The 72,089-nt window shown below is 35.1% G+C and overlaps 5 protein-coding genes across 10 annotated transcripts in view; 3 read left to right on the forward strand and 2 right to left on the reverse strand.

Annotated features, from left to right (window-relative positions):
* Positions 1–30,918: 30,918 nt before the first annotated feature.
* Positions 30,919–32,943, forward strand: LOC128193904 (protein MAIN-LIKE 1-like). The gene is made up of 5 exons (XM_052868096.1): positions 30,919–31,278; positions 31,347–32,009; positions 32,097–32,477; positions 32,535–32,678; positions 32,758–32,943. Exons 1-5 carry the CDS (start codon positions 30,919–30,921, stop codon positions 32,941–32,943), a joined length of 1,734 nt encoding a protein of 577 aa, XP_052724056.1.
* A 290-nt stretch (positions 32,944–33,233) lies between these two features.
* On the reverse strand, positions 33,234–40,708 carry LOC128194131 (protein FAR1-RELATED SEQUENCE 5-like). 2 transcript variants are annotated; one of them, XM_052868949.1, is made up of 5 exons: positions 36,027–40,708; positions 34,159–35,471; positions 33,786–33,951; positions 33,525–33,716; positions 33,235–33,449 (listed from the first exon to the last, which is right to left on the reverse strand). In XM_052868949.1, exons 2-5 carry the CDS (start codon positions 35,070–35,072, stop codon positions 33,285–33,287), a joined length of 1,437 nt encoding a protein of 478 aa, XP_052724909.1. In that variant the 5' UTR covers positions 35,073–35,471; positions 36,027–40,708; the 3' UTR covers positions 33,235–33,284. The 2 variants fall into 2 exon arrangements, with proteins under 2 accessions (XP_052724908.1, XP_052724909.1); XM_052868948.1 differs by having other exon boundaries at positions 33,234–33,449; positions 33,786–35,471.
* A 1,203-nt stretch (positions 40,709–41,911) lies between these two features.
* On the forward strand, positions 41,912–45,133 carry LOC108347033 (probable WRKY transcription factor 33). Its single transcript, XM_017586135.2, has 5 exons — positions 41,912–42,183; positions 42,580–42,756; positions 43,359–43,924; positions 44,041–44,208; positions 44,479–45,133. The coding sequence occupies exons 1-5, from the start codon at positions 41,995–41,997 to the stop codon at positions 44,855–44,857; spliced, it is 1,479 nt and encodes a 492-aa protein (XP_017441624.2). The 5' UTR covers positions 41,912–41,994; the 3' UTR covers positions 44,858–45,133.
* Positions 45,134–63,723: 18,590 nt separating this feature from the next.
* Positions 63,724–64,124, reverse strand: LOC128193905 (uncharacterized). The gene is made up of 2 exons (XM_052868097.1): positions 63,936–64,124; positions 63,724–63,849 (listed from the first exon to the last, which is right to left on the reverse strand). The coding sequence occupies exons 1-2, from the start codon at positions 64,122–64,124 to the stop codon at positions 63,724–63,726; spliced, it is 315 nt and encodes a 104-aa protein (XP_052724057.1).
* A 961-nt stretch (positions 64,125–65,085) lies between these two features.
* The window catches only part of LOC128193985 (putative disease resistance protein At3g14460), a 7,794-nt gene continuing 790 nt past the window's right edge, over positions 65,086–72,089 (forward strand). Inside the window, exons 1-2 of one of the 5 annotated variants that reach the window (XR_008245192.1) lie at positions 65,086–68,999; positions 69,413–69,544. Coding sequence is in view for 4 of the 5 variants with exons in the window: in XM_052868249.1 (XP_052724209.1) it covers positions 65,236–68,979 (3,744 nt within the window). In the remaining variant the exon portion in view is untranslated. Of the gene's footprint in view, positions 69,000–69,412; positions 69,650–72,089 lie in introns of those variants that run through there. The other 4 variants (XM_052868250.1, XM_052868249.1, XM_052868251.1 and 1 more) reach the window with 4 other exon arrangements.

Below are 72,089 nucleotides of genomic sequence, written 5' to 3' on the forward strand. Positions count from 1 at the left end.
TTCACCTATCATTAATACTGAATTATTGGAAAAAATATATATATTAATACTAAATTGATAAAATTAAAAAGAATATAAATTAAATTAATATTTTAACCTATATATAAAATAAAAAATACATTTTCAATCTCATACAAGGAAAATGAAAGCACTCAGAACGCAAATACATTTTTTTATTTCATGTAAAATTTAAGGTGTGTTTATTGGATTTCATAATTTAATTAATAAAATATTTATTTTTAATGTTTTCTTCTATTTTCTAATTATGGAAAGGTGAACCGTTCAGGTTTTAGTATACAAAATTAATCACTTCTTTAACTCTGAAAACAAATTATAAGTCAATTGATATTTTAAATATTTTTGTATATTTTATAGGTTAGCAGTAATATGAGAAATAGGAATATTATCATGAGTCAAGAGTTAGTATTTACAAATATGTCAGGTTAATTTGGTTATTTTTTTTGAAGAGAAAAAGAATCTATAGTGCGATTCGATTTATTATGGATTAATGAACAGATTTATTTAATGATATTTAGTTTTTTTTTTTAATTTATTATATATATTTTTATTGTATATAAAATAGGTTGTTTCAATCTTTTAGATGAGTAAAAGATTAATCAATTTTGATTCAACTAACGAACTAACTTAGTTATATTTTATAAATATATATTTAATCTCTAAATTTGTTATTTGATAGATATGTGATGTGAGGACCTGAAAATAGAGTTAAGGGGTGTCTTAAGTTAATAGGACCAAACTTTAAACAAAAAGGCTTTCGAAACCTCCTGGTCCATTAACTCCAGCACACCACTCTCTCTCTAAGAACTCAGTTCCTCTTTTCTGTGCCTTCTTTCTACAATCTCACCTTCTTCTCTCTTCAATCTCTTTACATTGAACCAATAGATTTCTGTTTAGGTGGTGCTCAAACGTTCGCGACGTAGAGGGATTCAAAACCATCCTTGGGTTCCGAGCTGGTAAGTCCCTCCATGCAAGTTCATCTTTGTTCTTGAACTTATCACATGCAATCTGTTATTTGTATGTGTCTTGTGCCTTCATTTTCTTCAATTTTTCACTCCATTTTAGCTCTAAGAGCTGCTTTCTGTCACCAAAGTGGTGTCCTGTAGGGTTTGTTGAGTTCTCACAACTCAAGGTATGGTGGAAGAGTTCTAGTGAGCTTTACTGTTCAACTCCAAGATAAGGGGAGCTATAATACTCTTTAAATTTGTGGTATGATATATATATATATATATATATATATATATATATATATATATATATATATATATATATATATATATATATATATATATATATATATATATATATATATATATATGTATGTATGTATGTATATATATGTATGTATGTATGTATGCTGAAATTTGACTTGGTGTGCTATTTTAGAGTGATATTTTGGGTCTTAAGTATATGGTGTGGTTTATGCTGAAAATGAAATCCATGAATCTGTGTTGTGATGTTTGAATTGTTTTGGATGAGTTGAACCGCTATAATTGATTAATTGAAGGTGATTGAAGTATGGAATCTGTTATAACTTTGGTTGGATAAAAATCTTGGAGTTTTAGTAGTTTTTAGGTCATTTTGAGAGGAAGTGAGGTAGTGAATTTGAGAATTAGGGGTTCTGGGTATAATTGGGCTGTTGGGACAGTCTTAGCAAGTGGATTGTAACTTGTTTGAGTCACTAAATTGATCAAAATAGGTGCAAAGCAGTGGGATTGGATTCTAGGTCCCTAAATTGGGAAAAAATGGTGTTTCAGAGTTGAAATTGGCTTTTAATCACGTTAGAATAGTAGTTGGAATGTTTAGAATCATTTAGATAAGTTTAATCAAGTATAAAACAAGAATTAAGGCTGTTAGAAGTTAGTAAAAATGGTTAGAAATGGTTATGTTAGGTGTTGTTCATAATTCTGCAGAAATTCTACACAGTTATGCAGTTTCGTCGAACGTGAACTGATAAGCGTTCGATCTTAGTGGGTGGTCTTAAGTAGCATTCGGTCTTAGTGGGTGGTTTTAAGTAGCGTTCGGTCTTAGTGGGTGGTCTTAAGTAGCATTCGATCTTAGTGGGTGGTCTTAAGTAGCATTCGATCTTAGTGGGTGGTCTTAAGTAGCGTTCGGTCTTAGTGGGTTGTCTTAGTAGCATTCGGTCTCTTAGGTAGCGTTCGGTCTCTTAGGTAGCGTTCGGTCTCTTAAGTAGCGTTCGGTCTCTTAAGTACCGTTCGGTCTTAGTGAGTGGTCTTAAGTAGTGTTCGGTCGTAGTAGCATTTGGTCTCTCTTAGCGGTCGGTCCTAAATATTGTTCGGCCACTTCTTCAGTCTTACCTTTTATGGACCTTCAGTCTTGTCTTTGGGAAGAGAGATACCATTTAGTCTCCACCATTCACATGGTGTCCGGTCTTGCTCATTATGTGTTGATATTTTCCATTCGGCCTATATTCCTATTTATTCCAGTATGTTATTTTACTTAATTGTTCCAGTTTCTTTAAGGGCTTATGTGTGCATTATCATGTTGGTGTTAAAGTGAAAAGTATCAGTATTGGACGTAATTCCATGATCCTCAAGGGGGATACATGGTGGTGCCCTCAGTGTTTAGAATGATTTGCATGGTAGCTCAGTCTTGGGGGTTATCCTAGAACTACAATGGTCGATCATTCTCAAGTAGAGACGATTGAATCATGTCGTGAGTAGTAGCAGGAGGTCCTAGTCTTGGGTGCTTCTAGTATGGCTCAAGGTGAGTGATAACAGACTAACCTCGTGAGTGTGGTAGGGTGAAACCCATCGGCAATGGCTTTGCAAAGCAGTAGAGGCCACCACGAGTGCATGACCCGTCATAGCTCGACAATCATTCTAAGTCCGAACGAGTCAAGTTTAAGTGCAACAAGTCATGTGTGTATAGTGTAATGTATCTGTCTTTACTTGCATGTTGCATGTGACTACTATAACATGATTTTTATATCTAGCTCACCCTTGTTTGTGTGTTTGTGTTTGCTTGGGTATGCTTTTCTTTTGTAATGATCATCCACTTGGATGTGAGCAGAGGCGGATGAGGTGCCTCTAGAGCAGGCTTTGGAGGAAGACGATGCTACTGCTTAGTCTCCTTAGGATTCTCTTAGTATTTCTTGTATTTTGAATTACTATTTAGTACTTAAAGTTTTAAATTATGACTGGTTTCGGGATGACTGTAAGCTTAACAACTTTATTTACAGTCTACTCTCACTGTTTTCCTTTATTATAATGTGGACTTACTATATTATATGCTACTATATAATTTGGGATGTTACATGTGTTATTATATTTTTGAAGTGAAATATTATAAATATAATACAAAAAAATAATGAATAAATATTAAAATTAGTTCCTACCTTTCATAGATAAGAATTTTTTATCTTATTTTTGTTTGGAATTATTAAAATAAAATTATTTAAATAAATATTGTTTTGAAGTTTAACCTAACGTTTAAAATGAACAGTGTGCTTAATGGTCTAAGCCAAATAATTAGAAGTGTTAAACGCTATTCTTTAAGTGTCTAAATGACACAAGAATTTCTAATGATATAAAAGTATCTAGCATACTTGATAAGTGATAAACACTATAAGGTTGATATTACTTTTTGTGTCTAATGATATTACTTTTTGTGTTTGTTTCTGACACTTGAGTGTCTAGAGTTATCACAATCATAACAAACAACTTTAACATAAATACGTGTGTTTACCTTTTTAGTCATAGCCAAAACCAAACCTATATGATTTTTGTCTATCATTTAAAAAGATGAGGTTTAAAGCTTTCAAGCTCTCGTCAAATTTTCAAAGTCATGCTTACAACATTTGATTTTTTCCTCCATATTTTTAATTTTTAAAACATCAAATGTATGAGTCTGTTCAAAATACGACATCTTCTCATTAGATTCAACTTTACTTAGCTTGAACTTCTCATTTTTTGAAAACAAAAATTTTGTTTTAATTTCAATTACTGCTAAGAGATCTTATTGTAGTCAATGGGAAAATCTTCATAATGTAGATTATCTTCATCAGTCGATGAATATAATGCGCCTAAGGTTTCAATTGAAGAAGTATTATTGTTAGATTGTACCTGATTTTCTACACCTGCTACAAGACACAAATTGACCTACTCTACATATAATATAAAGTTAGAGCTAGAGTATGAATTTTTCTAAGTATACTATTCTTTTTGGGACATGACTTTCTCTTTAGCTTAGGGCACTTTTCCATTATGTCTAGTCATTTACACTTATCAGTTATAACATTTGACCTTTTAATGATCTTCCATTGTATTGATCGTATTGTTAAGTATCCACTTAAACTTCCTTGATAGCTTGGATATTTCCTAATCAGTTGAACTTTTAGACCTAACTATGAAAGTAAATTGTCTTCTTTCTCTAGAGTTTTTTACGTTCTAGTTCCTTTTCGTTTGAGTTAGGTATACTTTGAAGTATATTTTGAATGAAGACTTTGGTGCGATGATGTTGAGGTCGTTTTTGTTGGGAAATAATGATACTTGCTCCCCTGTTAACCCAAAACAAACACTATGGAGAAGCATATAAATTGAAAGGGTACACTACAAAAAAGTAGGGTATTATCGAAGGCCAGAAGCCCTCGGAAAATGCCAAAGGCCGTCGATAATGGGTGTTTACCGAAGGCTTATCGACGGCCAAAAATCCTTCGGTAAATCTGTTGTCGCTAACAATTACCGAGGGCTTCTGCCCTTCGGTAATTACTGAGGGCCAAAAGCCTTCGGTACTTACCGAAGGGTAAAAGCCCTCGGTACTTACCGAAGGGTAAAAGTCCTCGGTAATTACCGAAGGGCAGAAGCCCTCGGTAATTACCGAAGGGCAGAAGCCCTCGGTAACGGCCATTCGAGGGTATTTACCGAAGGGTAGAAGCCTTCGGTAATGCACATCAAAAGCCTTCGGTAAAATGCGGAGCAGGTTTCAGAGAAATGGTTTTTCTTTGCAACCCACACCTGTATATCAAATTTCAATTACAAACAGACCTGCATATCAGTTTTCAAGCACATACAAACATGCATAATGTGCATCTCAAAGATGCAGATGCAATCAATTATCAATATCCATTGAACATCAATTAATCCATAGAACATCCATTAATGTATAGATTATGTAATTATAGTTCAAATATAAAACAATGTAACAAAAGGATGTTCTAACATCCAAAGTCTGGAAGTAGATCTAACTAACACTGAAATGATATCAAGTCTAAAATGTTCTAATATCTAAATGTTTGTCTAACAAAGTAAGAAGAAAATGAAACTAATAATGTACATAATTATCATCAGAATGATCTTCATCATCCTGCTCCTCTACTGATGGCTGGACTGGTGTGGGTTGGACTGATGAGGGTTGGACTGATGTGGGCTGCTGAGTGGCAGCAGGTGATGAGGAGGGTCGTGACTGGGTGGGAGGGATATTTTGTTCGTCCTGTGAGGTTTGAGGCAAGACTCTCATGACCATGGCCTTAAAATTTGTAAACTCTGCTCTGAGATCAGTGATCTCCTGGTCACGTTGATGGAGTTCCTGCCTGAGTTGAAGAACCTCGTCAGGAGTACTGGTGGAAGAAGGCTGGTGCTTCAGAGTACCTCCTCTGGATGCTGTATAGTTTACAGCAAGCTGTCCCGCACCATACACTCGTCCCTTTTTCTTCCCACCAACGATGTCGATCCAGCACTGTGTCCTACGGATGTCATCATCTGCATTACTGGCATCATCCGGTGTAGGAGCTGACTCATGTTCAGATCTAACCTGTGAAAGTCTCGTAGAAAAGTCTTCCTGTTGAAACATTAAAAGCAATGTCAGGGAACGATAGTATAACATAAATGAACAATTAGTAATAGTAATAGTGTTATTTGCTTACATGAGTCTTTCGAGATCTTTCATCAACAAATTGATTAGTTCCCTTCCGATTTGCATAGAATAATCGGGATATTTTCATCCATCTTTTTAAGGGAATCTTCCTTTAGTGTCGTGCAGCACAAATCTTTAAAGAAGTTACTGATTTCTATCAGTGGATTTAACACGTGCATTGGCAAACAACTGAACGCAAGAGGGATGAAAGTCTCCATGAATACATGACAATCATGACTCTTCAACCCTTGAATAGTACCGTTCTGAACATTGGCACATCTGGACAAGTTAGAAGCATATCCATCTGGCATTCTAAGCTCCTTCATCCATCCACACACTATTCTTGTCTCGTCTTTTGACATGGTGTAATTTGCTTTTGGTTTAAATAATCGGCCGTTACCTTGTGCCTTCAACTCTAAGTCTTTTCGTCCACAATACAAAGGTAAATCTTTTCTTGCTTTCTCATTATCTTTTGTCTTACCTTTAACATTCATAACTGTGTTGAAGACATTGTCAAAGAAATTTTTTTCTGTGTGCATGACATCGATGTTGTGTCTTAGCAAGTTGTCCTTCCAATAGGGAAGTTCCCATAATATGCTTCTTTTAGTCCAATTATGCCATTCCCCAAACCCTTCTAGCCTATTCGAACCAGATTCAGTCACTTTTGGATAGTCTTTCACTCTTCTCCACACGTGTGATCCAGTCAACTTTGGCGGGGGCATATCCGTTTCAACTTGTCCTTTGCGAAATGCCTTTTTGTTTCTTCTAAAGGGGTGATCAATGGGCAAGAACCGTCGATGGCAGTCAAACCAACTACTTTTCCGTGGTAGGGAAAAAATAACACCAAATATTTTTACGTGGAAAACCCTCTCAAGAAAAACTACGGGACCTTGTCCAAAAAATTATCTCCACTATAAAAGTGGGATTATAGTGTTTCTCTCACCCTCTGAGGATCTCTCAATAAATCTCACCCTCCCGGATGGTATACAAAAAACTCTCTTTGTATTACACACTCACAAAAGAGACTCTCTCTGTTTTTGTCTCTCAATTTCTCTATCTTTCTTTCCTCATCCTTGTAACACCCAAATATTTTAAAGGGTATTACTGATAGTAGAGACTAAATTAATTTGATATCTCATATAAACAATCAAACTTTATTTCAATTACTCCAAAGTACAATACCAAACTTACAAACTTTAAACAATATAGTCTTCACCATTGAAATTTCAACTTATAAGTTTTACACAACATAATCTTCCCAATACAAATTTATTCTTTTTACAAAAATCCCTGAAAGTTTTTCCTCGCATCTCTCTTATCTCTAAGCTTTTTCAACCGCATCTGCAACATTATCTAATCACATATAACATGAGTCATATGATCATAGTACAAACAAATAAGGGTAAGCCAACCATATCATAAAATCATTAAACTTGTAATAAAAATATTATAATCATGTATTTCTGCAATTGATAAAATATTATTATTCCGAGGTCATTAATTCATCATTATCAAAATCATCTTTCTCATTTCCATAAATCTTACAAGTGTACCATGCTTACTCATGAAGCCTTATGGTCAGACCGCTCTCTGCCTGCTTCCTTAAACCTCACTTATATACTATGTCTTACTTTCTGAAGCCTTATGGTCAAACCCCTCTCTGCCTGCTTCTATAAAACTTATGAATCATATGTTTATGTCAAAGCCTTATGGTCAGACCACTTTCTGCCTGCTTTCATAAACCTCAGGTGTTACTTTGCTCATACCAAACTCTCATGGTATAACTCGAACATACTACTCCCGGTAGTAAACATCATTTCATAAGTAATGATTTCTCATATTCACTCCAACATTTCATAAAACCAACAATTCATACCCTCTTATCCACCTAACTCAATCATGTTCATTCTTTAATCATTAATTCATAATAACCCGTTTTGGAATCAATAAATTAAACATATTGCCAGATATCATGCTTCATATTATAAACTCATTTTGCCCATAACGAGTATAACTCAACATATTTTCACCAAACAAAGATCATGGATCAACCAAAATATATCAACATATCTTAGGAACTACATATTAAAGTCTGGGCTCAATGTAATGATAAATAAAATATATATGAAATTTTTACCATGATAATATTATGCATCTACAATCAACTTGTTTTATTTTATTTTCATCCTAGTAGAGATTTTTCTTTACCCCAATTGGTCACCGGAGAGGACCCAGATGTATGAACGCATCAAACTCACCTTCGACGCCAGCACATATGACTAGTCACAACTGACTGGTCCAGGCCAGGGCTGCTCTATGATCAGGGATGTGCCAACTCAGGTTTTTAAGGTTCCTCTATCCTACCAACAAAGAAAGACCCTCAAGAATTAACAATTGATTTATTTAAATTATCTACCATGTTCTCTTATGCTCTAAATTTGAAATGCCAAATTTTAATGTGTTCACTTCCTCTCATAGCAACCTCAAACAATATTTGTACATCTATTTAATACCCATATATAAGCTATTTCAGAACCCTTACTTCAGACCTTCCAACAAGATCAATTTCAGCCAACAAACTCATTCAAAACAGATTAAATTCATCACATCACAACATGTACAATTTCACAGTTTCAGTTATCATACCCAATATAATAAAAGTCATAAAATAGTTTCACAAGAGCACACCAGTTCAACATTCATATGCAAATATTTTATAAAATAAATTCATACAAAAATAATTAGCTCCCATTACCATCAAAATAATATTAATATAAAAATTTAGGGGAATCAAGAAGTTGAATCTGGCAGAGCCGGTTAGACAACTTCTCATCATTCCAGAAAGATGCAATAAAAAAATAGATAAAACAATAAAATTTCTGGGGAAACAAGAAGTTGAATCTGGCAGAGCCGGTTAGACAACTTCTAATCCATCCAAAAATACAATATAATTAAATAACAAGAACAATAACATGTATGAGGAAACAAGAAGTTGAATCTGGCAGAGCCGGTTAGACAACTTCTAATCATTCCAAAAATGCAATAAAATAAATAAGTAAAGCAATAAATAGTTTGGGGAAACAAGAAGTTGAATCTGGCAGAGCCGGTTAGACAACTTCTAACACTACAAAAAAGAAGGGCATTACCGAAGGCCAGAAGCCCTCGGAAACAGCCAAAAACCGTCGGTAAAAGGTAATTACCGAAGGCTTATCGACGGCCAAAGAGCCCTCGGTAAATCCCTTGTCGCTAACATTTACCGAGGGCTTTTGCCCTTCGGTAATTACCGAGGGCCAAAAGCCTTCGGTAATTACCGAGGGACAAAAGCCTTCGGTAATTACCGAGGGCCAAAAGCCTTTGGTAATAACCAAAGGACATTCTGAACCTAGTCCTGTCATGCACCACTGGACTTTCATCAAACAATTTAGTTGCAGGATTTTCCAACAAATTAAATAAAGCAATTAATAGGCTTGCAACAAAAGGTAGCACTCAAAATGAACTTAGGAGAGACTCTAAAGTGGATTTAAAAAGCAAGAAACAATTATAAGTTACAGATATAGCTAATTTGAACTCAATTTTAAAATAGGCAAAAGTGTTTGATGAAATGCCTAAGAGAGCTACTGTAAAATGGGTATCAGATTGTGAAATTGAAAGCTTAATGGTGAATGGCATATGGCATTAATAATGACTGAATATGTTTCAGAATTGGAACCACTGGAATGTGTGTTGTTTTCTAGCTAGATGTTTCTTTTGTAGATATATACTGTGGCTTTTGGGATGAAGTGGATTTGGACTTGTGATATGCTCCTTTCATGCACTTTGGATTCTTAGACATTATGAAAGACAAGTCAATCTATGGTCAATTAATGTTACAGTATGTGCTCATTTTAACTTGTCCATGATCTTTCAAACTTGTGTCTCGTCTAATCTAGTCTACTGTCTACTATTTTTAGCTTTTAGTGATATTGCAACGTTCTTTTAATTTGTCCAAATATGGAGCAACTTTCTGTCCTTCTAATAGATATTCATACATACTTTAATGCCTATGTGAAAAACCCCTAAAATAGTTATTGGTAACTTATAGTTACTAGAACATAGTCTAGTTCTACTGGTTTTTTAGTTATATATATATGATCATAGAATTTGAGAATTTCTATTTTTCATTTGAAGTCTAATGGTTTTAACCTTTTAATTGTAGTAAAAAATTGAGTATATATTGTATCTAATGAACATTTATAGTCTACAAGCACTTGTATAATCTTTGTAGTAAAAAGTAGATAATAATTTTCCTTATTTATTTACTAAATGTATTTAGTATTTACAATCTAATATAACAACAACAAATTTAAGAGAAAGTTTTACTGCAACTATAAGTCTACAATGGAGATGCCAAGACTTAGAATTCAAACCACAATGAACTTACCTAATTTTAAAGGAAGCAATATCTCAGCAGCAACTATTCTGTACATAACTTGAAATAATCTAGAAAATGGTGTAAACTCCTTCCAAAAGTACATAGGAAAGTGAGTGGGTTTGAAAAGCATTCTTGTTCCTTCATTCTTTGCTTGTGGCTCCACTCAATCCTCCACACACTTATCATGCTACCTATTTTTCCTATTCACCTTTCATTCCCATAAAATTAAAAAAGGTTTCATAATTTTTCCAACTCATCAAAATCTTCTATAATTAGGAGATATTTTCAAAACTCACACTTCCTATGTTCGGAGCAGAGGAACTTCAGTTGCAGGTAGTCCTCATCGTGGCAACCCATACTAGCCAGAAACATTTACAAAAACTATCACATTCAATCCAATATAATCATGTTGAATCAAACAATAATACACTAATTCCATACAACAAGAACTCCTAATCTCTATATCAGATTTATTAACTGAACAAAGCATCCAACACATATATCCTTTCCAAAACTCCACAACCCCTCTCATATCAACACAAAACATCAACAACTTAATTTCATTTCCACCGAACATAACATTATCTTCTTCAGTTTACTTTTCAACCCAATTTTTTTTAGTTAACATCCAAACAAGAACTGATCAAAACAGTCCCACTTCTTTTCATTATTCTACGACTATTCAATCAATATTACTATACCCACTCGTTCCGGACTCATACAACAACCAGTTCAGAAATGTTAAAACATCACATAGGAAAAAAAATAATATTAACAAACAGGGCAGCCACCAAAAGGTACATAATTTGAAGCAATAACTTACCTCTACGGCAGCAACAACCCTAGGTGTATTAGCACCTCCAATAGCCTCTCTTGCGAAGCCCTTCTCACGCATAGAAAGCCAAATCGTCACGCAGCCCCTGGATTAGCCTCCTTCGCGAACTTGAAGCTGTGTGCACGCCGCAACACCACCCACTGACTCGGAGACACACCTCCTCACACCGCTAAAGGATCGTCATTAACAAAACCTAAGAGAAGCATCGTCCATAATGGAAGGCGTCACGTCAATGCCTTCGTCCTTCAACCACACACGCTTTTGAAGAATGGAGAGGAGCTCGAGAACGGTCAATGGTGATGGCGAAACCGTAATAGACGAGTGGGAAACAATGGAAATGGTGTTTTCGAAGTCTGAACGAGAAAGGTAGACGTGGGTAGAGGGGAGAGGGCGGAGCAGTGAACGAGAGAAAGGGGAAGCTTACTTTTGCGAGAAGGGATTTTGGGAGAACAGAGGAGGGAATTTCCAATTCCTGATTTCATTAAGTCTATGTCTATACCGAGGGCCAAAAGCCTTCGGTAACTTCGTGATAAATCCTTCGGTAATACATCTTTACCGATGACCAAAAAGACCGTCGGTATGAATCCTTCGGTAATTAATGCGTTTCTGGTAGTGTAATCCTTCCAAAATACAATAAAAATAAATAAGGAAAGTAATAAAATGTTTGGGGAAACAAGAAATTGAATCTGGCAGAGCTGGTTAGACAATTTCTAATCCTTCCAAAATACAAAAAAATAAACAACTAATAACATACAAATGGCATAACATAATCAACATCACATTTTACAACTATCACACTTGGATATCATCACAGAAGCATACTCTTATTTAAATTTCAAGATCATACAGAAACAAAATACTCCATATTCAATATTTAAGATCAGACAAAAGCAGAATATAGCATATTCCAGACTCAAGATAATACAAAAGGAAATACTCAAAATTAGCTCCCCTTACCTCTATTCCAGACTTAGTTTCCTCTTCTCAAACCGTTCTCCGGAAACTTCCAAAATTTCCCCTCTTCAACTAGAATTTCCTCCAACTCTCTTCTCTCACAATTTCTCTAGAATTTTGGTGCCAATCTTCAGCCTCCCCCCCTTGGCTATTTATAGCCAAAAAAGTTTTACTATTCATTTTTACTATTCATTTTTACTATTCAAAAATTATTTTTTATTCACCATTCTTATCTCTGAATGATTAATTCTACGTGGAGTGTTCTCTTCCACAATTTATTTTAATATATTTTTTTTAACTATTCACTATTTACTATTCACTATTCACTTTTCTTAAAAAAAATCCTAAATAAGTTATCAAAAATTTGAAGCTCTCCCTCTAGAATTACTATAATTTTATATCTAAAAATTTACATTTTTCTATCCATTAAAATTATTATTACTAATAAAATGCTAAAATTTACTATTATAAATATTTTTTTTTTCATGGGTCTTACATTCTCCCCAACAACAATTATTTTCGCCCTCGAAAATTATCTATTTAACAAAAGACTTTTTAACAAAAGACTACTTACAAAAGAGATATGGATATTCCTTTATCATAAATTCTTCCAATTCCCAAGTCATTTCCTGTGTGTCTTCATCCCAAAGTACCTTTACCGTGCGAATATCCTTTCCTCTTAGCTTTTTCATTTGAACATCTAGTATACGCACTGGTCCAACGTCCATTGATAAATTTTCCTTGACCTGAATTTCATCAACTTCTAACACATGCTTTGGATCTGGAATATACTTCCTCAGTTAGGATACATGAAAAACGTTATGCAATTTTGCCAATCGAGGTGGTAATGCTATCTTATAAGCCACTGGCCCAATCTTTTTGAGAATTTGATACGATCCGAGAAATTTTGGTGTCAGTTTCCTCATCTTGATAGCTCTCCCGACTCCTGTAGTTGGTGTTACTCGTAAGAATACGTGATCTCCTTCTTCAAATTCTAACGGTCTTCTTCTTTTGTCGGCATATGACTTTTGTCTACTTTGAGTTGCTTTCATCCGATCTTGGATTAATTTTATTTTTTCTATGGTTCGCTGTAATAGCTCGGGTCCCACTATCAGTGCTTCCCCATCTTGAAACCAACACAACGGGGTTCTACATCTTCTTCCATATAAAGCTTCATATGGTGGCATACCAATACTGGAATGATAACTGTTGTTGTAAGTAAATGCTACTAATGGTAGTATCTCATTCCAACTTCCAAGATGATCTAATACACAAGTTCTTAGCAAATCCTCCAAAGACTGAATAGTCCTTTCTGTTTGACCATCAGTCTGAGGGTGATAAGCCGAAATCATCCTCAACTGTGTTCCCAGAGCCTTCTGTAGCGTCTGCCAAAACCTTGAAGTAAACCTTGGATCTCTGTCTGACACAATGCTTGTAGGTATGCCATGCAACCTCACTACTTCCCCGATGTATAACTCCGTCAGCTTTTCTAGTGACATACGTTGATTAATGGGCAAAAAGTGAGCGCTCTTGGTTAGTCTATCAACGATAACCCAGATAGAATCATGACCTTTTGATGATTTTGGTAAATGTGTTACAAAGTCCATCGAGATACTGTCCCACTTCCATTGAGGAATGTCTAACTGTCGTAACATCCCTCCCGGTTTTTGATGCTCCACTTTTGCCTTTTGACACACCAAGCAGGCTGCTACAAACTCGGCCACATCCCTCTTCATTCCATTCCACTAAAATGACTCTTTCAGGTCCTTATACATCTTAGTCATACCTGGATGTATGCTAAGACTACTTTTATGGCCTTCATCCAAAATTAAATGTTTCAATTCACTCTTTGCAGGTATACACACTTTGTTCTTAAATCGAAGAATGCCATCTTTACTTAGAACGAACTCCTTGGCTTGATCGGTGTCCAACAACCTGATCTTTTGCTGCAACTCTTGATCCATTGACTGCTCAACCTTCACTTGTTCTAAGAAGTCACTAGTGATTACTAAATGACCACACCATATATGATCTCGGGTTAACTGCAACCCCAAGTTCATATCACGTAACTTTTCTAACAGTTCTAATTCCTTCACCATCAGTGTTGTTATCTGAGCTTGTCTCCTACTCAATGCATCTGCCACCACATTGGCTTTTCCTGGGTGATATAAAAGCTCGAAGTCATAGTCCTACATATATTCCATCCATCTTCTTTGTCGCATGTTCAGCTCCTTTTGATCGAACAAATACTTTAGACTCTTATGGTCACTAAAAACTTGGAAACTTGCCCCATAGAGGTAGTGTCTCCATGTCTTTAATGCAAATACTACTGCTGCAAGTTCTATGTCATGCGTTGGGTAGTTCTTCTCATGCGCCTTTAGATGCCTAGATGCATAAGTTACATGTCTCCTTCCTTGCATTAGGACGCACCCCAAACCTTGATATGACGCATCACAGTACACCTCAAAAGATTTGTTGGAGTCTGGAATGATTAATACTGGTGCTGACGTTAGCCGTTGCTTCATATCTTCAAAACTGGCTTCGCACTTGTCAGTCCACAGGAATGGTTGATCTTTACGAGTTAACTGAGTTAGAGGGCCTACAATCTTGGAAAACCCTTCGACAAAACGTCGGTAATAACCGGCTAATCCTATAAAACTTCGTACTTCAGTTACAGTTTTCGGCCGCTCCCACTTTAGCACAGCTTCCACTTTTGCTGGATCCACTGAGATTCCTTGAGCAGAAATCACATGACTCAAAAAATTTACTTTCTCTATCCTTAACTCACACTTTGACAGTTTCCCATACAGTTGATGTTTTCTCAAAATTTCCAACGCCATCCTCAAGTGTTTTGCATGCTTTTCTTTATTCTCTGAATAGATAAGAATATCGTCTATAAATACTACCACAAACTTATCTAAACATGACCGAAATATCCTGTTCATGTAGTCCATAAAAATCGTTGGAGCATTCGTCACGCCAAACGGCATTACTACGTACTCAAAGTTTCCGTAGCGAGATCTGAAAGCCGTCTTTTGTACATATTCCGTCTTGACAAGAATCTGATGGTACCCAGATCTGAGATCAATTTTCGAAAACACCTCTGCTCCCCTCAACTGATCTAATAGATCATCGATTCTTGGCAAAGGATATTTGTTCTTTATTGTAACTTTGTTCAACTGTCGATAATCCACGCACAACCTTGAAATTCCATCCTTCTTCTTCACTAGCAATACAGGAGCTCCCCATGGAGACACACTTGGACGGATAAACTTCTTCTCCAACAGATCTTCGATTTGCTTTTTCAACTCTGCTAGTTCGGTAGGAGCCATTCTGTATGGAGCCATAGAAACCGGGCCAGCTCCGGGCACTAGATCTATTGTGAAATCGATCTCTCGACTAGGTGGTAAACCTAGTACTTCTTTTGGAAAAACATCAACATATTCTTCTACCACAGGTATTCCGATGATTTGTTCTTTAGTATTCTCTCTTTTCTCCTGAGCTGTTCAAAAATTATTTTTTATTCACCATTCTTATCTCTGAATGATTAATTCTACGTGGAGTGTTCTCTTCCACAATTTATTTTAATATATTTTATTTTAACTATTCACTATTCACTATTTACTATTTCCTATTCACTATTCACTTTTCTTAAAAAAATCCTAAATAAGTTATCAAAAATTTGAAGCTCTCCCTCTAAAATTACTATAATTTTATATCTATAAATTTACATTTTTCTATCCATTAAAATTATTATTACTAATAAAATGCTAAAATTTACTATTATAAATATTTTTTTTTCATGGATCTTACAATCTTTCATCGTGGCTTCACTTCTCTCACGATGGTTTTCTCATTCTCTATTGGTGTGTTCTTTCACACTGTCTGACTTGTCAATTTATGAAGCGAGAAAGCATAAAAATTCAAAGGAAACATTGGTGTGATGGTGCACAAATGATGCACAAAGCTTCAGGAAACTTTGTGCAAAAGTGATAGACCATTCCCTTAATATGCAAAAGTGGTAGGACCCACTTTTGTTTTATTCAACAGTTTTCTATTCACAATATTGGGAATGCACCTCATGCAAACTTAAGATTCCTAAAAGCTCATGCCACATGAGCTTGTTCAAGTTAAACCTATGTAATGATAATTGTTTTAGGCTCTCACACCTTTGGCATATTGTCCGCTAACTTCAGGTTGATCGGAGCTTTGAGAAGATCTAGCCCATGGTTGGGCTTATTGAGGAGGATTTCCATCTTTCCAAACATATCACTCATGGTCTCTCCATCCTTCATGGTGAAAGATTCATACCATTGTGTTAGTGTGACAACTTTCCTTAGTTGGACATTCTCATTACCTTTATAGTTGATCTTCCAAGGAGTCTTAAATCTACTTGGTTGTCTTAAACTTGCAAACTTTATTATATTCACCTTTTTTTTACAAAATCACGAATTAGACAATACTTGGCCTTTGTTTTGGTTAAGTTGTGTTTAGATGGTGCCTACCCCTACTAGAAGGATATGTTGGCAGCCTTATAAAAGATATGCTCCCTCAACAATGAACTAACCTTCCATCCCAACCATGTTTGGATCTTCCTTCTATACATGGTGAGCACTCAGCCCTTTAGAGATCGAGCTTTGATACCAACTGAGAAAGCGGATCAAAATATAAGAAGGGGTGGTTGAATGGTGTTTCAAAAATTTTTTAGAATTGTTTCACAAAGTTTTATTAGATAGGCACTAACAAATGAAGTTTATATAATAGTATAGATATAATAAATATAATTAAAAAAATTAAATATTGTAATAATTATTAGAATTAAAGTTATTATAAAAATTATAAAATAAATATTTTTTTCTTAATTATATTGTATTTGAGGATAGTTATTATTTATCTATTAGTGTAATAGCGCCGTGTATTATTTTTAAATATCTACAAATGATTTAAATTTTAAAAATAGAAATTAAAAAAGTAAAATTAGAAAAACAAAAAGTATTTAACTATAGATAAAATAAATTTTAGTTATTAAAATAATATTATAAATAATGTTGTGTAAATAATTTTTTATTATCAGAAATTATTTTAATTTTAAAAATTGATTGATAAAACAATAAATAATTATTTTAAAAATACAGCAAGAAACTATATATTAGAATAATCACAATAATAATAATCCAGAATCAGTCTTACATTAGAGTCGAGCATATGCTCATGACCGAACGGCCTTACAAAAAAGAGTTATAATATAATTACAAGAACAACCCAAGTCTGATCGAACGGTTTACAAAAGAAAATACCGAACGGTCAAATAAAAACCAAAAGAGGGGTGACCGAACGATCACCTCACGATAACATTGATCCTCTACTAGCCGAACGTTCCTACTGCTCGTTCTTCACTTCCACTTCTACCAAATTTTCTTCTTCCAGCGCCTCTTCCAGCCGTTCGTCTCCTTCTACTCACATCCACACGGATGATCATTGCAATGACAAGGACGGACGTACAAAACCAGACACGACAGGAAACACAGGGTAAGCTTATATAATTTAATTCAGGCATAAACATACATTTCAATTAATCCAACACCAAATAAATTTCAACATACGTATCATACAAAGCCTATCACTAGACTGACTGTCCGGACTGTATGAAATCTGCGTAGCTACAGGCGTTCGTGCACCCGGGTGATGTAGTAACTGGAATACTCTCATCAGCTGCCACCCGAGGTTAGTCCTATTCATCCAAAGTACCCCTAAGGATGAGACCTCCTGCCGTTTCCACACATGACCTACTCTCCTCTACATGAGGACGAGTATCCACGAAACATCAGGATGAACTGCCAGCACTAGCATAACCACAGTCATACTTTACAAATCTCAAATTCTCAAACCTGAGTCGTTCCTCCCTGGAGCGCTCATTCAAATCCACAACATTCCATTCATCTCATATTTTATTTATCAATCATTATCAAACATCTCACGTTTGTCTTTCATTACCAATCATTTCAATTTCCTCTTTGTTCAAAGATTATTAAGGACATCAGGTACCGAACGTTAAATCCTCCTTCAGAACGAGGACGGACACTTGGAACGAGACAAAGAGGTCTCCAGTTCCAGAATAGAATAAGACCGAGAGTACTAAATATAGCAATGAACAGATGAACCGAACGTTCATTACAAAGTGATTCAATTATATAAACTGACTCTTGATAACTCTAACCGAACGCTGAAAAGACCTCGCCAAAGGCTACGATTCTATGCTGGAACCAATCGATACAAACACTTCAAGATATTCCAATAAAAATACCTAGAAGAATTCTCATGAAGAAACCGAACGTTTATGAATATTTAACTTATTTGATCTTACATCAAGAAGTCCGAATGCCAGTAAATGACCGAGCACGGTAGATAAGAAAATTCTATTGAAGTTAGACAAACGCTATTTTTCAATAAGATAGATTATATAATGAAACGAGTACGAGCGCTTGGTGTAAGACCGAGCACTACTCAGTACGAGCGCTTGGTGTAAGACCGAGCACTACTAAACTTATAATAAAAAGGCTTGATAATTATACTTATATATATATATATATATATATATATATATATATATATATATATATATATATATATATATATATTACTGGGATCGTGTTTTCGAATAACTACATATATAGATATTTAAATTTATAACAGGACAACAAATACACATATAAAGATATTTAAATTTATAATAGGACAACAAATACACAGCTATACTTGGCCGAACGCTCAAGCATAGTGGTTTGAGATACAAACGCTCGTTCTCAAATAGGATTCTTTCCAAATGAAAGAATCCACCCCCAACCAACTTCACTAGAAAACCGAACGGTCGATCACCGTTCAGTACGAACATACAATATCTTAGGGGAACTCATATCAGGATTATTTATATTTACACTCATTTATTAACATATAGTTTCACCACTTATTACATTCATATCATGATCAACTTTCATACTTCATACAGCCCATATCATATAAGTTTCATGTATTTCAAGCATCAGAACATGGCAACCATCATATATCATATAGTCAAATATCACAATAATCATACTTCATTTTAGATTAGTAACTCGACGAACGTTCATGCAATCCAATCACTTCAGTCATCATGCATCAAAATCATTCAATCAACTAAACGAACGTTCAAACATTTCAACAGCATACAAATTAAATTAAATAAGCTTCCCTTACCTCTGAGCGTGAACGTACGTTCCTCAGACTGGGACTCAGTTCTCTGAACTACGATCCTTTCTACCCTCAACGCTCAACGACTCTTCGATCCAAAATAAAACAACAGACCAAACTCGATCAGAATGAAACTAAAGGCTAATGCAACCAGAACTTGGTTTGCATGTTTACAAGAACGAATGGTTAAGCCAAGAAAAAACTTACCCGTTCAGAATTTGAAACCAATCGGATCAAACTAAAACTTGGGACGCTGGTAGTAATCCTATGGTGCCGGAATAGTGATCGGAGGAGAGAAAGTGAGTATTTTCTCAGAGAGAAGATGAAGAAGACGTAGAGAGAAGGAGGAGAGAATGAAATTTCTCAGAAATCTAGAAAGGGGTGCATGCAGAGAGTGGGGTAGATCTTTCTGAAAATTCAAGTTTTGCTCCGCGCGTCAGAACGAACGTCCCCTCTTCAGTCGACACCTGTTTTCCACTAACTGACTTTCTGATCCTCTTCGCTTGACACCTGGCGTTCGTCATCTGAGTGTCGCGCCTCCCTCTTGACACGTGAATTCCACTAAGCGAGACGTGCTTGGATTTTACTGGTTCTGACAGAGTAATTATTTAAATTAAAAATGTAGTTACTGATAAAATTGAAAAACAGTTTTTTTGTTATGAATTATTACTTAAATTTAATAGTAATTAAGAGAATAAAATTGGAAAAATAAAAGAGATACCAAATATGTCTATTCTTTTTATATTATAAAAAAGTTAACATGCACATTTGTGAAAACACATGGGCATGTATTTTGAGTAGTTGTATACAATAAAGTTAGAGAAATGAGTTATACTACTTAGAATAAAATTGATAGAAAATTTTCATAGTTATAAATTAAAATATTATTTATTTGTATTTCATTACTAAAAAATATTATTCTGGTTTAAATTTAAGTACTTTGTTATAGTTTGAAAAATCTAGAATAGTTGTTAACAGAATAGTAGATATAGTTTTTAAAATATGAGAGTTAATTATTTTATTACTAAAATATTGAATTATAAATAGCTTTTTGATAGTCAAGTTTGATTTTATAAAAATATTATATTTCTTTATATCCTTAAAACCTCGTCTATATTTCTTTTAGATTTATGATCCAATCATTATTAATTACGGTAGACAGTTCTTTATATCTGTTGGATCGTAATTGAAAACAAGTATATTTATTTTTGCTCTATTTTTAAAGGCATTTTAGTGTTTTAGGGTACATAAGGGTAGGATGACCATGCATGTGTTTTAAATATAACTAGTAAAAAATTACATTTTTAATTTGCACATTAGGTTTTGGTTTTTCTGGGATCGAAGCGTATCAAAACGCGGTGGCAGTCTTGTAATTTTTAAAATAGTATATACCTCGGTTGTTAAGCAACCAGATGTCTAAAAATAATACTGCCTCGGTTGGTAGGGTAAATCGAGGCACAAACCTGACATGGCAATGATACAACCTAGGTTGGCAGATGGACCGAGGCATATGGACTTGGGTTGGACTTTAAAAAGCAAAAAACCTACCCTCTACGGCGGCGCGAGATAAGAAAAATGATTTTCCCCAAAAACCTAGTAGCACTCTCCTCTTCTCCTCGAGATAAGAAAAATGATTTTCCCCAAAAACCTAGCAGCACTCTCCTCTTCTCCTTTTTCTCTACGATGTGTGATGGCAGTGAGAGCGGCGACGGTGCAGCGAGACAACGACGACGGTGCGGCAAGACAGCAGCGACAGTGCGGCGAGACAACGACGACGGGGCTGCGATGGTGGAAACTCTTTTCTCATGGAGCGGCGAGGACGCGACAGCGAGGATGCGGCGACGACGGCATAGTGGCGGTTAGCCGTGTCTCTACACACCCTCGTGAGCCAGTTACTCTCTCAAGAGCGCATCTCCTCATCGCCAACCTCCATTACAAATCCACTTCTCCTCCGCACTTTAAGTCTATTTTCCTCTGTTCATTCCTCTTTTTCACCGTTTAAAACCTTGGTTCCACCGATTAATCGGTCAAGATAGTGTCTCTGCAGGTGGATGGCGAAATGGATTTGGGGGTTTTGCTTCATAGGTTGCTCTACAACTTCTATTGCTCGCTGGGAAAGAAGAAAGAGAAAGAAAGGGAGCAGCGCGTTCATATTTGAAGCCTATTGGAGAGCTCCAATTGCACCTTCATCAGGGGCTTCTAATTGGGGTTGAAAATTTGGGTTGTTAATGCAGGTTGGAGTTTGGGTGCCACTGGTTCGTGATACAGTGAGAATGCGCTGATGGAGTTTGGGTGCCATTGGTTCGTGATAATCAAGCCACATATTGTTTTTTTTGTCTCAAAATTGTGTTTCTGTGTGTTTTCTTCCTTCTGTCATTCATATATTCTTTCCTTCTTTCCTTTTTTTTCCAGCACAGGTTCTGTTTATATGTAGTGGTTTCATTGAATAAATAGAACTCAACAGGAAGTTTCATATGTGGATGGTTTTTCTTTTCAGTTTATCTTTATATTTTAGTTGCCAATGTTAAGGAGCTTCTTTCTTGCTATGTTTGATCAAGAATTCTAGACTCGGTTGAGATTAAAAAGAGAAGGAAAAGAGAAAGTAAAAGAGCATAGGAAAAACAAAACATAATCAATAACCCTTTTGCTTGGACTGTGCAACGAAGAGGGAGAAGTGGATTGTGCATACCGAAAAAATAAAAAAAAACACGCTATTGCCTCGGTTATCTAAGAACCGAGGCATAATCCTATCTCGTTTTAACCCGATTCAGAATCGAGGCACAAAACCACCCTTTTTTACCTCGTCCGTATATGCCTCGGTTGTAGAACCGATGCCTATAAGCAAAATTAACCGATGCCATTTCCCCTTACTGCACTAGTGTGTGTTCGTGAATCTATGTTAAAATTTTATCTTAGTTATATGTTTAATTTTTTGATTTGTGATGATATGTGTGATTTAGAAGCACCTATAGATAAATAAATAATGAGTTTTTTTACAACAAGGAAACTAGTGTTAATTTATGATCATATTAATGAATAATGAATTATGAGTGATGTGATGATGATTTGTGATGATTTAGGTGAGTGATACCTATTTTGGAGTGATAAATTGCATGTATGAATTGTTTTGTTGAATTTGACTTATTGATTTGTGTTGAGATTGTTGATAAGGGAACACATGTTTAGCTGAACCCATAATCTCTGTCATGTCTGTTTTTTATTATGACAACACATAGTTAATAAAAGCACATGTATATGTACTATGTTGTATGTGGTATATGCTTATATGCTTACTGTGAGATTTGTACAAGCATAACTGTGAACCTATCATGTTGATTATTGCATACTACTCTGTTGGAAATGTGATTATATTTGAGTATGCATAATATGTGTTTTGAAATGGAACAACCACATGCACCAGGCATATATGCATGACTTAATCGATTCTAATGATGGGTTAATCAATTAAGGTCATCAGACAACTGATGACAAATTTATGAACACCGAAAACGGCGCCACAAACTTGTTTAACAATCGGCAAGTGTGACCGAATCGTATCAAGTAATAAAATTAGGAAGACCAAGTATCGTTTTCCCAAAGGACTCACGGCCTAGTTAGTTATCTGATTTGTTGATTATTTAAGACTTGTGAACAATTGATTGTAGGTTTTTAATGCAAAAGACAGTAATTAAACATGTATGCATGAATGTGATCAATGGCAAAAAGAGTAAAACAAACACGTAATGAATTATATGGATGAGTATGTTGTTGGGGTTATCAATTTCATCTTATCCACTCTCATATACTTTAGGAATTCATCAATCTTTTCATCAATGTTAATGCCACTCTCTAAATTACCTTGTCAAGAAGGCCTATCCTTAATTACGAGTTCATACAATTCCTAGCATTCCTAGTAATTAGTTCTGAAGTGCAGGAGCTTAAAGGCAACCAATATGCTATTGGGAGAAATTCCCCGGATCTAGACTTCCCCGTACGTTCCCATATCGACAAAATCAATGATCATGGCAATGAATGAGTTAAACAAAGCAAGCATTAAGCAAAGAGGAAAAACCCTAACTAATGATGAAAGAAAGCATGTATCTTAAAATAAGATGTTAAAACATTAATTTCATATATGAGAGTTTCACAAGACTACATTGATTCTCAACAACAATACAAGGTTTAGTTCACCATATTCATGGTGAAACTAGATGAAAAATAATGAAAGAATGGAAGATAAAATCCTAGAAAGATGAAAAGGTAGCCTGAGCATCCAAGATCTTCCTTCAAAGGAGTGGAAAAGAGAGTGTTTGCGTCGTCCCAGCCAAAGATACAAACCTTAGGAACACCTAAAGCTTATATATTATTCGTAAAATTACAGAAAATTAGGCCCAAGCCCAAAATAGTGACGCTCAGCGGTAAGTGCGTGAGTTGTTTTCCTCCCCTCAGCGGCCTTTTCACCCCTCAGCGGAGCCAGCGTGGGTTTCTGAGTGCTGCTCAGCGGTAAACTGCCGCTGAGCGGTAGTTGCGGCTTCTCCTTTTGCACTTTTTGATGTCTTTTCTGATTCCATTTCTATCCTTCTTCACTTCTTTCACCAAATTCACCTTAAAACCTGCCTAAAACACTGAAATCAAGCATAAACCTGTCCAGCTCTCTTATTTCTAAAAATATGACCAAAAGCATGATTTCAAGCTAGTTTCTAAATGTTCAAGGTTGCGTTTAGTATCAAATTTAAGCATGAAAATAACAGTTTTTCAACTGTTATCAACAACTTAAGCTTTAAATTGTGGCAAAACAACAGGTTTTAAATCGATTACGTTAGTGGTTAAATCGATTAAGGTTGCGTTTAGTATCAAATTTAAGCATGAAAATAACAGTTTTTCAACTGTTATCAACAACTTAAGCTTTAAATTGTGGCAAAACAACAGGTTTTAAATCGATTACGTTAGTGGTTAAATCGATTAAAACTCGTGGGTTTGCACAAATATTTTTCAAGTGTACTGTGATGGATTTTGAGAAGGAACGTTTTCAAAAATATAGTAAGTGTTAAAACTTAATCAATTACATGCACCTTGTATTCAATTAAGTTTGTTAAAGATTTGAAAACTATTTCATTACTTGACATAACGGTCACAACAGTCATATTTTTAAATATGTTGACCAAACATTAATTGCAAATTGATTACATTAATTGTGCATTCAATTGATGACTTTAACTGTTGTTAATCTGTTATAATTATGATATCAAATTGATTAGATTAATAGCATAATCGATTTAAATGCGTCTCATTTGACTTATGCTATATATAGACACATGATTTGAAATTTTGTAAGAAGAAGAAGAATTGATTTTAACACTTTCATATGTTTCAGATAAATGCTTTAAAGTTTTACATAAGAGAAAAACGCTCCAAGAAACAAGAATTTTCGTGGTGAACAAGACTTGATGTTTTCTTGAGAACCTAGATTGATTGATTCAAACTGTTTGATCATTCTGCACAATAGAGGTGCATACTGCTGGATCAGGAAGCTCTTGCAAATGCTTTAGTGTTGCTATTTTCCTATGGTGTATACAAGAAGAAGAACTTGTGGTTCTTAACTTTGAGGGGGATCTCAAAGGGGTTGACTGCAGGAGACGATTGTTCTTGCTGCTAGTCTGTTGTAATTTTCTATTTTAGATTAGTGAGTTAGAGAGGTTGTTTAAATTTTGACGAGTGAGGTTGTTGTAAAAACCTTGTTGTAAAAACTCAAATCTTATAGTGCAACTTGCTTTCGGTCTAAGGTTGATCGGAAGGACACTGGATGTAGGCTTGGTCAAACTAGTATAAAAACTCAGAGTTTGAATCTTCTTCTCCCTAACTCTCTGCATTTAATTGATTGCATATTATTTGTATTCGAATACACATATTGTCACATTCCATAGATTTTTACTTGCGATTCAAGAAAAGTTTAAAGACTTGTAATTTTACGTAAACGATTTCAAAAGCAATCATTTTTATACAACACCAATTCAACCCCCCCTTCCCCCTCTTGGTGTGAGAAACGAAGTACATCTTTTTTAACAATTGGCACCAGAGTTGGTTTTCAAAAGATATTTGAAAAATAAATCGATTAACTTTTTGTCTAATCGATTATTCGATCCTGTGATGGATTTTGTTTCTCACACATTTGGGGAAGGTGCATTAACAAATAGACTACCTCTATTTGCTGGTGAAAATTATGCTTTTCGAAAAAATAAGAATGCAAATTTTTCTTGAATCAGTAGATAAAGGTGTATGGGATGCAACACTCAATGGTCCATTTGAACTCACTCACATTATAAATGGAAAAACTGTTTTGAAAATTTTTTCTAGGTAGACTCAAGAGGAAAACCTGAGAGCATAGTATGATGTTAAAGGTTGTAATGTAATTGCTTCTGCTCTCACAATGGATGAGTTTTTCAAGGTCTCTCAATGTAAGACAACAAAGGAAATGTGGGAAGTTCTTGAAGTGACACACGAGGGAACTGATGAAGTAAAGTGTGCCAGAAACAATTCATTGATACAAGAGTACAAAATGTTCAGGATGAAGACCAAAGAAACCATATATGATGTGCATAAAAGGTTCACACACATTGGAACCCATTTCATGGCTCTCGACAAGGCATTTGAGAAAGAAGAGATCAATATCAAAATCTTGAAAAGCATGAACAGAAGTTGGTAGCCTAAGGTAACTACTATATCTGAATCTAAAGATTTAACTAACATGAATATGACAACCTTGTTTGGTACGCTTAGGGAACATGAGCTAGAGCTTGGTAGATTGAGGGAAGAAGAGGAGATTGAGCAAAATCAATCAATTGCCCTCAATGCTACAAGCAAAAGATTCTCCAAGAAAGCAAAATTTGAGATTGAGTCTGATGCAAAAATACCAGAAAAAGAGATCATGAACATGATGGTAAAAAAATTTTCTAAATTCATGAGAAATAGAATTACTACAACTGACAATGCAGGTTATTCAAAAGAAGGAAAGAAAAACTCAAAGAACAACATTGTGAGTTGAAAAACAAGCAGAAGACTGACACCAATTATCCACAAGATAGGAGAAGGAGTAAGTAGAGAAAAGCTTATATAGCCTGGGAAAACAGTGATGACGATACATCTAGTGATGATGATAGTGTGGAAGAAGAGTTCAATCTGTGTTTCATGGTCGGATCCGTGCACTCAAAAGACAATGATAATGACTTTGAAAGCGAGCTTATAGAAGTGAAATATAGTATGTTGTTGGATGCCTTTCAAGAGATACATGTTGAAGCCATGAAACTTCAATACAAGGCAAATCGATTAAATTTAGAAAGAAGAGATTATGAATATCGCATTGATAACCTTGTAGAAGATAATGAAAAGCTTAAAAAGGAATTATAAGCAACTTTACAATCTGTTAGAACTGTTAAAACTGAAGTTAAGATTGTAGAGAAGAAATGTGAAAATTGCCCTGTACATCTAGAGAAAATCGATTACTTAACAAGTACTCTATCAAAATTTACTCTAGGAAGAGATAATCTAGATGTTGTGTTAAGATCTCAGGGTAGAGCAATAAATAAACAAGGCATAGGTTACAAAGCTAAGAGCAATAGAGTCAACCATAAGAAATTTATTGATATGAGTAAACCTATTACAAATGCTTGTTTTTATTGTAATACTATCGGGTACATTGTCAAGAATTGCTACTACAAGAAGGTTGGAGTTCGTAAAGGGAAATATAAGTGGATTCCAAAGGAACAACCTATTGTAACTAACCACAAAGGATCCAAGTTTGTCTAGGTACCTGCTTCAAAACCTTTAAACTATTTTGCAGGAAAGTATGTTGTTGCTGAAGCAAAGTAGTGCTCAAGGATGGACTGTAGTGGAATAAATCACAATTTCTTGAATATCTCAATGTGGTAAAGAAAACAGTTATTTTCATACATCCATGCATCATGAATTGTTGAATGTGAATGCATGTTGTGTGTTTGCTCACTGATTGACTATTTGATTAATGTGATTATATGATAAAATATTTTCACGAATTTTAATCGGTTATTTTAATAATGGAATCAATTAGAACTTATATGTGTTTCTCTGTTTTGAGTGAAATTTTGTTAAACACGGAGTCGGTTCTAATAGTAATGAAATCGATTAAAAATTCTCTGATATGGGCTTTTATTGTTTTAACTTTATAAATGGGTTTGTTTTTATGAAATATCTTTGTGCACCCTTAGAAACACTAGATTTGAAAATCCTATATACATTATTTTGCTTCTATATTGTTCGTCACAAAACTCTTATTTGTGCTAAGACCTCTCTAAACACTTTAATATCTATTGTTAAACTGATTTTTGTCGTCTAAAATCAAAACAAAGTTTGGTCCCCACTAATGTAGCATAGAGATGACCAGAATATCAATCCAAGGACTTGGCAAAATTTAGTTTAAAAATGTAGAGTTAAATCCTTTTGTTTTACTTACTATTTATTAACTGCAATGCGGGGAAAAAATTTGAATTGAAATTTAAAACGAAAAGAATCAAATTAAAAACAAAACCTATTTAAAGAAAAGAAGTAAACAAAACCTATATATTCACAAAAATAAATGCTAAAAAAATCTAAATGCTAACTGACATCAGCCAAATGAAACTAAACTAAACATCTTAATCCTAATCTGCAAGATAAAAGAAAACTCATCCATGCAAACCAAAATTAAATTGTCAGAAACCAAAACTACCAGGAATCAAAATCTACAATGCTCAGAGTATATATCTCAAAAATTGAATCAAAAGGAATAGAACGAGCACCTAATATCATAACCAGTACCTAAACTAACTCAATTACCTAGCAGAATCGAATGAACAACATAAAACAAATCAAAACCTAATTAGAAAATGTAAACTGCATCAATCAATTGTCCAAAGGCATAAAAGTTTGAACAAACTACGTATATCACTATCAAAGCAATTAATCATCTAAAACTACAACTGAATCAACAAAAAGCGTAAAGAATCGTTGAATTTAAAATGAAACCAGAGTTAAAAGTATAACAGAACAGAATCAGTGCTTAAAAGTAAAATTTATTGCAATGGAAATGGAAATACAAAGTAAAGTCACCGAGAAAAGCACGCGATCGAGACCTCCACGGGCTGTCACCACCGTGAGCCTCGATCAAGAACCAGCGAATCCAGCATCTACACTAAGAAAAGCGCATAAACCCTAACTACTCGCTCTCAAAGTCTCTCCAGTGCTAAGAATGGTGCATGTCACCCACCACCCGCGTGTATTTACATGAAGAAAACCCCTTTATATAGGGTCGGAAAAAAAATGAAAGAAGGGAAGAGCGAAACTTGCTTGTGACGCTTTATTGTTCTCTTCATCGGACGATCACCGTTATTCCTTGCATTGCTCTCATCTCTGCCCTCTGATAAACTCTAGCTTCTCACCGATTCAGCCTCTTTGCACGTGCTTCGTCTTCAATATCTTCACCAGTTCTTCTGTCATCTTCAACCTCTAACTATCGGTCAGCCTCCTCTTCACTTGCCTCTGGCTGCCTCGGTCTCTAGGCACACTCTTGAGCCGTTGGAGCTCTCTTCTCGCGTTCGCTTTTTTCCCTAACTCTCGAAGGTTATTTCCTCTCCTTCTCACAAATGAATCTCGAGCCCTTTGCAAATGAAAATGAGAGGAGACTCCTAAGGCAGCAGCAGCTTCAGCACCTCAAAACTCACTGTTTCATTAATGGGTGCTCCCTCCACCTCCACAGCCTTCTTCCTTCACCTCCCCAATTATCTTTAATTCCAATTATATCCTTAAAGTTAAAATTTTTTACTTTTATTATTTTATTATTTTAATATTTTAATATTTAAATATAATCTAATATAAATATACATTATTAAAATACATTAAAAAGATATTCAAAAATAATAAATAAAAATATTAAAATATCTAATAAAATAATAACAGAAACATAAAATTAAAACAAAGCTTAAACGGATGACATCCTTCAACGGATGTCAACATCCGTTTAAGGCGAAACGGATGTCGACATCCGTTTTGCCTTAAACGGATGTTGACATCCGTTGAAGGATGTCATCCATTTAGGCTTCGTTTTCATTTTACGTTTTAGAGTTAAAGAATTATTGGAAAGATTATTGGAAAGATTATTGGAAGGGTTTAGGGTTTAGGATTATTGGAAGGATTATGACTACGTACCTGGAGAGGAACCACGACAAGCACACTACACCATGTACTGCACTGAAAGCAAGAGGAAGATTGCTTGATAATTCTTTTCACGATCCCTGAGCTTTGCAGAAAGATATTTTACTCATATAAGGAACTACGTAGGTTATCAGTGAAATATGTTATAAATGAGTAAAATTAAAAAACAATAATTCTAAAAATAAAATTTTAGTGAGGGGTAAAATAGTAAAGGGGAGGTGGAGGGAGAAGGCTGTGGTGGTGGAGGGAGCAACACCCTTCATTAATTGAAGGGTCCAATGTCACTTCTGAATCAATTAGCCGAATGCAATGGCCCAAGATGCGGGCGTTGCTCCCTCCACCCCCACATGCTTCTCCCTCCACCTCCCCAATTTTATATAATTCCAATTATGTCCTAAAGTTAAATTTTTTTACTTTTTTTATTTTAATATTTTAATTAATTTAAATTTACTTTTTTCTATTTACTGCCTACACCTACCAACCTTTCATTTCCATCTCTCACTTCTCACTTCCGTAACCTCTCTCTCACTTCCGTAACCTCTCTCTCACTTCTCACTTCCGTCTCCAACTTCTCCATTTTCTTTCTCCATTTCTTCTTTATTTTTCGTTTTTGTAGAAGACCGTTTGGTGTGGAGCAAGACTGGTGCGGAGGAATAGCGTGTGCGGAGGAACAGCGTGGAGGAGCGAGATCTGCGTCCAGGTTGGTTCTTTCACCGTGCTCTGTCGATTTTACTGTGCACGAAAGGCTAAAACGGATGTGGGACATCCGTTTGCCTTCGACGGATGTCCGACTTCCGTCGACGGATGTGGGATATCCGTTGAAGGCCAATCGGATATCCCACATCCGTTTCGGCTCTCCTGCATTTTTTTTACTTTTTTAATTGTTTTTTAATTATTATAACTGAAATATATATTTATATATTTGATATATTTATTGTTAAATGTTTTTAAATTTTCTTTGACTTAGATTATTATTTGAATATTTTATAATTTTTTTATTTGTAGTTTGTAAATAAATTGATTAAGAATTAGATACGAAAACTTTTATATATTTAAATTATTTTTATTTCTTAAAATAAATATTATCAATTTAATTTATTTAATATTAGTAAATTTGTATTTGTATTTATTTTATTTATAGTAAATTTGTATTTGTAATAATAATTAATGTAATAATAATTAAATGGAAATGTATTTAAATATATTATTTTAATTAATTAGCAAATTGTTTCTTTTATTTAATTTTTGTTGTAAGTTAATAAATTAATTATTAGTAGTTTAATTTATTTTGAATTGCATTTTTTATAGTTTATTAATGATATTTGAAACAATGATTTATTTTAATTTTTGAAATTAAATAAACAAATTATTGTTAGAAATGGTAAGAACACGTGGTGCATCTTTTAATTCTCGAGGAGAGAGTTCTCGAGGAGAGAGTTCGTCGCAGGGCGAAGCTCGGAGAAGATCTACCATTTCTGCTCGTAGAAGTCGGGCAGCTCCTATCCAGCATGACCCCATAGCTGAGGAGCGAGCCGTTGAGGAACAAACATATGAGGCGTATGAGACTCATGGAGAGGAAAATGCATTTGAGGCCCCTAACGATGATGACGATGAGGAGGAGCATGCAGATGTTCATGACATACAAGAGGATGTCGCTGGATTTCCTGGAGGTCCACACGATCATTCATTGCTGACGCACTATGTTCAGCATGTAGCTTATGCTATTTCCCAAGGCCGGGTGAGTGCAAAAATAAAATTTATTTTATTATTTTTTTAATAGAAAATTTATTAAATATTGATGTGTAGGATCGAGGGGACACACTGAAGTTGATCTCCCACGGAAAAAAAGTAAATAAGTTAGGACCATGCCACGAGGGAATTCAAGACATTGTGTTGAATTCCAGTTTGATGCCTCTTACAGGGATTTGTTATGATTACGTTGATAAGGGGTTACTCCTCGGATTCATAGAGAGGTGGCATTTTGAGACCAGTAGTTTCCATCTCCCTATAGGGGAGATGTCGATTACTCTTGATGACGTCTCGACATTACTTCACCTGCCCGTGATGGGACAAATGTGTGATTTGGAGGAGTTGGAGTTTGAGGAGGCTCGTACAGCCCTTGTGCAACTGCTCGGCGTTGATGGTGGCACAGCAGGTGCTGAGATGGAGGACGCACGTGGTCCGAAAGTCAGACTCAGCTGGCTTAGAGAGATATATGTTCAGAGGTGTGAGTCGCAGCATTGGGACTATGCTGCTAGAGCATATTTGTTGCATCTAGTAGGATGTACGACTTTTGCAAATAAGAGTGCCAGTTCTATACGCGTGTCTTACTTATTGTTATTTAGAGACGTACACGCGTGTGGCAGATATGCCTGGGGTGTTGCTGCACTCGCCTATTTGTACGAGCAGCTCGGGGATGCGAGTCTCGCGTCCACGAAGCAGATGGCTGGATATTTGACTCTATTTCAGGTACAGTTATAACTTTGACATTTATTTCATGTATTTATTTCCATGTTCGAACATGGATGTAATTTAATTGAATAATTATTTTTTTAGAGTTGGATATACGAACATTTCCCTGGCTTGGGGAGGAGGCGGTTGGTGACTTCTTACGATGATACCACACCACGTGCCATGAGGTGGCAGAGCCCTAGACAGAGTTCCACTCTCGCAGAGATTCGGTCACAGTTGGATGCGCTGACATACAGTGGAGTTGTATGGCATCCGTATGAGGGGCATCGAGGCATTCGGCCATTCTTCGGCATCTGTATGTATTCTGGATGGATTCGGATTGGTGACACCCTTTGTCGTCATTTGCCTAAGCGTGTGCTGAGGCAATTTGGGTTTCAGCAACACATTCCACGATCACCGACTACGGTTCCAGATGCAGATGTAGTGGCCATTGATCATATGTGGTTGCACTTCAGAGCTCACGTTGTGAGTAATGTCAGACATGCAGCATCCCCTTCTAACTGTGTTGATGGGTACATTTAGTGGTTCAGGAGGGTTTCGCATCCTTATATTAATGTTGCTGCAGATGACGCGCGACCGGCTCTTGCACCTAGACAACGCCCCGATGTTCCACGGGAGGCACGACCCCATCGTAGATCGTCTCCACCTTCACCATCTGGCGCCCTAGTATATTATTTTTCATTGCTTATATTATTAAATTTTGATCACCTTGTTTATTTAATTGTTTGATATAATTATAATGCAGGCTAGATTTAGGCGAATGGCGAGAATGTTACAGTCCTTGATATCGTGTCGTCATGTCACCGAAGGTACTGTTGCACATCAGGTGTCAGTGGACCTGCTTCAGATTGCTAATGAAGGCATCGACGAATATTCCACGACTAGGAGAGAGCAGAGGCATGTGCATGGTAGACGGTCGACGTCTAATTGATAGGACTTTATATTTCCTTTTTCTCATTATGTATTACAGGACTTTATATTTTCTTTGTATTTGTAATAGACATTTATAATTTCTTATAATTTCAATGTTTTCATTTTGAGTTACATGTTCTTTTATATTAGTTATATAGATGATCAAATATTTATATGTTTAAGTGGAAAAAAATAAGAACTTAATTAACAACAAGTAATATAAATATCTTCATATATAAATAACTACTACATAAATATCACGAATAATAAAAGTATAATTATCATGAATACTGACAATAAGTACTTAAATAACATAATATAATAGTGTATTTTTACATATCTTCATACATAATATAAATATCATGAATCACCTAAGTCAACATAAGATGTTGTTATGTCCATCAACTGTTCAAATGCGTGCATCCTACTAGTATAAATAGATGACCACGCTCGTGCCTCAGGATAACAGTGGGTTGAGGACATGATATTCACCGTGGGCAACGGACAACATTCTTGTAGCTTAACCTACATTATACAAATAACAAAATATAATTGAGTGATAAGTAATTTTAAAATGAATTCATAACAAAATGCACTTACCTGCACAAAATGACATCCATGAACATGTCCTATACAAATTAAGCGATGTTGAGTGATATCAGAAGGTGGTGTGGAACGTAGTGGAAAGATAGTATAACTTTGAGAGTATGACAAACACACTAAGATAACGTTATATCGGTTAGCAATTGCATAACCAATGTCTGGTAATGTCATCCACTTGCTCTTGTTAGCCTGTTATGAATAAAAGTTGTTAGAAAAAACCATGTAATAAAGAAACTACATAAAACGGGAAACACTTACCGCGGACAGTGACTGCACCAACAAAGAGGTCCTCAGTTCTTCTAGTCTATCATAGCCTCCTACTAGGCTTGCATATTCATCACGCCATGAACTGAGTTCTTTGTACAACTCATTCCTCACAACGGGCCATGAATCTTCTCCGAGTCCTAACAACGCAGCAATGCATCTATACCCACAGTGACCATCAGCCACAACATCAACAACGTCCACAATGAAGGGGTGAGTAGTAGAATGAAACTGGTCTATCATTGGAACTCTCCTTTTATTTATTGCTTTTGGCTTTGATTGTAATTTACTTCTCACAGATGAATATTCTATGGTTGAATGAAAGGCATCCACATACTCAAATAAATAAAATAACATTACAACATACCTATTTGTGGTTGTGTTCCCTAAATGCATTACTTTGTTCGTCCAGAACTTTACAAAGTATGTGCTGTACGGAATAATCCAATTCTGATTAACATATTCAAAGAACAAAGGCCATGATCTGCTTGCGTATTCAAAACCATTCACATACTCAGCAAACAAGCTTTCATCAGCACAATCCATCACATTTTCCCATGCATCCATCAACACTTCCCAAACCTCAGTAGAATGAACTAACATTTTGCATTTAGCTTTAACATTTTTAAGGATGTGGAACCGACATAACATCTGATATGACTCAGGGAATACACTTGATATGGCATTCATCAAAGCCAAGTCTCGGTCAGTCACAATAACTTTAGGACCACCCTCAGATGTTAAAAATAAACCTTTCAGCTTTTCCAAAGCCCATGTGAAATTACTCTGCCTTTCAGTAGACAAGAAAGCAAATGCTGCTGAGAAGGTTAACCCTGTAGACGTCATACCCACAATCTCAAGCAACGGAAGTCTATATCTATTTGTTTTATATGTGTAATCCATCATAAATACAACATTAAATGAGTTTAACAATTTCACCGCATCAGGATGTGTCCAAAACAAGTCAGTAACAACCTTTGAATCATCAGCACACCTACTCCAGTGAATGTACTTATCCCGATCCAACAACATCATAAGTTGTTGTAGTTCAGTTATGGACCCTCTTAATGATCGTTTATACGCATGCCTTGCGTTGTAGATTTGTTTAATCGTTGTGACATTTCGATCATTATTTTGTTTGAGTGTTAATAAAATATTTGCAGGTGTAACTTTACTCTTTGTCATATCAACCAGTAATGACTTTTCACTCGTATTTAACCTGCCAGCATAAGGGTGACCCACTAAAGTTTCAGCTAACTCATGGTTGTGATGTCCACACATCACCTTCAACACCCATCCGGCCCCATCTGAACATGGTTTACCCTTTAATCTAAACGGACATTCACATTTACGAGTGCCGTATACACTAGCCACTGCATCAGCTTTGTATTTCCTATATTTTCCCCCTCTTTCACATCCAAGTATGCATACGTTTTTCTTCCCCGTACACCAGTAGCTATGTCAGATCTTACTATTACCACAACAAATCCTAAATCAAAAGCCATCCCTCTTACCTATTGAATTAAGTGCTCCAGTGAATGAAATATTTCATTTGTATTAAATCTATTTGTTAAATCTCTCTCTACAACTTTGCTAATTGATGAAGACAAATCAGATTTCAAACTACAACCAATCTGAGAATCCATATGAAGATATTCATCCATTTTAAATAATAATCACCTACAAAATTATAATGACCCTTATTAACATAATTAATAATTAATCAAACAAATATAAAAATATTAATATAATTAAATTATATATTTGATATAAATAGAGTAATAAATAATTTTTTATATAATTATCAAATTATTAAAGAATTAAAGATACAAAAATCATCTATAACAAATTCATATTTTAACAAAATTATTACGTTTAAAAACTAACCATATATAACATTTAAAATTATAAATTTAAATATAAATTACTGTAAATAAAATAAACAAATAAAATAAAAACGAAACGTAAAAGGAACACTACCTCTAGACGGATGACATCCTTCAACGGATGTCAACATCCGTTTAAGGCAAAACGGATGTCGACATCCGTTTCGCCTTAAACGGATGTTGACATCCGTTGAAGGATGTCATCCGTCCAAAGGCAGTGTTCCTTTTAGGTTTCATTTTTATTTTACTACGTTTTGCGGCTCATGCAAGGCTTGTATATTGAAAGGATTATTGGAAGTATGGGAAGGGTTTAGGGTTTAGAATTATAGGAAGGATTATGACTACGTACCTGGAAAGGAACCACGACAAGGACACTACACCATAAACGCACTGTACCACGTATTGCACCGAGAACAAGAGGAAGATTGCTTGATAATTCTTTTCACGATCACCAAGCTTTGCAGAAAAATATTTTACTCATACAAGGAACTACGTAGGTTATCAGTGAAATATGTTATAAATGAATAAAATTAAAAAACAATAATTTTAAAAATAAAATTTTACTGAGCGGCAAAATAGTAAAGGAAAAGTGGAGGAAGAGGCAAAAAAGTAAAGGGGAGGTGGAGGAAGAGATGTGTGGGGGTGGAGGGAGCAACTCCCCAAAGATGCACATGCAACAACCTAGTTTCCAGCAGCAGCGACCCAAAGGCAATTTTAGTGGCCTAATCACTAGCATCAGCACCAGCATCAATTCTCTTCAGCCCAATAAGATCCAAATCTAAAAAAATGAATTAATGGGTTAAAATGCAAATAAAAAAAATATGAGATTAAAACCTAATTAAAAAAACATTTTTATTGAAAGAAATTCAGAAAAATACTAATTTCCTAATTATTAACAAAGACTAAAAATTACATCTAAAAACCTATTTTTAACTAAAACTCTATAAAACTAAAGAATTAAGAGAAAAACATAAAACTAATCTAATTCTAAGAAATTAAAAACTAAAGAAATCTAAGAAATGATTTTTAACAAAGAAAAATATGTAAATCTAGAGTGTTATCATATTCCCATTAGACAACTTCCCTCCTAGGTAGGGAAAAGAAAGAGAAGAAAAACAAACAAAAGAAAAAAAACAAAACCAATTTACAAACCAGAAAACACCTAGACAAATCCTACTATATTACTAAAAATCCTGAAAATTTAAAGCTAACAAAACATAATTAAGACAATCAAGCATGTTTAAGAATTACTAAAAAAAGGTAACTATGCAACAGAATTTGAAAGAACCAACTACTAGATTCAACTTGACCTCACAGGTAAGTGTCTGCACTCAACTCATGTGCTTTTGGGATTGGTATTTTCAGCACTCAACACACCAGGCTAAGCAACATTACCATAAGTTTGTACATAATCTAATCTCCACTGCTAAACATATGCACACTCAAGATCATCAAGACTTTGCTAGACTTGTAATGAAAAGGATAATGGAATAGGCTAGATGGATAGAAAACATAAGCTGGAATGGATTAGAGAAATGTGAAAGACAGAAGAAAATATTGGAACTCAGTGAATGCATTTCAATTTGGCTTGGTCAGACCCTTTTTTCTTTCTGGTTTTCTTTCTTTGCACTCTCTTTTTCTGTTCAAGTCTTTTTTCTCAACTCAATTTTCTATTTTTCTCATTCTTTTTCTTTTGCCAAATCTTTTCTTTCTTTTCAGACCAGATTTTTCATAGCCATCTTTCTTTTCTTTTTCAACTCTGACCATACTCTGACCATTTATTTTTCTTGCACTCACTAAATTCTTGCATTCTCCTCTACTTTTCACAATACTCTAAGGCCTTGTTCACTTGAGTGGATTTGAGGGAGAGTAATTGAGGGGATTTGAGAGGATTTGAAAATAAATTTTTTTGTTGTTTATTTGAGTCAATTTGGAGGTAAGTGAGAATGAATTTGGAAGTAAAGTTTGTGAGAATTAGTATAGGATTTGATTGACGTGACAAATTAAAAAAATTTACTTCCAAATCCAATCTCATTTACCTCCAAATTCACTCAAATAATCAACAAAAAAATTTATTTTCAAATCCTCTCAGATCCCCTCAATTACTCTCCCTCAAATCCACTCAAGTGAACAAGGCCTAAGGGATGGTGTATTTTGTTTTCAGATGGTTAGGGGCTTGTAAGGTGATATGAACACAAGGAATAGGCTAAGGCTCAAATAAGGGTACAATGGAAAAGAACTGGGTGGATAGGCTATTGGGCTAGGAGGCTTAAAGACAAGAAGGCCTGAATCACATAAAAAATGTATCACAGTTCAACTATATCAAAGAGAAAGTGCACAAGTTCTAGAATGTCACTAACCTAGGTATAAACTCACTACAAAGAATTAAAGCTCAAGACTCACTGGGTAATAATATTTGCCAAGTTGATTCCAGAGTTGATTTCTCAAAATTCTAAGCATTTCTACCTTACTTTAACTCGTCCTAATTAAGCTAGTTATCCTAAATTATGCATACAACTCAAAACTTTCAAATAAATCAGTAAAACAGCAAAATTAACCTAGGTTATTATGCTTGCAAAAAGGATTTTCAAAACTAAACGAAATAGAACCTAAAAACAAGGGAAGCTACTCCTAAAAACTAAGCAATGAGTTGAGTAATACTAGAAACAAAAACCTAAACCAAACTAAGACAGATTCAAATGAAAGGTATAAGAAGGAAAAAAAATAAAAGATAGCTTAAGAAAAAAAAAATGAAACAGGGACAATATAGGCAAAAGGACCTAAGAAACTCTTACTACAAACCAAAAAAAAACTTAAAAATCAAAGGTTCAGGACAAAATCTATTATGAAGACTAAAACAGGGAAATGAAATCAGAGGAGTGAAAGGAACCTACAATTATTTCTATCTACAACAACAACTGAAAGAATATAACCTAAAGCATCCTACAAACTATCTAAAACAGATTGAAAAGTAAAGAGTCTACAAAATTCCTAAACAGAATCTATAAGGGAAGAAAATCTAAAGCAAATGCATATGTAAAAAGGCTTCAAATAGAACTTGGAAATTTACCTAAAACAATGAAAATGGAACAAAAGCTAAAACAAAACTTAAAGCATCTAATGCGTGAAACAGAATCAGGGATAAAAGAAAAATTCTACAAGTAACTACGAATTCTAAAACAAACAAAGTCTAGTCTACAACCTAAAACAGATTATGAAAGCATAAAAAAAAACTAAGTATTTACAACCTGAAGCAAAACTGCAATCAACATAGAAAAAAAAAATTTACTCCTATTTTAGCTACAAATCACATACTAACAGATGCAAATTAAAGTAAAAACAACAATTAAAACTATACCTTCTCACCCACACACTTAAGAGGCACATTGTCCTCAATGTGTGAGAGAGTAAGGTTTCCTAAACAACTCAGATGGCACAGATATTTACAACACAGGAATAAAAATGAAAATAGCACCAGAATTGAAAATAAAAGCAACACAACTCAGAAATTGAAAGTACTCAGATTGTTCATTAGTAGAGAAAATAAGAAAAAGAAAAGCAAGAAAAGAAAGGAGAATCTTATTCATGGTGGCTCTTCCATAATTGGATCAGTGAGGTTCATAGTGCTGCCTTCTTCCCCTAGAGGTTGTCTTTCCTGGAAGATCTTCAATTGATGACCATTAACCTTAAATGTCTCTTCAGAATCTGATTTACCAATCTCTACTACACCATGAGGGAATAACTTTACCACTGTATATGGCCCTTCCCATTTTGATCTCAGTTTGCCTGCTATCAGCTTCATTCTGGAGTTATAGAGGAGTACTTTTTGTCCCACAGTGAACTCTTTCCTTGAGAGATTCATATCATGAAATCTCTTCACTCTCTCTTTATAAATCCTTGAGTTCTCATAAGCTTTTAAGTCTTATTTCATCCAACTCCTGCAGCTGTAATTTTCTCTGCCTCACAACTTCATTGTGATCCAGATTGCATCTCCTGACAGTCCAAAATGCTTTGTGTTCAATCTCTATTGGCAGATGGCATGGTTTACCAAAGATTACTCTGAATGGTGACATCCCAATGGGTGTGCGATAAGCTGTCCTCTGTGCCCAAAGTGCTTCATCCAGCTGCTGACTCCAGTTCTTCTTGTTGGGCTAGACTAACTTTTGGATCAATTTCTTCACTTCTCTGTTGAATACTTCTGCCTGCCCATTTGTTTGTGGGTGTTAAGGTGTGGATATCTTGTGCTTGACTCCATACTTTCTCAAAAGTCATGCAATAAGATGATTACAAAAATGTGTCCCCTGATCACTAATTATTGCCTTTGGCACCCCAAATCTGCAGAAAATGTTAGTCTTTAAAAATTGTGAGACTGTCCTTGCATCATTAGACTTAGTTGCCTTTGCTTCCACCCACCTGGACACATAATCAAAAGCCAAAAGAATGTAAGAGTATCCAGAAGAAACAGGTAGAGGTCCCATAAAATCAATGCCCCATACATCAAAAATCTCACAGAAAACCATATTCTGCAGAGGCATTTCATTTTTTCTTGTTATATTTTCCCCAGCTTTTTGACATGCCTCACAACTTTTTACAAAACTATAAGCATCTTTGAATAATGTAGGCCAAAAGAATCCACTATCCATCACCCTTCTAGTTGTCCTAGTTGGGACTCAGCCATTCTACATATCAACTGTTTTGCTTCAGCTGGAGTTTGACATATCAATGACCCTCCTGCAGCCACATCAACCATAATTCTATCTCTTTGCAGCAAGCCTTCATAAAAATAAACCATCAACAATGATTCCTGCAGCTGATGATTTGGACACTTGAGACATAAGTTGTTAAACCTATCCCAATAATCTGGCAGGCCCTCATTCTGATCCTGCTCAATGGTGTAGATCAACTTCCTAAAATAGGACACCTTAGAAGCTGGGAAAAATTTGTTGATGAATCATCCAGTGTCTGGCTTCACCTTGCAAAGACAGAGGAAAAGCTTTCATTCTCACTAATTCTTCTAGAACTCCAGCAGGCTTCAAAGATGAACAGATGAGGATGAATTCTCTGACATGCTGGTGTGGATATATCGAAAGTAAAATATATAAATAAACTAATGTAAATATAGTTTGTAATAATATTATGCACTAGTTAATTTTTTTTATTGAAATACTATTTATTCTATTTAATGTTAAAAGAAGATTGTACATAATATTATTAACTTTATATTTATTCATTTGATATAATTATGTTATTAGCTTTTGATAGTATTTTTGAATACTACTGTTGAGTTGTTACACTACTCTATTTAATCATTTATATATATATATATATATATATATATATATATATATATATATATAAACTAAATAGACAACATATTAACATTATAATTATGTTAATATTAGTTTTTAACTTTATTATTAATTGAACATATACAGAAAAATATAATTTTAAAGGCTAAATAATTAAACGTCCGTAAAAAAATGAAGTAATTTTTAAAAGAAAAAGTCTAGAAAATAAATTTCATTAATTTTTTAAAGTTAAAATTTGTTTAGATTTATTTAATAATAGTTAAAAAAAATTAGATTTATTTAATAATAAAAAATAATAATGTATATGTCCAAATAAAAAATTACGCATGGTTTTAAATACATCATTAGTAAGATTTCATATTAATATTATTATATTTCTTTTGAATAATATTTTATTTGATAACTTGGTAAACATTTATTTGATAAAAAAACCGTGTCGTTGCTGAGTCTGCAGATTCTATGTAGAAAAGATGCCACACAAGGAGACAGATGGCGAAATTTCAGGCTACATTTTCTTATAATTAGGATTTCCCTGCCTTCAGGATTAGCATGCACTTACTCTATCAACAAAACGCAGTGGTTTGATTTATCGAACGACTATCCATAAATTAAAATTCAAATACACAATTGAAGTGCGAATCATCTGATCTATATTAACGGTCATGATTCATCTAGTGCACGAAGATGTAACAGAGTAACCGCAGGGTCAATATCCTCTGCATGTTTGAGCCGCCACTTTGGCAGTGCTGTGTAATAATTATGATAGGTAGCTGAGTCAAGTCAAACCCGCAACCCTTGACCCATTTTTGATGTGCTTTTTTTTCCACGGTCAAAGGTCAACCTTTGGCTACTGAGTCAGAGGTAGTAGCTTCCAAAGACATGGGTGGTGTGCATGCCATAGCACACATAAATAAAGTGCATCACTTCCTCTCTTTTCTCTCTCCATTTTCAAACTCAACAACAACATCAAAAGCATCAACCTTCTTCATCACACCTCATTTCTTGAGCATGTCTTTCAGTTTCACTGACCTACTTTCTAACAGCAATAGCTTAACCCTGGATGATGATCCTTTTGGACTTGAATTTGCTAACACTTTCAAACAACTTCAACCTCTCCCTTCTTATTCTGAGTTCCCACCTGGTTTTGCTCCAACAACACAGTCATTGAACTCACCCCTCTTGTTTTCTTCTCAAAATGTAAGTTTTACCATCAGTTATCGTCATTATTGTACCTGATGAAAAAGTGTTTTTCCTTTGGGTATAGTAGTTCTGCCACCTGTTTATCGGTGACAGGATTGACTTTCATAAAAGTTATCTGTAGTTTTGTGCTAAAGTACTGTCGGAAGAATTCTCCTACACAATTTAATAAAAATAAATATGAAATCTGAGTTCCCTCTAAAGATAGCATGTAATAATAGTAATAACTAATGGTTCTTGTTATTGGTCAATGAAATGGTTTTTGTAACGGTATGGTGTTCTTGTTTTATATGTTGGTTTAGAATTTGAGGTGGTCTTTTGTATCACTCCAATGTTATGTTCTTTTGGAAAACTAACTGTGGGGTATTTTCGTTTTGTGTGTTTGGTTTGGTTCAGGTTCCTGCATCTTACTCAACTGAGTCATCTTCCAGCATGAACTTCAACATGAGAAACAGTTCAACTGTGGACCAGCTAGGAAACAATGAGGAAGAGAGAAACTACTCTGACTTCTCTTTCCTAACAAAAGCAAACCACGTGCCTCTCTTTCAATCTTCTACAAGCATGTTTCAAGTGGTAAGTTGTATTGTTTTTCTATATAAATTTGACTTAAAAGAACATAATTTGGGGTGTATTTCTTTTTCTGGTTATTTATTTGATGATTAAGGGGTGTGAGACCATTTCTTGTTCAATCTGTTTACCTTGACTTGCTTGGACCAATTTGTCTCATTAGCATATGCTATTTGTTTCATTACCATCTGCTATTTGTTTAATCTGCTGTCTTCTTTTAGTTCTTCACTTTTCTTGATTTATTTAATTTTGAATTTTGGTTGGTACAAGCTTGTTTGAACAATTCAAAACTTCGACTGCGGTATTCCAAGTTGACCGAATCAAACTTGAAAGTATATATGTCCGTGCATGTTCTCAGAAATTCTTACCTACTTTCAATATATATATCTCTTATTTTATGCCAATTGATATAAATTTTGTAGGTCATTTCTGTCTGCATAATAAAACGTTTCTGAAGATCACTTGGCTAAAATTAAATGCCATTGAACTTACTTAACACATAAGAACTTATCAGCAAGTTTCCAAGTTGTTGATTCTTTGGAATGGAATATGTTACTCTTGGATTTACTTAATTATGTTTTCTAATCTTTGTTCCACTTGAACAACAGGAGCCACTAAAGAAACAGGACACAATGATATTCAATGAAGCTGCAAAGCGAACAGATTTCTCATCTGAGAGGACAGAAACAAAATCTGAATATCCAACAACTCAGGGCTTCTCCACAGAAGTTGTCTCAATCAAACCTGAAATACAAAGCAATTCTACTTCTGGTTCTGTTCAGTTTAACTCCAATAATGCTTTTAAGTGCATTAGAGAACAAAGGAGATCAGAAGATGGGTACAATTGGAGGAAATATGGAGAGAAACAAGTGAAAGGAAGTGAGAATCCACGCAGTTATTACAAGTGCACTTATCCAAATTGTCCAACAAAGAAGAAAGTTGAGAGATCTTTGGAGGGACATGTTACTGAAATAGTATACAGGGGAAGTCACAATCATCCTAAGCCACATAATAGAAAAAATGGCTCTCAATCAATGCATCAAACTTCTTCATCCTGCACCATCTCTGGGATTTCAGATCAGTCTATGGGAGAGGAAGACTTTGAGCAAACATCACAAACTAGTTGCTCTGGAGGTGTTGATGATGATGACTTTGGTCATGAGGCCAAAAGATGGTAAGATAAGCAAATGACAGATACATCACTCAAATAACCTTGTATTATGGGAAAGAAACTACATGATGAGCTTGATTTCAGTGTGACTAATTATGATTATGATTCTCATTTTCCAGGAAAGGAGAGAATGAAAATGATGACTATTCTAATTCCTCAGCTGGAAGTAGAACTGTTAAGGAACCTAGAGTTGTGGTTCAAACCACAAGTGAAATTGACATACTTGATGATGGATATAGGTGGAGGAAATATGGACAGAAAGTGGTCAAAGGAAACCCAAACCCAAGGTATTTCCATTTTTCTGATGGTACTAGAAGAATTTAACTGTCATACAATGTTATTGTAAACATTTTTATTATGAAGGCCAATAAACATATCATATCTGATGATCAGTCATACTATCTTGGGCATTTCAATCATGATTATTCTGCCAAGTGAATTTGAAATAGAACTGAAGAAAACAAGCAACACCCTTTTGCTATATGCCTTTCTTAGTGTTGCAATTCATCATTACCACCCCATAAGGTCATGACTTACTCAAAACATTCTTTCTGCAGGAGTTACTACAAATGCGTTGCCCCAGGTTGTCCAGTGAGAAAACATGTTGAGAGAGCTGCAAATGACATGAAAGCTGTGCTAACAACCTATGAAGGGAAACATAACCATGATGTTCCTTTAGGACGAGGAAATGCAAGCTATAACAGAGCTTCTCTAAACAACAACACAAGCAATGTAACAGCACCTGCCCCAATAAGGCCTTCAGCAGTGAATAATTATTCTAACTCAGCAAATTTCATCAATTCACTCCCAGACACAAAGCTCTCAGCATCTGCAAGTCAAGAAGCTGTTCCGATGGACATGTTGCTGAGCCCTGGAAGCCTAGGATTTTCGTCTAATGACTCATTCCTTCAGTCTTTTTTTTCTAAGAACTTCTAAATTTGGAAGTGGAACACTTGAACCTTACACGTGATAATATCACTGATATAGTGTTTTTGTATAGCATATAGGAATATAATAAGAAAATCATGGGAATCTACTAATTCAGTGTACTAAGATTAGAGACTAGAACTGCAGTAAAGCTTGACAAAAGTTAGGCCTTATTTCAACTTTAAATTTAGTAATAGGAGACACAGAAAACGTGTTGACTTTGAATTCCATTATTCTTTTGTTGCTTCTGTTTTATAACGAATAAAAGGTTTCTTTTGCTATGTCTCACTACATTCATTTACTTTTTAAAGTTTATGCTAGTCTTGGCAATTTCTAACCTGGTAAGCAAATGTCTACTGTTATTACGTCTCAGTGATTTTTGTGTGTTTCTATAACATTTCGATCAAAGTTCTATTTTTGTTCAAATTATGAAGTATTCAGTTACTTCTGATCTATTCAGTAATATGGCTATTGGAGTCCAAGAACGAAGAAAATTTGAGAAAGACCAATAAATTGAATCTGTACAGATTTTGTAGTGTCAAGTTTATGTGTAATTTTTTAATAATCCATTGATAAAAATTGTTCTCATGTTTACTCTTTTACGACTTTTCATCAATTGGCATGTGAGTCCATAATTCATCTCATGAATAATTTGTCAAACTCTAGAAGAAAAGCCAATATTATACTATTTTAACGATTATTATATTATTAGATGAACCTTGTATAAGTCCTACTAAATAATAAATGAAATTAAATAGATTAAAAAATGAGCCTTTCATTGAACATGTGGCCATTAAAGGTCAAAGTATAATAATAAAAATTATTAAAAAAAAGACAGTTCTAATGTTCATTTTTTTCAATCACTACAAAACTCCAAAATTAGGGAAAACTATCAACACCATCACCAGACTGTATACTGGGACAAAAGAAATTTGTATTACAATCTCATATATTATTACAACATTTGCAAACACTTAAGAAAGAGAGAATGATATAAACATAATAAACATTAGGGGCAAATATATACAAGAAAACTCACTACTTTTAACCTTAAAGCAATAAACAATAGGTTTGTTGGTCTTTTTCCATTTAGCTTTATCATTTCTATTCAGTGTAGCATTCACACTCACACTCGAATTACTAACACTTGCAACACTTGAATTACTAACCATTGCAACAAGTGCAAAGACTTTAAAATGAAAGCGGATTTTAAATTTCTTATACTCAATAGAAAGTTCTTTACTTATATTCAGTGATAGGAGAAAAATTTAACTATTAAGGGTGCTTATGTATAAGTTTGTATTGACAGTTTGTATCTTGATATGATAACTGATACTGCTATACACCAGAAGGCAAAACAGGAGAAGGCAATGGCTACAGCTGAAGAGTTTGTAAATATGTTGTCAGCAGTTTCCCTCATTCTATTTGTTATTAGCGAAAGATGTTGATGATAGCAAGATATATGCTACAACCTGAAACCAAACTGTTTTCTAGCATTTCATAATGAAGTAAAAGAACACTGAGAAACTTATTTTTAATTGCGAAACAAAATCATAGTATTATTATATTAGAAGCATCTTAAGTTTGTTATTTTTTGTGTAGTTTGATTAAGTTTTTGTAATGTGTTTTTAGTCCCACATTACTTAGTATTGTGAGATGATGTTCTTCACTTTGCTATATAAGAAAGCTTATGTAAGGTTTACAAATGCATCAAAACAAATACTTCTTAGTCTTGTTTATTTCTCTCTTCTCTCCTTTATTTCCCTTGTTCCCAACAATTGGTATCAAGAGCCATTTCTTAGTATGCTATGTGGTTGCAACTGCATTTGATCTTCCATATCAGAAAAGATTTGGTCAGAGTAAGTAAATTTTCTTAGTATGCTCTCTGGCCGCAGTTGCGTCTGATCTTCCACATCAGAAAAGATTTTTTTTTCTCTTGTTCTTAGGATCTCAGTTTAGAGAACTAGTGGGGGCTTTTCTTCAAAAGCAGTAGGAGCAATGGCAATGGACGAAGGCAAGATGAAGATTGAAAAGTTCGATGGTGTAGACTTTGGCTTTTGGAAGATGCAGATAAAAGATTATCTGTATCAGAAAAATATGTATCAACCACTCACAAGAAAGAAGCCAAAGAGTATGAAGGAGGAAGATTGGAATCTCCTTGATAGACAAGCCGTTGGAACCATTAGACTAACGTTATCCCGTAATGTTGCTTTCAACATTGCAAAAGAAAAGACAACAACAGGTCTAATGAAGACTCTTTCAAATATGTACGAGAAACCATCAACCTCAAACAAAGTTCACTTGATGAGGCTAATGTTCAATCTACGGATGTCTGAAGGTGCTTCGGTGGCACATCATCTCAATGAACTAAACACTATTACAACCAAGTTGAGTTCAATTGGGATTGAGTTCGATGAGGAAGTACGACCTTTAATACTTTTGTCTTCCCTCCCAGAAATTTGGAATGCTACGGTCACGGCTGTGAGTAGCTCATCGGGAAGCAATAAGTTAAGATTTGATGATGTTCAAAATTTGGTTCTCAGTGAAGAGATCCGGCGGAGAGAGTTGGGTGAACCCTCAACCTCTTCAGTATTGTATACAGAGTCAAGAGGAAGAAGTTCAACCAAAGAAAGTGGACGCGATAAATCAAACGAGACACGATCCAAGTCCAGAAATCATCGTAGTTCCCAAAACTCGAAGACGATCGAGTGTTGGAATTGTGGGAAGACCGGGCACTACAAAAACCAATGCAGGAGTGCACGGAAGAGTCAAGAAGCAAAGGGCGAAGCAAACGTTGCCTCTACCTTAGAAAAGGACGAGGTGTTGATATGCTCTCTTGAAAATAAAGAGGAGTCGTGGGTGTTAGACTCTGGAGCATCTTTTCATGCTACCTCACAAAAGGAAATATTCAAGAATTATGTTCCTGGAAATCTTGGTAAGGTTTACCTTGGTAATGAACAAACATGTGAGATTGTAGGAAAAGGTGCAGTAAAGATTAAGTTGAGCAGGTCTGTATGAGAACTGAAAAATGTCAAACATATTCCCGACCTGACGAAGAACTTAATCTCAGTGGGTCAACTAGCCAGTGAAGGCTACACGACAATCTTCCACGGTGATGATTGAAAGATTTCAAAAGGTGCGATGACAATTGCTCGAGGCAAAAAGAGTGGTACTCTTTACAAGACAGCAGGAGCATGTCATTTGATTGCAGTTGCAACAAATGAAAGTCCCTATGGCACCAAAGACTTGGGCATATGAGTGAGAAGGGGATGAAGGTCATGCACTCAAAAGGAAAACTACAAGGTCTTTAGTCAGTAAAAATTGACATGTGTGAAGACTGTATACTTGGAAAGCAGAAGAGAGTGAGCTTTCAGACAAGTAGAAGAACCCCAAAGAAAGAAAGGCTTGAGCTCATCCACTCCGATGTTTGGGGACCAACGACTGTCCCATCCGTTGGTGGGAAGCAATACTTCGTGACTTTTATTGATGATCACTCTAGAAAGGTATGGGTTTACTTTCTGAAACACGAGTTTGAAGTATTTGAAGCTTTCAAGATTTGGAAAGCTATGGTGGAGAATGAGACAGGATTGAAGATTAAGAAGCTAGATCCGACAATGGTGGTAAGTATGTAGACACCAGATTCAAGAAGTTTTGCTATGAGCACGGAATCAGAATGGAAAGAACCGTGCTAGGTACGCCTCAACACAATGGTGTAGCTGAGCGTATGAATCGAACGTTGACTGAAAGAGCCAGAAGCATGCGTGTACAGTCAGGCTTACCAAAACAGTTTTGGGCAAAAGCAGTCAACACAACAACTTACTTGATCAACCGAAGTCCATCGGTACCATTGGAGCACAAGATACTGGAAGAGGTATTGAGCGAAAAAGAGGTAAAACTCTCACATCTTAGAGTTTTCGGCTGTGTAGCATATGTGCATATCAGCGATCAAGTTAGAAACAAACTTGATCCAAAATCAAAGAAGTGTACTTTTCGTGGTTATGGTGAAGTTGAGTACCGTATATGGGATGATGAAAACAAAAAGATGATCCGCAGCAGAGATGTAATCTTCAATGAAAAAGTGATGTACAAGGACATGCATAATACTAACACCAGAAACTCAGAAACGAGTGGACCATTTTATGCAGAGGTGAAAGATATCCTAGAAAGTCCTATATTGAGGAATCCTCAGCCAGAGGAATAAATGAAGAAAACAATGAGCAATCAGAACCTCCTACTCCAACTCCTGTATTGAGAAGATCCTCTCGGCCCCATGTGCCTAACAGGAGATACATAGACTACATGTTACTGACTGATGGAGGGGAGCCTGAAGATTATATGGAAGCTTGTCAAACCACGGATGCCGACAAGTGGGAGCTTGCTATGAAAGACGAGATAAAGTCTTTGATCTCAAATCAGACATGGGAACTAGTTGAGTTACCTATGGGAAAGAAAGAACTTCACAACAAATGGGTGTATCGAGTGAAGGAAGACCATGATGGTTCCAAGCGATTGTAAGATCCTTGAAAATATTTGTTAGATACAAAAAAAAAATTAATGAATAGTAAATTGTGAATAGTAAAAAGTTAATAGTAAAAAAAAAAAATTTTTTTTGGAAAGGATAAGTGTTACACGTAGCTTTGAGATCAGATTTCACCAATTTGCAAATAAAAAATTATTTTTGTAATAGTAAAATGAATAAAAAAATGACTAGTAAAAATGAATAGTAAAAATGAATAGTAAATTTTTTTACTATAAATAGCCAAGGGGGGGGGGGGGAGGTTGGAAATTTACACCAAAATTCTAGAGAAATTGTGAGAGAAGATAATTGGAGTAAATTCTAGTTGAAGAGGGGAAATTCTGGAAGTTTCCGGAGAACGGTTTGAGAAGAGGAAACTAAGTCTGGAATAGAGGTAAGGGGAGCTAACTTTGAGTATTTCCTTTTGTATTATCTTGAGTCTTAAATATGCTATATTTTGCTTTTGTCTGATCTTAAATCTTGAATATGGAGTATTTTGTTTCTGTATGATCTTGAATTTAAATGAGAGTATGCTTTTATGTTGATATCCAAGTGTGATAGTTGTAAAATATGATGTTGATTATGTTATGCCATTTGTATGTTATTAGTTGTTTATTTTTGTATTTTGGAAGGATTAGAAATTGTTTAACCGGCTCTGCCAGATTCAATTTCTTGTTTCCCCAAATATTTTATTGCTTTCCTTATTTATTTTTATTGTATTTTGGAAGGATTAGAAGTTGTCTATCCGGCTCTGCCAGATTCAACTTCTTGTTTCCCCAAACTATTTATTGCTTTACTTATTTATTTTATTGCATTTTTGGAAGGATTAGAAGTTGTCTAACCAGCTCTGCCAGATTCAACTTCTTGTTTCCCCAGACATGTTAATGTTCGTGTTATTTAATTATATTGTATTTTTGGATGGATTAGAAGTTGTCTAACCGGCTCTGCCAGATTCAACTTCTTGTTTCCCCAAATATTTTATTGCTTTCCTTATTTATTTTTATTGTATTTTGGAAGGATTAGAAGTTGTCTATCCGGCTCTGCCATATTCAACTTCTTGTTTCCCCAAACTATTTATTGCTTTACTTATTTATTTTATTGCATTTTTGGAAGGATTAGAAGTTGTCTAACCGGCTCTGCCAGATTCAACTTCTTGTTTCCCCAGACATGTTAATGTTCGTGTTATTTAATTATATTGTATTTTTGGATGGATTAGAAGTTGTCTAACCGGCTCTGCCAGACTCAACTTCTTGTTTCCCCAGAAATTTTATTGTTTTATCTATTTTTTTATTTCATCTTTCTGGTATGATGAGAAGTTGTCTAACCGGCTCTACCAGATTCAACTTTTTTATTCCCCTAAATTTTTATATTAATATTATTTTGATGGTAATGGGAGCTAATTATTTTTGTATGAATTTATTTTATAAAATATTTGCATATGAATGTTGAACTGGTGTGCTCTTGTGAAACTATTTTATGACTTTTATTATATTGGGCATGATAACTGAAACTGTGAAATTATACATGTTGTGACGTGATGAATTTAATCTGTTCTAAATGAGTTTGTTGGCTGAAATTGATCTTGTTGGAAGGTCTGAAGTAAGGGTTCTGAAATAGCTTATATATGGGTATTAAATAGATGTACATATATTGTTTGAGGTTGCTATGAGAGGAAGTGAACACATTAGAATTTGACATTTCAAATTTAGAGCATAAGAGAACATGATAGATAATTTAAATAAATCAATTATTAATTATTGAGGGCCTTTCTTTGTTGGTAGGATAGATGAACCTTAAAAACCTGAGTTGGCACATCCCTGATCATAGAGCAGCCCTGGCCTAGTCCAGTCAGTTGTGACTAGTCATATGTGCTGGCGTCGAAGGTGAGTTTGATGCGTTCAGACATCTGGGTCCTCTCCGGTGACCAATTGGAATAAAGAAAAATCCATACTAGGATGAAAATAAAATAAAACAAGTTGATTGTAGATGCATAATATCATCATGGTAAAAATTTCATATATATTTTATTACATTGAGCCCAGACTTTAATATGTATTTCCTAAGATATGTTGATATATTTTGGTTGATCCATGATCTTTGTTTGGTGAAAATACGTTGAGTTATACTCGTTATGGGCAAAATGAGTTTATAATATGAAGCATGATATCTGGCAATATGTTTAATTTATTGATACCAAAACGGGTTATTATGAATTCATGATTAAAGAATGAACATGATTGAGTTAGATGGATAAGAGGGTATGAATTGTTGGTTTTATGAAATGTTGGGGTGGATATGAGAAATCATTACTTATGAAATGATGTTACTACCGGGAGTAGTATATTCGAGTTATACCATGAGAGTTTGGTATGAGCAAAGTAACACCTGAGGTTTATGAAAGCAGGCAGAAAGTGGTCTGACCATAAGGCTTTGACATAAACATATGATTCGTAAGTTTTATAGAAGCAGGCAGAGAGGGGTCTGACCATAAGGCTTCAGAAAGTAAGACATAGTATATAAGTGAGGCTTAAGGAAGCAGGCATAGAGTGGTCTGACCATAAGGCTTCATGAGTAAGCATGGTACACTTGTAAGATTTATGGAAATGGGAAAGATGACTTTGATAATGATGAATTAATGACATCGGAATAATGATATTTTATCAATTGCAGAAATACATGATTATAATATTTTTATTACAAGTTTAATGATTTTATGATATGGTTGGCTTACCCTTATTTGTTTGTACTATGATCATATAACTCATGTTATATGTGATTAGATAATGTTGCAGATGCAGTTGAAAAAGCTTAGACATGAGAGAGATGTGGGGAAAAACTTTCAGGAATTTTTGTAAAAAGAATAAATTTGTATTGGGAAGATTATGTTGTGTAAGACTTATAAGTTGAAATTTCAATGGTGAAGACTATATTGTTTAAAGTTTGTAAGTTTGGTATTGTACTTTGGAGTAATTGAAATAAAGTTTGATTGTTTATATGAGATATCAAATTAATTTAGTCTCTACTATCAGTAATACCCTTTAAAATATTAGGGTGTTACATTTTGGTATCAGAGCAATGGTTTTTGAAAATATTTTGGGACTCTGGGGAGTGAAATTATTATTCTTAGTAAAATATCAATTGAGTTGATTCTTATTTTATTGGAAAATAGACTCAAAGAGCTTCAATTTGACTACTCATACGCATATTTTGGACTTTGGGAAGGGGTCTAACCGAGCTGGGGAAAACGTGACAGTTTTGCTGTCCAGGGGCTAGCGTCCAACCTTAATTTTAGGTGTATTTTTACAAGTTGCAACTTTTTGGAGTGGGTAGGTTGTGTTCTGCACTAGGAGTACATTTTGGGACCCTTTGGCGACTTTCCTACCATGTTTTAGGGCTGGAAAATGGTTTAGGATGGTCCATTGGTTGTTTATTATTGTTAAGTGGCAAGTGCATGGGTCCTTAGTTGTCTAAGGCTTCTTCTTTTAATTCGAAATCCGATTTGGAGTTTTGGAGGAGAGTAGAGAGGTCCTTGGTGGGGGGTGAACGAAATCCTAAGTGTCCTAAGTGTGGAGGCTGACTTGGTCTAGCAAGGAGGAGAGGAGTTGCTCTCTTTGAAGAAGAGTTTAAGGTGTTTGAGCCTTCATGAGGTAAGGGGAGCTAACTCAACTTAATTTCTAGAATTTTATAGTTAGAAATATGGTTCCAATTGCTTGACTTTGATGAAGGGGAGCTAATCCTTTATTGTTATGAGCATGAATATGAATATGTTAAAAAAAAAAAAATTTGGTAATGGTAGTTATATATTGACTTGTGTAAAATTTGGTTTTCATGATTATAATTTCTTATTTTCGAGTTACTGTGGTGATAAATTTCTATTAATTGTTTTTACCGTTGGATTTAGCTAAAATTTTAATATGTGAATCCTAAGACATATTACTAAACTTTGACTGTTCGGATTTGAAAATTCAAGTCTGTACTTGGAGAAATAAATCCTGTAAGTTTGAGTAAATTAGTTACCCTTGTAGTTCTATTACTAAGTTGTCTCAGTAAAATATAGAATTCTGACCTATTTGACCGTTAGATCAACCTCAAAATTTGATATAGAATCCCTAAGACATATTAATACATTGTGACCTATTGGATTTGTAATTAAAGGTCTATGCTTAGAGAAAAAAATTTCGAAAGTTTGAAATATTTGATGAACACTATAATTCTGTTCTTACGTTATATTGGTAAACATTTCATGTATATTCCATTTACCGTTAGATTGAGCCCAAACTTTAGTATGGAGTTCATAAGACATATTAGGTGATCTTGACCGTTCAGATTTGGAATTAGATGTCTGTGCTTAGAGGAATTCATTCCGTATTTGGAGTTTAACCGAGAACCACTTAAATTTCTGTCTCTGAGTTACCTCGGTAAAACCTTCATATCTACTTAGTAAACCGTTAGATTAATCTGAAACTTTAGTATGAAGCGCGTAACAGATAGGGACATAATTCGACCGTTCGGATTTTAGATCGGATGTACCGATTTAGAGATATTAATTTCGTAACTTCTCAGGGATCTCAATATTACTTAATTTATGTTTTTGGATCATTTATACAAAATTGATGATTTCTGCCTCATGAACCGTTGGATTGGACTGAAAATCTTACCATATAATATAAACATGTTGTTGATTAGTTTGATTGGTTCAGATTGTCGATAAATAATATGTTGAAAAAGGTAATTTGGTTAATTTGTGCTACTTTGATAAGTAGGCAGGATGAGATGATGAAGGAAGAGATAAAGAGAATGATATAAATCGGGCTACTTTGATAAGTAGGCAGATTAACTATATTGTGCTACTTTGTAAGTAGACAGTATTGTCTTGTTGCGCTACTTTGGTAAGTAGGCAGAAGATCTTGTTTCATGCTACTTTGGTAAGTAGGCAAATTAATTATACCGTACTGCTTTGGTAAGTAGACAATAATGTCTTGCGGTGCTACTTTGATAAGTAGAGAGAATAACTTGGTTTGTACTACTTTGGTAAGTAAGTCAGATGAGGTGAAGTTGTAACACTTTAATAAGTGGAATTTTAAATTTCAGAAGTTTATGAACTGTGTGAAATTTTATTTTAGAAGAATTGTGTTGTAATAAATCACTTAATATTTTGTTGGTGTTGAAAATTGTTAAAGAAAAGTTGTATATGTATTTTTGTGGAAAAATAAATTGTAACGCCTAAATTGGGGTATTACACTATTGGGTATCAGAGCAATGGTTTTCGAAAATCCATATCTCTTTTGTAAGTAATCTTTTGTTAAATAGTCTTTATTTAAATAAATAATTTTCGAGGACGAAAATAAATGTTGTTGGGGAGATTGTAAGATCCTTGAAAATATTTGTTAGATACAAAAAAAAAAATTAATGAATAGTAAATTGTGAATAGTAAATTGTGAATAGTAAAAAGTGAATAGTAAAAAAAAAAATTTTTTGGAAAGGATAAGTGTTACACGTAGCTTTGAGATCAGATTTCACCAATTTGCAAATAAATTTTTTTTTTGTAATAGTAAAATGAATAAAAAAATGAATAGTAAAAATGAATAGTAAATTTTTTTACTATAAATAGCCAAGGGGGGGAGGCTGGAAATTTACACCAAAATTCTAGAGAAATTGTGAGAGAAGAGAATTGGAGTAAATTCTAGTTGAAGAGGGGAAATTCTGGAAGTTTCCGGAGAACGGTTTGAGAAGAGGAAACTAAGTCTGGAATAGAGGTAAGGGGAGCTAACTTTGAGTATTTCCTTTTGTATTATCTTGAGTCTTGAATATGCTATATTTTGCTTTTGTCTGATCTTAAATCTTGAATATGGAGTATTTTGTTTCTGTATGATCTTGAATTTAAATGAGAGTATGCTTTTATGTTGATATCCAATTGTGATAGTTGTAAAATGTGATGTTGATTATGTTATGCCATTTATATGTTATTAGTTGTTTAGTTTTGTATTTTGGAAGGATTAGAAATTGTCTAACCGGCTCTGCCAGATTCAATTTCTTGTTTCCCCAAACATTTTATTGCTTTCCTTATTTATTTTTATTGTATTTTGGAAGGATTAGAAGTTGTCTATCCGGCTCTGCCAGATTCAACTTTTTGTTTCCCCAAACTATTTATTGCTTTACTTATTTATTTTATTGCATTTTTGGAAGGATTAGAAGTTGTCTAACCAGCTCTGCCAGATTCAACTTCTTGTTTCCCCAGACATGTTAATGTTCGTGTTATTTAATTATATTGTATTTTTGGATGGATTAGAAGTTGTCTAACCGGCTCTGCCAGATTCAACTTCTTGTTTCCCCAGAAATTTTATTGTTTTATCTATTTTTTATTTCATCTTTCTGGTATGATGAGAAGTTGTCTAACCGGCTCTGCCAGATTCAACTTCTTGATTCCCCTAAATTTTTATATTAATATTATTTTGATGGTAATGGGAGCTAATTATTTTTGTATGAATTTATTTTATAAAATATTTGCATATGAATGTTGAACTGGTGTGCTCTTGTGAAACTATTTTATGACTTTTATTATATCTGGCATGATAACTGAAACTGTGAAATTATACATGTTGTGACGTGATGAATTTAATCTGTTCTGAATGAGTTTGTTGGCTGAAATTGATCTTGTTGGAAGGTCTGAAGTAAGGGTTCTGAAATAGCTTATATATGGGTATTAAATAGATGTACATATATTGTTTGAGGTTGCTATGAGAGGAAGTGAACACATTAGAATTTGACATTTCAAATTTAGAGCATAAGAGAACATGATAGATAATTTAAATAAATCAATTATTAATTATTGAGGGCCTTTCTTTGTTGGTAGGATAGAGGAACCTTAAAAATCTGAGTTGGCACATCCCTGATCATAGAGCTGCCCTGGCCTGGTCCAGTCAGTTGTGACTAGTCATATGTGCTGGCGTCGAAGGTGAGTTTGATGCGTTCAGACATCTGGGTCCTCTCCGGTGACCAATTGGAATAAAGAAAAATCCATACTAGGATGAAAATAAAATAAAACAAGTTGATTGTAGATGCATAATATCATCATGGTAAAAATTTCATATATATTTTATTACATTGAGCCCAGACTTTAATATGTATTTCCTAAGATATGTTGATATATTTTGGTTGATCCATGATCTTTGTTTGGTGAAAATACGTTGAGTTATACTCGTTATGGGCAAAATGAGTTTATAATATGAAGCATGATATCTGGCAATATGTTTAATTTATTGATACCAAAACGGGTTATTATGAATTCATGATTAAAGAATGAACATGATTGAGTTAGATGGATAAGAGGGTATGAATTGTTGGTTTTATGAAATGTTGGGGTGGATATGAGAAATCGTTACTTATGAAATGATGTTACTACCGGGAGTAGTATGTTCGAGTTATACCATGAGAGTTTGGTATGAGCAAAGTAACACCTGAGGTTTATGAAAGCAGGCAGAAAGTGGTCTGACCATAAGGCTTTGACATAAACATATGATTCGTAAGTTATATAGAAGCAGGCAGAGAGGGGTCTGACCATAAGGCTTCAGAAAGTAAGACATAGTATATAAGTGAGGCTTAAGGAAGCAGGCAGAGAGCGGTCTGACCATAAGGCTTCATGAGTAAGCATGGTATACTTGTAAGATTTATGGAAATGGGAAAGATGACTTTGATAATGATGAATTAATGACATCGGAATAATGATATTTTATCAATTGCAGAAATACATGATTATAATATTTTTATTACAAGTTTAATGATTTTATGATATGGTTGGCTTACCCTTATTTGTTTGTACTATGATCATATAACTCATGTTATATGTGATTAGATAATGTTGCAGATGCAGTTGAAAAAGCTTAGACATGAGAGAGATGTGGGGAAAAACTTTCAGGAATTTTTGTAAAAAGAATAAATTTGTATTGGGAAGATTATGTTGTGTAAGACTTATAAGTTGAAATTTCAATGGTGAAGACTATATTGTTTAAAGTTTGTAAGTTTGGTATTGTACTTTGGAGTATTGAAATAAAGTTTGATTGTTTATATGAGATATCAAATTAATTTAGTCTCTACTATCAGTAATACCCTTTAAAATATTAGGGTGTTACACGATACAAGGCCCGATTGGTTGTCAAATGATTTCAGCAAAAAGAAGGAGTTGACTACACTGAAATCTTTGCTCTAGTTGTCAAGCTCAATATTATCAGGACTGTGCTAAGTATTGTGGCTAGTGAAGAGCTCTACTTAGAACAATTAGATGTGGAGACTGCATTTCTTCATGGAGATCTAGATGAGGAGATTTACATTCATCAGCCTGAAGGCTTTTCAGAAGGAAAGAAGAAAAACATGGTGTGCAAATTGAAGAAGAGCCTGTATGGCCTGAAACAAGCTCCAAGATAGTGGTATAGAAAGTTTGAAAGCTTCATGCACAAGGAAGGTTTCCAGAAGTGCAATGTTGATCATTATTGTTTCTTCAAGAGGTACAAGTCCAGCTATGTCATTTTGCTATTGATGACATGTTAGTAGCAGGATCAGATATAACAAACATCAGAAATTTGAAGATGCAATTGTCAAAAGAATTTGACATGAAGGACTTAGGCCCAACAAAGAAGATTCTTGGAATGCAAATCACGAGAGATAAGCAAAAAGGAGTTTTGTAGTTATCTCAAGCAGAGTACATCTACCGTGTTTTGCAGAGATTTAACATGGACAAGGCCAAACCAGTCAGTACTCCTTTGGCCAGTCATTTTCGTCTATCCAAGGATCAGTCTCCTCAAACAAAAGAAGAAGAAGAGATTATGGCTAAGATTCCATATGCTTCAGCCATTGGAAGTCTGATGTACGTGTTGGTATGCACAAGGTCAGACATTGGCTATGGAGTGGGAATTGTAAGCAGGTTTATGTCAAATCCAAGTAAAGCTCACTGGGAAGCTGTGAAATGGATTTTGCGATATCTACAAAAAACTAAGGAGAAATGTTTGTGCTTTAGTAAAGATGAACTAAAAGTACAAGGTTACGTAGATGCAGACTTTGCTGGAGAAATTGATTATTGAAGAAGTACCACTGGCTACATATTTACTGTTGGAACTACAGCTTTTAGTTGAATGTCACAAATACAAAAGATCGTTGCTCTATCCACTATAGAGGCTGAATATGTAGCAGTAACAAAAGCTAACAAAGAATTGATATGGCTTCAAGGATGGTTGACAAAGTTGGGATTCATCCAAGAAAGGACTGTTTTGCACAGTGATAGTCAAAGTGCAATACATCTGGCAAAGAGTTCAAATTTTCACTCTAGAACGAAGCGTATTGATCTCCATTATCACTTCATCAGATCTTTGCTTGAGGATGAAGTACTAACGTTGAGGAAGATACTGGGAAGTAAGAACCTAGCGGATATGTTGACAAAGGTTGTCACAACAGAAAAATTGAGGCTTTGCAGTACCTCAATTGACCTTCAAGAATAACTAATGATAAAGGCAATTACACTATGTGGTAATCAAACTTCAAGTGGGAGAATTGTTAGTTTCTGTGTAGTTTGATACAATTTTTGTAATGTATTTTTAGTCCCATATTGCTTAGTATTGTGAGATAGTGTTTTTCACTTTGTTATATAAGAAAGCTTATGTAAAGTTTACAAATGCACCAAAACAAATACTTCTTAGTGTTGTTTATTTCTCTCTTTTCTCCTTTATTGCCCTTGTTCCCAACAAAGTTATCATTGGTTTGTTGAAGAAATAAGTTTAGAATTTTGTTCCTTCCCAAAAGGATAACGCCAAAGATAAGTATCAAGTTTCCAATCCACACTTTTAATCGTTACTTGCAAGTCTAACTCACACTTGTTAGGTTAAACTTGAGTCCGCCATAGCCAAATAGGACAGAAAGCTTAATAAACAAATTGAAAACTTTTATTTTTTTAGGCTTAATACCTCTTTTGGTCCCTCTTTATAAGGAAAATGTTCAAGTCCGTCCTACCTTTTTTAAAAGTTCAATGTGGTCCCAACTTGTGAAAAAAGTGTACAATTAAATCCTTTTTGGTCACAGCGTTAAATATTTAACGATCCAGCTGACAGCGTGGAGTGATCTGTGCAATGTGGCTGTTTAGGTTCATAATGTGGCTGCATAAGGGGTAAACATGTGATTTTGATTAAAGTTCACGTGGCAGTGATTAAAAAATTCTAAGTTAGGGTTTAGGTTGCAGAAATCGCAATTTGGGGTTAAGCGTTTTGGAGGAACTGGAAATCCAAATTGGGTGATCTTGAAGGTGAAATCTGCAGAGCAAATTGAATTCTGCAAATCAGGTTAGGGTTTACATTTGATAATTTTAAGTGTTTGAGGTTTTCTGATATGTTTTGATTGTTGTCATGTTTCAAGGGGTTTAACTATGGGTGAAATTGTTTTGTGTGAAAAGTTGTCTTATTTTGATGCATGATAGTGGTCCCATAGGTCTTACTTTAACTGAAATTAGTGGTCTCCCGTTTACATTTGCAGGGTTCGGGTAGGGGTGTGTGATGACATGTTTCGGGTAGTGGTCCACCATGGTGGGACCTTGATCAAAGAAGTCTCCTTTAATTATATAGGCGGGGAGATAGCTAATTGGGACGTAGACCCCGATAAATGGTGTTATTTTGGAGTATTAGGTTCACTTAACCATATGGGTTACATGCAAGTAGAAGAATTATATTATAGTGTCCAACATGTTCTACATAAGGTTGATGATGATAAAGGAGCTATGAACATGATGAATGTGGCTAAGCATTTGGGGAAAGTGAACCTGTATATTGTGCATGGGGTGGACGAAGCAACTATCTTAAAAAAATGATGAGAATAAGATTCTTTTGCTATGTAAAGGTCATGCAGAGAGTGGTGAGGGTAGTGGCGTGGGAGGAGAAGCACATGTTGAGGGTGGTGAAGAAGGAATTACAGACGTAGTGGAGGGTGCAGTGGAGGTTGAGAATGACTATGTAGTGGATGTTGACAATGAGGATGCACGAGATGTTGAGAATGACGATGCATTGGAGGTTTAGAAGGAGGATTTACTGGATGTTGACAATGAGGATTGCTTGGATGTTGAGCATGACGATGCATTGGAGGTTGACAAGGAGGATTTAGTGGATAATGAGGATGTTGAGCATGAGGATGCAGAAGATGATGAGGTTGCAATAGAGGTTGAGAATGAGGATGAAGTTGAGGATGTAAGTGAAGAAGCATTGGAAGTGGATAATGAGGTTGAAATTGAGGTCGAAACTGAACAAGTAGTTGACATGGACATTCAGGATGGAGGGGGGGTTGATAGTGAAGAAGAAGTGGAAGTGAACAATGATGATGAAGCAGGAATGAATGATCTGAGTGGTGATGAATACGTGGATGAAGACAGTGAAAAAGAAACCCAACAATGTAGGGGTTTGTCAGATGATGATTGGGAGTCTGATAAGCTTTCAACTCCTGAAAATAGTGCAAGTAAGGAGGATGACAATGATGATACAATATATGTAGGTCCTTTCTCAAAATATGCAAAGCAGAAGTCCATGGCAGATTACAAGTGGGAAGTGGGCACTATTTTTACTGACAAGGAAGAGTTTAAGGATGCTATTAGAAGGTATGTTGTTCATGCTGGGAGGGATCTAAAATTTATCAAAAATGATAATCATAGGGTGAGGGTGACATGCATGGGTGGCCAAGGTAAGTGCCCATGGCTAACTTATTGTGGTTATTTGCCGTCACGAAAAATTTGGCAATTGAGGAAGATAATTGATACTCATAGTTGTAGTAGGCAACTTAATATTAAACTGATGAATGCTAAGTGGTTAAGTCAGGAAATAAATAGATCTTTAGTTGAGAATCCTATTTTAAAGGTGAATGATATTCGTACTAAAGCATTAAGAAAATGGAATACAAATGTTTCAATATCCAAGGTAAGAAGGGCAAAGTTAATTGCCACAAGACAGGTTGAAGGAGATTTCAAAGAAAATTATAAAAGGTTGTACGACTATGGACATGAGCTGTTGAGGTGTAATCCAGGGTCAACAATGCAGATTAAAGTTGACTCTCATAATGGTGACCCAATCTTTCAAAGAATGTATGTTTGTCTCAAAGCTTGTAAAGATAGTTTCATAAGTTGTAGGCCCATTATATGTTTATACAAATGTTTTTTGAAAGGTGTTTACAAGGGGGAGCTACTGACTGCTGTTGGTAGGGACCCAAACGATCAAATGCTACCCCTTGCCTATGCAGTAGTAGAAGTGGATAACAAAGACAGCTAGATATGGTTTTTGCAATTGTTAATTGAAGACCTCGGGGGCACTGAAGTATGTGGAGGGTGCACATGGATTTCAGACTAGCAGAAGGTATAATGTACTACTTATATTCATTTTTAGTTAATGATTTTGTATATGATATGATTTTATTACTAAATTTAATTGTGTAGGGGTTAGTCTTAGCTATCCAGGAGCTTCTGCCTCGGGCAGAACAAAGGTACTGTTTAAGGCACCTCTATGCAAACTTTAGGAAAAGGTTTGGTGGGCAGGTATTAAAAAATCTGATGTGGAGTGTTGTAACCAGCACATATCCCCAGGCTTGGGAGAGAGAAATGCTGAAAATTAAAGAAGTCAATGTTGAAGCATATAAATACCTCATAGGCATTCCCCCAAGGTAACCCATTATCCATTATATACACTTTAGTGTCATAGATGCATTGTAACCCATTTGAGAATTCTTTTGTGCAACAGGTTTTGGTCAAGGTCTCGCTTCACAGGTCAACCAATGTGTGATACCCTTGATAACAACATCAATGAAGCTTTCAACAATGTTGTCATTCATGCAAGAGGAAAACCAATTATCACAATGATGGAGGATATCAGAGTGTATCTCATGAAAAGGTGGGCCACCAACAAAAGCAAGGTGGCATCTATGGACTTCACAATATGCCCAAAGATAAAGAAGAGAGTTCAGAATGAATGTAATTTGTCAAGATTTTGGCTGCCAAGGTAATTTTATCACCACAGTTTATATACATTTTGTTATTTACGTTCATTGTTCATGTGCTTCATTTCTTTCAGTTGGGCTGCACGAAAGAATTTTGAGGTTAGGCACACTTCATCCGTTGGGAACAAGTTCACAGTGGATCTGGACACTAAAGAGTGTAGTTGCAGAAAGTAGATGATCAGTGGCATCCCATGTTGTCATGCAATTGCAGCAATGAACTACTGTAATATTGATCCAAAAAATTTTATACCCACTTGCTTCAGAAGATCCACATATGAAGAGGTGTATGCGTCCATAATTTTTCCACTCAATGGTCCCCAACTATGGCAAACCACAAATTTCAATGATGTACTACCACTAGTGATAAGGAAGTTGCCTGGGAGGCCAAAGGAAAAAAGAAAGTTGGAGGCATGGGAGTTAACTAAGGACGACACTCAAATGGGTGTTGGAGGGCATAGGAAAAAGTGTAGCATTTGTCGTCAGAGAAAGCACAACAGGAATAACTGCCCTTTACGGCCCCAACCAGCAGAAGCAACCCAGCCAGCAGAAGCAACCCAGCCAGCAGTTGCAACCCAGCCACCAGAAGCAACCCAGCCAGCACAAACAATCCAGTCAGCAGAAACAACACAACCATCACAACCACCTCCAAGTTCCCAATCATCTCGTCCAACAAAATTCAGAGTCAGAAGAAAAGATAGATAGATAGATGAATTGCTTTATTATGTACTGTACTGTCTTTATTTTGGTCACATACATGTATTGTCTTTTTAGATGAATTGGAGGTTATATGTATTGTCTTTTACTTTGGTCACAAACATGTATTGTCTTTTTAGATGAATTGGAGGTTATATGTATTGACTATTACTTTGGTGACAGATATGTATTGTCTTTTATGTTGGTCAACTGATATGTATTGGAGGTATGATGTATTGGAGGTATTATGTGTCTTTACATGAAATGGAGGGATTATGTACTGCCTTTATTTAATGAATCAAGGTGGTTTCATCATGTTTTGGTCAAAGCTTGTACTTAGATTTGTAATATGTGCCATTAGTCATTATCATATGCATTATTGGGTTGACCTATTTCAATATTTTTAAACCAAATGGGGGACTGATTCCAACATTTTGTACATTGCATTGCATAACTGATGTTACACCAGCCAAAACACCTTCGCATTGTCAACGTACTTTTTTCAAACATCCAAATACATAACAGGTATTAAGACAACTTATAACAAACACCGAAATTCATGATCTAACTAAATCAACCTAAACACAACTTGAAAATGACAAGGTCAACCACAATACACACACAAAGCTACAACTAACAACTTCATCCTTTTCTGCATTTTCTACAAATCCTTCACTGCATTTTCCAGCTCACTTATTCTCTTCAGAATTGTGCAATCTTTTTCATCGACATTGTCTTCACAACACCACTTGAAAAAGTTACAGCAGCTCCCAATTGAAGATCCACCCTGTTATTCACCATGTTAGGGAATCTATGAACAAATGCATCAAGTCAAGTCAAGAAAACATTAACTGAGAAGGGTATACTTCAAACCTTGTAATAAGGACAACCCCGAAAATTTCTCCCAGCATTCTTCGTAGTTCTAGCCACTTTGATTACTGCAATATCACTACAGTAACAAGTAGGGATTAACCCACATCCCCTACAAGCACCACCATGGGACGAACGAGAAGATCCTTTGGCCCAGCTTTTCGAAAACGAAGAACACCCTTGGGAACCCATTCCTATGTCTCCCCAAACACTTCCCAATCCTTAAAGACCAATTCGGAGGAAACCAAACCCTAAGCATTTATTTAATGAAAATCACTGTCACTGCCATGTGAACTTTAATGAAAAACACTATCACTGCTACGTTATGAACCTAACAGCCACGTTGCACAGATCACTCCATGTTGTCAGCTGAATCGTTAAATATTTAATGTTGTGACAAAAAAGGATTTAATTGTACATTTTTTCACAAATTGGGACCACATTGAACTTTTTAAAAAAAGTAAGACGAATTTGAACATTTTCCTTATAAAGAGGAACCAAAAAAGGTATTAAACTTTTTTTTTATGATCAGTGTTGTGAAACTGCTCACTGCACTTCGATTTCAACACTGAATTTGGTTTTTGAGAAACTGAATTTGGGTTTAGAAACAGATCACCAATGAAATGAATGTGATGGAAGAAAAAAGAATGCCAAACCTGATATCTAACAAAATCAATCAACCTAATCGATCTTTACTGAATCATGTTTTTCCCAGTGAAAAGTTCCTGAAGTTGACAAAACACTTGAACTTCACTTTATATACTAGATAGAATTGCCACGACCAGCATCTACAATCCAAAATTCCAATTTAACTTTAAATAATATATAAAAGAAAAAATTAAAAACTCAACTGATTAAATTGTATAATTATTTTTCCTATATACTTGTAGGAAAGCAAATAAGCAAAAAGGTAGGTAAAATTAATTAGATTAGAAATACTTCTACAAAATGAAAAACTATTTCATTTATCTTGATTCTCAGCAGTTGAATTTTTAATTAATATATCAATGGGAAGTTTTCAAGAGGCATCCGACCATGAACCCTATCTTTGAAAACGACAAACCAGTAGACTTTTCAACTAAGCATCTTCAATTTCAACCGTTAAAACTTTTAGTATATATCCAACGGTTTATTTTGATGACAGGTACGGACGGAGCTTAGAAAGTAGAAACGAAGAGAAGAGAAGAGAACTCTCCTCCTATCAGTTCAACTCATCCAGAACCAGCCCAGTTTCTTGCAGCCAATTCCTTTCCTTTGCGTTTTTGTTTGCTACTCTGATCATCACTTGTTTTGTGTTGAGATCATGGCATTAGCTGTGGTAGGTGGTGCGCTCCTTTCTGCTTTCATTGACGTTCTTTTCGACAGGCTGGCCTCCCCTGAGGTTCTCAACTTTATCCGAGGAAAAAAGCCCGACAAGTTGCTTCAAAAGGTGAAAACACAGCTCATAGTTGTTAGAGTTGTGCTTGCTGATGCTGAGAAGAGACAAATCGCAGACTCCAATGTCAAAGAGTGGCTCGATCTTCTCAGAGATGTTGTCTATGAGGTTGATGACTTACTTGATGAAGTTTCTACTAAAGCTGCTACTCAAAAGGAGGTAAGCAATTCATTTTCTCGCCTTTTCAAAACGAAGAAGATTGTTAGTATTAGTAAGTTGGAAGACATTGTTGAAAGATTAGATGACATTTTAAAACAAAAAGAGAGTCTTGATTTGAAGGAGATTCCAGTGGAGAGCTACCAGCCATGGAAAGCTCAGCCAACATCTTTGGAAGATGGATATGCTATGTATGGTAGAGAGAAAGATAAGGAGGCCATAATGAAGATGGTGTTAGAGGATAGCACCAATGGTGAAAAAGTGTCTGTGATCCCTATTGTAGGCATGGGTGGGGTTGGAAAAACCACTTTGACAATATCTGTGTTCAACGATGGCAAATTGCAGCAGCATATATTTGATTTAAAGGCATGGGTTTGTGTTTCTGATATATTTGATATTGTGAGGGCCACAAGAACCATGATAGAGGAAATTACCCGAAAGCCTTGCAAATTGAGTGATCTAAATGCTCTTCAACTTGAGTTGATGGACAAACTGAAAGGTAAAAGATTATTGATTGTGTTGGATGATGTTTGGATCGAGGATTGTGACAATTGGAGTAGTCTTACAAAACCATTTCTAAGCGGGAATAGGGGCAGTAAAGTTCTGATCACAACCCGCAATGAAAATGTAGCGGCTGCAGTGCCTTTTCATACTGTTGAAGTATATCATCTAAACAAATTGTCAAATGAAGATTGTTGGTCGGTGTTTGCAAACCATGCATTTCCTCTCTCAGAAGCCAGTGAGACTAGAGGAACTCTAGAAAAGATTGGAAAGGAGATTGTTAAAAAGTGCAACGGGTTGCCGTTAGCCGCACAGTCACTTGGAGGAATGTTGAGAAGAAAGCAGACTATTAGGGATTGGAATAATGTACTTCAAAGTGACATTTGGGAACTTCCTGAAAATCAGTGTAAAATTATTCCAGCACTCAGAATCAGTTATAATTATCTCCCTCCACATTTAAAACGGTGTTTCGTTTATTGCTCATTGTACCCCAAAGATTATGAATTTAAAAAAGATGAACTGATCCAGCAGTGGATGGCTGAAGATCTTATAAAAGCAGTGAAAAAAGGAAAGACTTTAGAAGGAGTTGGTCAAGAGTATTTTGATGATTTGGTATCGAGATGCTTTTTTCAATATTCAAGTCGGAGTGGGGGTGCTTACTTTGTAATGCACGACCTCATTCATGATCTAGCAACATTTCTTGGTGGGGACTTCTATTTCAGAACAGATGAACTTGGGAAAGAAACCAATATAGACAGAAAGACTCGGCATTTGTCATTAACAAGATTCAGTGACCCAGTCTCGGATATTGAAGCTTTTGACACAGTAAAATTTCCAAGAACTTTCTTGCTAATCGATTATAAAGATTCCCCATTCAACAACGAAAAGGCACCGCGTATTATAGTGTCAAGGCTTAAGTACTTGAGAGTTTTATCGCTTTGGAACTTCGGAAGTCAACTTGCTCTGCCTGATTCAGTTGGTCAATTGATACATTTGCGTTATCTAAATCTCTCTCATACAAGTATAGAAACTCTGCCGGAGTCACTGTGTAATTTGTGCAATCTACAAACTTTGAAGTTGTCTTATTGCTCTAAGCTGACTAAGTTGCCTAGTTCCATGCAAAATCTTGTAAACTTGCGTCATCTTGAAATTGTTGGTACTCCCATAAAAGAGATGCCTAAAAGAATGGGGAAACTAAATCAATTACGCACCTTGGATTGTTATGTTGTGGGCAAGCATATAAAGAATAGCATCAAAGAACTGGGAGGACTTCAAAATCTCCATGGTAGGTTTTATATTAAGAAATTAGAGAATGTTACCAAAGGCGAAGAAGCATTAGAGGCCAGGATAATGGATAAGAATCATATTAGCCATCTATACTTGGAATGGTCTATAGCTAATGACAATAGCATCGACTTCCAAGTTGAGTTAGATGTACTCAGCAAGTTAGAACCTCACCAAGACCTGGAATCGTTGTCAATAAACGGTTATAAAGGAACCAGATTTCCGGAATGGGTGGGGAATTTTTCCTACCTCTACATGACAAGTATAGATTTATTTAATTGTAACAACTGTTGCATGCTTCCTTCACTTGGGCAACTACCGTCTCTCCGTAACCTTCTTATTTCAAACATGAATTCGGTGAAGACAATTGATACAGGCTTTTATAAGAAGGATGATTGTTCATCTGTGACGCCCTTTCCATCCCTTGAATCTCTACACATTTCTAATATGCCTTGTTGGGAGGTGTGGAATGCTTTTGATTTAGAAGCTTTTCCTGTACTCAAGAATCTGTGGATAGAAGAGTGCTCCAAACTAAAGGGAGATCTGCCAAATCACCTTCCTGCTCTGCAAACACTCAGGATTAGATATTGCGAGCTTCTTGTCTCTTCTGTCCCAGGGCCTCTCACCCTTCGGACACTAGACATACGTAAATGCAAGAAAGTAGCGTTTCGTGAGTTTCCTCTTTTGGTAGAAAGTATAGAAGTAGAAGGAGGCCCAATGGTGGAGTCCATGATGGAGGCCATCTCTAACATCCAACCTACTTGCCTGCAATCTTTGAAATTACAAAATTGTTCGTCAGACATATCTTTTAGAGGTGGTCGTCTTCCTGCATCTTTGAAAACTCTTGATATCAGAGGTATAAACAAACTGAAATTCCCGTTGCAACACAAACACGAATTACTGGAATCACTTTCAATAATTAATAGTTGTGATTCGCTCACGTCCCTTCCATTGGCTATCTTCCCAAATCTCACTAGTCTTCAAATCACAAACTGTGAAAATATGGAATCACTTTTGGTCTCAGGGTCAGAGATTTCGAAGAGACTGAACACTTTTACGATTGACCACTGTCCCAACTTTGTATCATTCCCGGTAGAAGAATTGTGTATGCCCAATTTGACTCGTCTCAGTGTTTATGATTGTGACAAGTTGAAGTCGTTGTCCGATCGCATGGGAACTCTTGTCCCAAAGATGGAATATCTTTCAATTTCCAACTGTCAACAAATTGAGTCATTCCCTGGAGGAGGTATGCCACCTAACTTGAGAACAGTTCTTATCAGCAATTGTGAGAAACTATTGAGGGGCCTAGGATGGAAATCGATGGCCATGGTTACCTCTCTCAGTGTGTGGGGTCCATGTGATGGCATCAAATCCTTTCCAAAGGAGAGTTTGCTGCCTCCCTCCCTTATATCTCTGGATCTAATTGGTTTGTCTAGTCTGGAAACGTTGGATTGCAAGGGCCTTCTCCATGTCACATCACTCCAACAATTAAGCATTATAAGGTGTCAAAAGCTGGAGAATATTGCGGGAGAAAAACTGCCTCTCTCTCTAATAAAATTAATGATATATAAATGTCCCTTGCTGAAACAACGATGCCACAATACGGACCGCCAAATTTGGCCTAAAATCTGCCATATCCGTGGGATAAACATTGACGGTAGATGGATTTAACGAGCATGGATAATGAGAAGGTAATTCTCCTTCTTTCCTTACATCATCAACCTCTAACTTCTTGAAAACTATTTTTGTCTGTGTTATCTCCTTTCTTGTCATATTACCAGTCTTAAATTAGTTAATTGTTCAGTTTCATACTTGACTGGAATTGCTAGTGTAAAGGAAACCTAACATTTTGTATGTATGTTATTTTCCGTGAGCATTCCTATCATTTTCGATTAAACGTAGTCACAGCAGAAGTGAGTAATGGTCTTTCAATTTTTTTGACACTTTTTCTGTGTGGTCAGTGTCAAGATTCTGCTTAGTATTGTGATGAATTCATTATTGTTTTCTAAACACAAGTTTATAATTGTTTTATATAATAGTTAATAAAACAGCTGGTTGAGGTCAAAATTAAATTCATGGCTGAAGGGTGGTATTTGTTTTTCAGTCATTCTGGATTGGCTTGGTTAAACTGCAGCTGTCCATTGTAATGTACTGTCCTCTACGAGGTCATCACTTTTGTGTTTGATTTATAGATTTGGGTTGAATGCATCTGAAAGCTATATCCCAGCATGCAGAGGTTGAATTTCTCATTGTGCTTATTATGCATTTGAAGAGGGTGTTACATGTTATATGTTTACATGTTATATGCGTTTTTGAGAATATGATTGTGTTGTTTATGTTGTTCATTGCATTTCACTGTGTTATATGTGTGATTTTATACATGAATGTATGACACATGTTTTTGGAAAAGAAAAACCACAAGTACTTTTGTAGAACTTAAATTGTGTGGCAAAACAACAGTTTTAAGTCGTTTTCATTATGGTGAGTCGATTAAAACTCGTGTCTTTGCACGAACTTTTTCAGTGTGCTGTGAGAGTTTTTTAAAGAGAAAAGTTTTCAAAACTATTTTACTCTGTTATTAAGTCGATTACATGCAGTTTGTTATGTTTTGAATATCTGTTAATGTTTGATATAACTGTCACAACGACTATATTTTTAAATATGTTGACCAAGCTGTCGCAACCGGAATCGCGACGGGACGGCGATCCGAAAAAGATAATACGGTTTTGAAAAAGAGATTTGGAGTCGCCACCATAGTTTATTCTGGAAAACTACGGAAAAACCATAAAATGATAAAGCATGGTCTACGAAAATGAGATTCTATGTTCGGGAGTCGGTTACGTGTAGGGAAGGTATTAGCACCCTACAACGCCTGCCATAAGGCAGTACCTTTAATTAAATACGCGAATATGATGTGGTTTTCAAAATGTTTAACTATCCCCTAAAATAAAACTCTAAAGAAACAAACAATATTTTTTTAGTTTTTTTTGGGCCCGACAAGGATTGACCTTGCTCCTACGTATTCTCATTCAGAATGAGAAATCAGGGTTCCGTAGTTCGTTTAAAAACTGCTTGAGAAAATTGTTTGAGAGATTTGTTTTGAAATGATTTTGGATTTTTGGGGAAGTGAACCTGACAAGGACTGGCCTTGCTCCTACGTATCTCCACTTTTGATGGAGAATCAAGGATCACGTAGTTCTGGCAAGGCGATATTGTTTGTAGTTTGAAAAATAGGTGTTTTTTAGTTTTTGAAGATTTTATATTTTTTTGGTATTTTTTATTTAGGAGAATGAAAAGGTTTTTAGCACAAGGACGATGCGTGCGATCACACATGTGCCTAAATCTTTAAAACATATTTTTGTAATTTTATTTAAAAGAGAGAAAATGTTTTTAGCACAAGGACGATGCGTGCGATCACACATGTGCTTAAACCTTTGAAACGTATTTTTGACATTTTTTTGAAGAAAGAGAAAAGGTTTTTGGCACAAGGACGATGCGTGCGATCACATATGTGTCTAAACCTTTAAAACATATTTTTGGGATTTTGAAGAAAGAGAAAAGGTTTTTGGCATAAGGACGATGCGTGCGATCACACATGTGCCTACACCTTTAAAACATATTTTTGTAATTTTTAATTTTTTTATTTTTTTATTTTGTATTTTTCTTTTTATCTTTAATTTTTATATTTTAGTTTTCTTTTTATTAAGAAGAGAGACGAGTTGAAATGTCTATAACATAAAATTGTGAAAAAAAAAACATAAGATAAGGTAGAAAATTGGATAAATTAAAAAAAATGATCAAAATGCATATAAATAGAATGAAAAGAAAATGTGTACCTTGTTAAAGATTTGAAAGATGAAGCAATACTTTGCTTGTAATAAGTTGTGAGAAGAGGTAGATTGATGGTGAAGAAGATGAATTTGTAGTAGAAATGGGGTATGGGATTTATTATGTATATAGAGATACTAAAATGTGAGAGAAAAATGAAGTAGAGTTTTGGGATGGAATGAAGAGATTTTTAGAGAGAATAGATGGATATTATGTAATTGTGTGTGTGAAGTGAAGAGAATGTAGGTATTTATAGAGTTAAGGATGAAGAAAGTTGATGAATAAAAATAATATAATAAGTTGGTGGAAAATTTAGATGAATTAAAAAAAGGTGAATAGAAAAAGTTAATGTGGAAAATAAGTGAAAGAAATAGTATAAAAAGTTTGTGGAAAAATTAGGTGAAATAAAATATAGTGAATAGTAAAAGTTAATGTAGAAAATAAGTGAAAGAAATAATATAAAAAGTTGGTGGAGAAATTAGGTGTGGAAATTAAGTGAAAGAAATAATATAAAAAAGGTGGTGGAGAAATTAGGTATGGAAATTAAGTGAAAGAAATAATATAAAAAGTTGGTGGAGAAATTAGGTGTGGAAATTAAGTAGAAGAAATAATATAAAAAGTTGGTGGAGAAATTAGGTAAAATAAAATATAGTGAATAGTAAAAGTTAATGTGGAAAATAAGTGAAAGAAATAATATAAAAAGTGGGTGGAAAAATAAGGTGGAGAAAAATGGATAATAATAAAAAATGTTGATGGAGAAGATATAATTAAAAAATGTAAGTGAAATAATTAGAAAAGTTGATATATAAAATTAATATGGAAATGATGTGGCAAAAGTAAATGAAAAAGGTAGATGATGTGGAATGAGATGTGGAGGGTGATGTGGATGGTGATGTGGAGAGTGGGGTGTAATAAGAGAAAAGAGGTGATTAGAAAGTAAAAAAGTAAGAGAT

The sequence above is a fragment of the Vigna angularis genome, chromosome 9, assembly GCF_016808095.1.
Source record: "Vigna angularis cultivar LongXiaoDou No.4 chromosome 9, ASM1680809v1, whole genome shotgun sequence".
Classification (NCBI taxonomy): domain Eukaryota; kingdom Viridiplantae; phylum Streptophyta; class Magnoliopsida; order Fabales; family Fabaceae; genus Vigna; species Vigna angularis.

What these genes read in the sequence shown, in the direction of transcription:
- LOC128193904 (XM_052868096.1), top strand. Translation starts at nt 30,919, where the DNA reads ATGGTAAGAACACGTGGTGCATCTTTTAATTCTCGAGGAGAGAGTTCT. An exon ending in GATATTTGACTCTATTTCAG is followed by an intron (nt 32,010 to 32,096) that starts GTACAGTTATAA and finishes TTATTTTTTTAG; the next exon opens with AGTTGGATATACGAACATTT. An exon ending in CTTCACCATCTGGCGCCCTA is followed by an intron (nt 32,679 to 32,757) that starts GTATATTATTTT and finishes ATTATAATGCAG; the next exon opens with GCTAGATTTAGGCGAATGGC.
- LOC128194131 (XM_052868948.1), bottom strand. Translation starts at nt 35,072, where the DNA reads ATGTGTGGACATCACAACCATGAGTTAGCTGAAACTTTAGTGGGTCAC. An exon ending in TGGTGCAGTCACTGTCCGCG is followed by an intron (nt 33,717 to 33,785) that starts GTAAGTGTTTCC and finishes TATTCATAACAG; the next exon opens with GCTAACAAGAGCAAGTGGAT. An exon ending in ATGGATGTCATTTTGTGCAG is followed by an intron (nt 33,450 to 33,524) that starts GTAAGTGCATTT and finishes TGTATAATGTAG; the next exon opens with GTTAAGCTACAAGAATGTTG.
- LOC108347033 (XM_017586135.2), top strand. Translation starts at nt 41,995, where the DNA reads ATGTCTTTCAGTTTCACTGACCTACTTTCTAACAGCAATAGCTTAACC. An exon ending in TCTTGTTTTCTTCTCAAAAT is followed by an intron (nt 42,184 to 42,579) that starts GTAAGTTTTACC and finishes GGTTTGGTTCAG; the next exon opens with GTTCCTGCATCTTACTCAAC. An exon ending in GGTCATGAGGCCAAAAGATG is followed by an intron (nt 43,925 to 44,040) that starts GTAAGATAAGCA and finishes CTCATTTTCCAG; the next exon opens with GAAAGGAGAGAATGAAAATG.
- LOC128193905 (XM_052868097.1), bottom strand. Translation starts at nt 64,124, where the DNA reads ATGGGTTCCCAAGGGTGTTCTTCGTTTTCGAAAAGCTGGGCCAAAGGA. An exon ending in GGGGTTGTCCTTATTACAAG is followed by an intron (nt 63,850 to 63,935) that starts GTTTGAAGTATA and finishes GGTGAATAACAG; the next exon opens with GGTGGATCTTCAATTGGGAG.